Genomic DNA, 72,089 nt, shown 5'->3' on the forward strand with positions numbered 1-72,089 from the left:
CCATTCCTCTCCTGTATATGCCATTGATTGCCCTTGGCTTGATCATTCTGTGATGATCCTTGCCTTTGGCAAGTGCCAGTGCTCCTGATGTGCTATTATCTGTGCTCTAATTCATGGACATGCTCAATTGAGCCTAACTGTTGCATTAACAACTCCATCCCTTGATGGAGTGCTTCTGGATACAATTATAATGCTTTATTCATTTATTTGTGATGCAATTGTTCAATTATATGGTTAATTTAATTGTCTGGGCCTTGTGATGATGCTAGAATTGATTCTAGCAGGCTTTAGCTTGCTTTAGCAAGCTCTGGTGATCAAATGAGCATCATATTATTGTTGATTGCTTGCTTACTGTTGACTGCCAAAACCCACCGGCGGGCAGCGACTGTCAACACGGTAGAGCCGGGAAGAGCCTAGAGCTGCGGCTGGCTGAGACCCCTCCGAGCGACGGCCCGCAATGCTCTTCTGGTCACACGTCCGATGCGAAGTGCAAGGGCGTGCCACCTGACCTATACCTGGTCAGGAAGGTGATGGGGATGCCTCGCTTAGTTTCCTGAATGGCATACACGTAAACATTAAATACGAGCCTCGATCGGCTCTCAGGTTATCCTGTGGATCGGCTCAAAGAGCCGATCCACCCATGATTCGTACGGGGTGCACGAACATATGGTGATCCTGCTTGATCAAGATAAAGCTAATTAGATCTACGACGATTTAGGGTTTTCACCGCATAATCGGATCATCCTACTCCAGGTTGGGCCTCGCGGCCACGCACGGTGATCGTAAGCCGATCCTAAACAAGGCCTAAAAACCAACATGAAGTTGATCCTCGGAACATCCTGTTTAGGACTTGCGAACGCCACCCTACGTGCCGCTGGATCCTCCCCCCCCCCTTTGTAAGGCCTAACTATTGCAGATATTAAACTAATCCTTGCAGAACAAGGAGCAATCGTAACGGATCAGATCTACTAAATAAAGATCAAGCGGGGTGCCGCCCCCACACCTGAGATAGGTGTGAGGGCGGCTAGACATGCAAGGGTTGCACTACGTAAGCATGTTATACGAAGAACTATGCTAACCCTAACACATCTATGATAACTACGTTGCTCGCCATCAAAGACGCTTCAGTACGAGCAACGCATGAACAACGTGGGGCTTGTCTTTGCCTAGATCGCAAGATGCGATCTAGGCGACATGTCGCTTACGATAGAAACCCTCGAGACGAAGGAGTTGGCGATGCGCCGAGATTGGTTTGTTTTGGGTTGAACGTGAGTTGTTGTTTATTCCATAAACCCTAGATACATATTTATAGTCCAGCGGACTTTCTAATTCGGACGTGCACCTAACCGTGCACGGGTAAAACTCTAACTCCTAACTTAAGATACGATCTAATAAATTACAGATAAATGGGCAATCTAGCCCAACTTTGCATATAAGGCCGATCTTCGTATTCTCTCCATATATAACCTTCAAGCTTATCTTGATCGTGGCCCACCTCCGACTTGGTCAAATTCTGGTGATAACACATGCCCCCCTGGTTTTGGAAATGACATTTCCAAAATCATTATGCTTTTTCGTCGGGTCATGTCGTGGCGAAGCGAGAACCATTGCAGCATTTTTCGTCATGATGCCCTGTCTTCTCGTCTGTTCCACGTGATTTGACCGTTGTCTTTGGGCACTGCCTCCTCGAAAACTGCTGTGGCATTGAATTTTTTCACCATAGCCCCCTTTTATTTAACCGCTCTGAGCAGTTCGCCACTTCGTCATCCTGCTCTGTTCTGGCCATCGGCACCAAAAAACCCCCAATCTCCCACAGCCATGTCCTCCTCTTCTTCCTCTTCCTCGTCGGCCTTCCACGACTCCTCCTCCGAGCTTTCCTACGGGTCCTCCTCCTCCCGCGAGACGCCGCCGGACATCCGCGCCCCAGAAGCATGGGACCTGGAGGACCACGCCTCTTCCATCTGGTCCGAAGACGACCAGTCCCTGACCAGCGGGGACGAAGATCTTCAGTTCCTTGCCGTCGGGGAACTGGAGTCGGAAAGTGAGGACGACCAGTTCCCCTGGGACGGCTGCCCCCCCTCTGAAGAAGAGGAAGAGGAAAACGACGACGACGACGACTCCCTCGAGGGCTACCCGCCAGCAAAACGTCTCCGCATGTGGTGGGACGACGACAGCAGCGACGATGAAGACGGAGATGAAGCTCCCGTAGAAGGCTATGGGAGCAGCGACGAGGAACCCATCGGCAGCAGTGCCGATGAGAGTTCCGAGGATGACGACGAAGGAAGCGATGGCCCGTAGATTAGGATCTACTAGTGTAGGCCTAGCAGTAGTAGATTGGTCAATAGACCCTTCTTTTGTTCTTCCTTCCTGAGAAATCGGCTCTTTCTTTGTAAGAAATCCCCTTATCAATGAAGAAAATCCCTTAATTAATTCCACTCCCTTGCCGATTGTCGAATGGAGTTGTCGTACAGGGAGCCGATAGCAGAACATCGGCTCATATTGCTGTCTGAGGCCAAGTTGTTGTATAAACAGGCCTAAGTCGCGCCCAAACCATTAGACTGAATCCCTCAGCAATCATTAGGAGATCTCACGTCGTGGTCGGGAAGCTGTTGTATAAACTTATTCCGCTAAAGTCAATATCAGCGTATCGGCTTTGTTTTACGAAGTCGATGCCCGTGCGTCGGCTGTACTTGCATCTTGTTAATCTCCACACGTTTTCTCAAGTCGATGTACGTGCATCGGCTGTGATTTTTTTTTATTAATTTTCTTGGCCAATTCTGAAATCGGCCCCCACATCTTCTTGTCCATCATCCCACATGCTTGGGAAATACTTCTTGAGGTGTTGACCATTAACGATACAGGGAACTTTTCGCCGCTCAACTCCTCCGGCATGTATGCATTACCCTTCAAGGCCTGGACAACTTTGTACGGACCGTGCCAATTAGGAGACCATTTGCCATATGCCTTATCCCTGGTTCCCAATGGTAACACGACTTCCCACACAAGATCACCAACTTGGAACTCCTTTGGCCTAACCTTTTTGTTGTAAGCACGAGCCACCCTGGCTTTGTTCTCCTTAATCTTCTCCAACGACCAAAGCACGAGTTACATTGCGTCCTCAATAGTGTCGCTCATCAAAGCTGCATATTCTTCACTGTCGAGATCATTACGAAACGTGACATGTCTTGATCCACCGTAATTTCCCAAGGCAATACGGCTTCTGTCCATAGACAAGCTGGTACGGCGAAGTCTTTATAGCTCCATGGCACGACATGCGGTAGGCCCATAATGCTTCTGATAACTTCTCATGCCAATCCCGAGGGTTCTCGTCAATTTTTCTCTTGATCAGCTTGATCAGACTCTGATTGGACGCCTCGGCCTGCCCGTTAGCTTGAGCATAGTACGGGGATGATCGGATCAGTTTAATCCCTAAGTCATCACAGAACTTTCTGAATTCTTTAGAAGTAAAGACCGAACCTCCATCGGTCGTGATAGTTTGGGGAATCCCAAACCTATGAATGACGTGTTCTTTCACAAACTTGATCACATCTTCTGATTTCACCTTTTTCATAGGGACGGCTTCCACCCACTTAGTGAAGTAATCTGTGATAACCAAAATCCATTCATGTTTTTTACCTGGCATGGGATGGATTTTGCCGATCATATCCATGCCCCACCGGAAACGGCCAAGGCTTGATGATGGGGTTCATCGGCAAATCTTTGGCACCATCTGAATCTTTCCAAACATCGACACGCTTGGCACCCCTTGTAATAATTGAAGCAATCTTCAAGCATAGTGGGCCAATAAAACCACGATCGCTTTGATCAACCACTTCATCTTATGAGCCGATCGATGCGTTCCACGGGCGCCTTCATGCACCTCATGTAAGAGCCGATTAGATTCAGTCGGTCCTAGGCACTTGAGTAGCAACCCTTCCAATGTCCTGTAAAACATGTCGTCTCCTATAAGGACATACTTCATGGCTCTGTATCTTACCCGTTTAGGTGCCCCCCGAGCCGAATCTTTCAGATAATCGAAGATCTCGGCTCTCCAATCATCCTGTTCCAGGAATTGTATCTGAACTTCCGATCCGTCAGCTGTATCTATGTAGCCTGACGCCATTTGCGTGAGATTATTGGCGTCGGTATTCTGGGATCTTGGGATCCAATTAAAGTTGATCCCCCTCCATGGAGACCGATTTGACCACCACGTCGTCGATATAAATCTCCACCAACTTGCCGATCAGATCATGAAATATATAATTCATGGCTCGTTGGTACGTTGCACCAGCATTCTTCAGCCCAAAGGTCATGACCACGTACTCGAACAAGCCTACTGCCCCTGGTAGGCACAATGCGGTCTTGTGTATATCTTCCGGAGCCATAAAAATCTGATTATAACCGGCGTTGCCATCCATGAAGCTCAACACCTTGTGGCCAGCAGCGGCGTTTATCAATGTTTCTGCCACGGGCATTGGGTATTCGTCCTTTGGGGTGGCTCTGTTAAGATCTCGGAAATCGATGGCCACGCGCCATCGGCCGTCCTTCTTCTCCACCGAACGATCTTTGGAGATCCACTCAGCATACCTGCATGGCCTAATGAATCCAGCGGCCAACATTTTCTCGATCTCCTTCTTGACTTCTTCCAGGATTTCGGCCCTCATCTGACGTGCTCGTTGTTGAAACGGCCGAAACCCTTTCTTAAGGGGGAGCCGATGCTCAATGATGCTCCTGTCCAACCCAGGCATCTCCGTGTAATCCCATGCAAAGCAATCCGGGTATTCCTTCAACAGGGCTATCATCCGTCCCCTGAGCTGTGGATCTAACTTCTTGCTGATAAAAGTAGGTCGAGGCTTATCCCCAGGACCGATGTCGACTTCTTCTAGCTCATCAGCTGATGTAAACCCGTACCCTAGCTTCCCGTCACCTGTGAGGTCGACGCCACATACCGGGAGAGCAGGTGATGCGGATACTACGGGCCGATTACTAGCATCGGCTTCTACCTTGATCATCACCAAGATGTTTTGGCGGTGTCGGGGCCGATCGCAGGGAGCAGCCTCTTCCTTATCTTTGCCACGAGAGCAGTTGCCCTCGCCTTTATCTCCATCAAGGGGTGTCCCGGTTCTATCATGTTGATGTTGAACGAGTGTCCTGGTTGGCACCTCCCAGGGTAAGTACCGTTGATCCTGTCAACGGTACGCGACGGTGAATGAGGCACTCCTGGTGCCGCCGATGTGCACGACAACGGCAGACGGGGCTGGAGTGGCACTTTTCCTCGGTAGGTCCTGAGAGGCGGCTCTAATAGAGAGTGCTGATTCTTCATGACCTCCTTGACCATCCGAACGGCGACATGCTCCAAAGTATTCACCAGGCTCTCGGAATGGAGACGCAACGAGTGAGCCACCATGCCACCAATCTCCTGGCGCACGGCCACAGTACGTTCCTCGACGGGACAGATAGATCCACTTCATCGAGTGTGCCTTCCGGTGAGAACCCCTTCCGCCTGACGCCATACGCACGGGTTCTGTGATATGAGCCGATGAGGTCGGCTTCGAGGGTGACTTTGATCTCGTCATACCTCTTCTTGAGCTCATCAGGCAGCTCCTCGTAGGTGGCGGCGTGCCGTCCGCCATCTCGGATGTAGATGGCGATGTGGTTGATGTAGACGATGGTCCCACCGGCGTGCGAGAATGTGTTGACTGCCAAAACCCACCGGCGGCGGGCAGCGGCTGTCAACACGGTAGAGCCGGGAAGAGCCTAGAGCTGCGGCTGGCCGAGACCCCTCCGAGCGACGGCCCGCAATGCTCTTACGGTCACACGTCCGATGCGAAGTGCAAGGGCGTGCCACCTGACCTATACCTGGTCGGGAAGGTGATGGGGATGCCTCGCTTAGTTTCTGCATGGCATACACGTAAACATTAAATACGAGCCTCGATCGGCTCTCGGGTTATCTGTGGATCGGCTCAAAGAGCCGATCCACCCATGATAAATACGGGGTGCACGAACATATGGTGATCCTGCTTGATCAAGATAAAGCTAATTAGATCTACGACGATTTAGGGTTTTCACCGCATAATCGGATCATCCTACTCCAGGTTGGGCCTCGCGGCCACGCACGGTGATCGTAAGCCGATCCTAAACAAGGCCTAAAAACCAACATGAAGTTGATCCTCGGAACATCCTGTTTAGGACTTGCGAATGCCACCCTACGTGCCGCTGGATCCTCCCCCCCTTTATAAGGCCTAACTATTGCAGATATTAAACTAATCCTTGCAGAACAAGGAGCAATCGTAACGGATCAGATCTACTAAATAAAGATCAAGCGGGGTGCCGCCCCCACACCTGAGATAGGTGTGAGGGCGGCTAGACATGCAAGGGTTGCACTACGTAAGCATGTTATACGAAGAACTATGCTAACCCTAACACATCTATGATAACTACGTTGCTCGCCATCAAAGACGCTTCAGTACGAGCAACGCATGAACAACGTGGGGCTTGTGCTGCCTAGATCGCAAGATGCGATCTAGGCAGCATGTCGCTTACCTGATAGAAACCCTCGAGACGAAGGAGTTGGCGATGCGCCGAGATTGGTTTGTTTTGGGTTGAACGTGAGTTGTTGTTTATTCCATAAACCCTAGATACATATTTATAGTCCAAATGGGACTTTCTAATTCGGACGTGCACCTAACCGTGCACGGGTAAAACTCTAACTCCTAACTTAAGATACAATCTAATAAATTACAGATAAATGGGCAATCTAGCCCAACTTTGCATATAAGGCCGATCTTCGTATTCTCTCCATATATAACCTTCAAGCTTATCTTGATCGTGGCCCACCTCCGACTTGGTCAAATTCTGGTGATAACACTTACTCCCTGCCTTTGCCTATCTGGTGCTTATCCTGGTGACAAGGTATCACCATGCCTTGTGCTGGTGCAGGTTTTGCTTGATCAAACATCTGCTGATGCTGGCAGTGATCCTTGGGTTCATTTGCAAGTGTTCTAGTTACTGGTGACTTATGTAATTCATTTATCTGTGTAACTTGTGCTTGTTTACTGGATGAATGATGTGAACTGTGGCACAGTGATGATCATTTTAATTGAATTAGCTAGGGCTAGTTGGATGACAACCACTGGTTGGTACCCTAGCCCTCTACTGAATCCAAATGGATGATGATGTGGTGGTTTTATGTGTTGGCTTGGGTTGAGGTGACCCTGGCAGCACTATGATGCTGCCAAGGGTAGCTCCCCACTCTGTGGCTGTTGTTATGACTCTGTCATGCTATCTGGTTGATCCATGTCTGGATTACCAATAGCTTTTGATGTTGAAAACAAAATAGACAATTAGATGTCTATAATCTGATGGTGTAACTAGCTGTGTGGTGCTAGGTGAGTTTGGATGGCTAGCTAGGGATTAAATCCATGTTGGATTTCTCTGGTAGTGTCACCATTCTGACACACCAATGTTCCCTTGGTGAATTCCTTCGGCTAATCTTCGGTTGCTTACACCAAATGGCTTAGTAGCCGGATGATGATGAAAACAGGGTTTCATACCCACTTTGCTTCTGTGATGCAAGTGTATGCTTATTTATGAGCAAAACAGGGTTTTGCTCAGGTTGATCTTGTTTATACCTCACTCCAGCTCCTAGATGGTTTGTTGGTGTAGAGGATTGCTTCTGTGTTGTTCTTGTGGTTGATTTACTTGCCCTGCTCCTCCTGGTGAGCTTGATGCCTCTTGGTTATGTGGCTATTTGAGCAGGTTGAACAGCAGTGGTTGTTCTCCTGTTCTTGTGTTCTTGGTGAACTTACCCTGGTGAATTGCTGCTGATGAACTGCTGGAGTTACGCGGTGGAAAAGGTTATATATGAACCCCTCATGGCTCTCTTGGTCGGCGACAGTGCTGTCACTACTTGGTGACTCTCCCTGTGTGTGTGTTGCTGTTGTGCATGCACACTAGCTGTGTGAGCAGCTAGTGTGTGTGTGTGTGTGACCTGGTGCTTGGGAACTTGGGCTGTGAGAGGATTAGCTCGGCAGCTTGATCATATCCCCTACATTTCATTTATTTGTTAACCTGCCAAGTGGCTTTGCCACTTGGCTGAATGATCTGTTTATTGTGTATGTGTGCAGGTATCAAGTACTGATCAGGATGAACTCAAGATCATCAAGATCAAAGAATTCAGGAAGATCACACTGTAGTTTAGGTCATTTAGATATCTTGTAATTTTCCTTTTTCTTTTTCTATTTATACAATTCTTGTAATGTGTTGTAATTCCATAATTCAAATTTGAATATTGTAAAGACAATGTATTATGTGTGTGTTGATCAATAAAGCTCAAGTTTCTCTCAATGAGCTTAATTTAATTGTTGTATAACTCATGTTCTTGCTTAATGATAATTGTTTGTGAAATTATCTTGAATTTGAATTATGTGATGATTATTTAATGTTTGAATTTGAAATTCAAATTCAAATATGGTTTGAATTCATTCAAACTTCTTAACTTATAATTCAATCATGCAACTTAAGATTTCAATGTAATATCACTTCTCTCTTCTCAAAACCCTAATCTAAATAAGTAGGAACCAGTTCATCGCACTCTCGAAACCCTAACCCTGTAAGGTGTCGAGAGAGAAACCTGTCCCCCTTTGATGCAATTTTGTTTTAAAAGCGCGAAATTTCCCCAGAATTTGCAATGCAATGCACATCCCTTTCTAGAATCTACCCCTCGATCGTCTCTAAACCTGGGACATTACAGCCTTTCCCCCTTAAAGAAAACTTCGTCCCGAAGTTGTGGTTGTAATACCTGAAGAGTTCGGGGTATGTTTTCCTCAGGTCTTCCTCCTTTTCCCAGGTAGCTTCCCTCTCGGGATGGTGCTTCCATTGTATCTTGCAGTATTTTATGGCTCGATTCCTGAGTTGTTTCAGTTCTCCTCGAGAATCTTTGCCGGCTTCTCGATGTAGGTCAAGTCTGGTTGCAACTCGAGCTCTTCATGTGATCTTGGTTCATCGGGGTCTTCGGACACTTTCGGAGTTGCGACACATGGAATACATTGTGAACCTGAGATAACCTTCCCGGTAATTCCAATTCAAAGGCTAACCCTCGATTTTGACTCAAAATCTTGAAAGGTCCGATGTACCTGGGGCTGAGCTTTCCTTTTACTCCAAACCTCTGAAGTCCTTTCATCGGGCTTACCTTAAGATATACCATGTCTCCAACTCGTGGCTCCCATGTTCTCCTCTTGATCGGCATAACTCTTTTGCCGACTTTGGGCTATCTTGAGCCTATCTCGATAATGTCAATGATTTGTTGTTTTTCCTTGACATAATCGGGGTTGAACTCTTTGCTTGCTCCGGCTTCATACCAACATATCGGTGATCTACACTTTCTTCCATCTGAGCTTCAAACGGTGCCATCTTGATGCTGCTTTGATAGCTGTTATTGTATGAAAACTCTGCTAGTGGCAAGTGCTCCTCCCATGATCCTCCGAAGTCTAGGGCACAAGCCCTAAGCATATCCTCTAAGATCTGGTTGGTTCTCTCAGTTTGTCCACCTGTCTGAGGATGATAAGCGGTACTATAGTCCAACTTGGATCCTAAAGCTTCATGTAGTTGCTTCCAGAATGCTGATGTGAACACGGATCCTCGATCCGACACTATCTTCTTGGGCACTCCATGCTTACTCACGATCTCTTTGATGTAAAGATCGATGAGTTTGTCTCCTTTGTCCTGCTGATTTACCGCTAAGAAGTGTGCGCTCTTCGTCAACCGGTCCACGATTACCCATATCATGTCCTTCTTTTTATTGGTCATGGGTAGTCCGGTGATGAAATCCATCCCTATTTCCTCCCATTTCCACTCTGGAATAGGTAAAGGTTGTAACTTTCTGCTTGGGACTACGGTGTTCAGCCTTCACTCTACGGCGGGTATGGCATTCCGCCACATATTGTGCTATCTCTCTCTTCATATTATTCCACCAGAATAACTCCTTTAGGTCCATGTACATCTTTGTACTACCCGGATGAATGGAGTATGGTGTTTGATGGGCTTCCCGGAGTATTACTTCCTTAATTTCAGCAATATCCGGAACACAAATTCTTTTCTGGAACCATAATGATCCAGATTCTCCTCGGTGAAATTCTGATGGTCTTCCCTCATCTATTCTTCTCATCTCCTTCACGATGAATGGATCGTCCAGCTGACCCATCATTATCTCATTCTTCAGGTTGACATTTAGCTCATCGGCTACTTGTAAAGCCGATAGTCCTTCATGAGCTTCCTTCTCCCAAAGTTGTATTTGGGCTTGACTTATTTCCTTCCTCAACTCCGGTGATATTTCTTGTTCCACTCCTCCGGTGCTCTTCCTACTCAGGGCATCTGCTACAACATTGGCCTTCCCTGGAGTGTAATTGATAGTCAAATCATAATCCTTGATCAATTCTAGCCATCTTTTCTGCCTCATGTTGAGTTCCTTCTGAGTGAAGAAATATTTGAGGCTTTTATGGTCTGTATAGAGCTCACACTTAGCTCCATAGAGAAAATGTCTCCATGTTTTGAGTGCAAATACAACTGCTGCTAATTCTAGATCATGTGTTGGATAGTTCACTTCATGAGGTCTGAGTTGCCTCGATCCATAAGATATCACTTTCCGATCTTGCATGAGTACGCAACCCAATCCATGCTTGGATGCGTCACAGTACACGGTGTAATCCTTGCCAACTTCAGGAACTGCTAACACCGGTGCCGTGGTGTGGTGACCCTGCATACCACTGCATGTTGTAGTATGCCAGTCGTTGATATAACATTCACGAAGTACCATTCCGCAAATATTACATCCCTCAGAGTAGTACAACAGAACATAGCAGGTCCATAACTCATTCATTTATTATTACAAATATCATACACATGTCGTCTCGGAGCTCCTCTTGGGTCCTAAGAGGAATACTCCTGGGTTCAGTAAACTCCTCTAGCATCGTATCAATTGCTCCTTTCAGGTGATGGTTCAACTGAAAGAGTAATGATATGAAGTTGCGACTATTGTCCATGTATTTTGCAGCTGCTATAGGTTTGCGTTTTGCATATTTGTAGTGGTTAAGCATGGGATCTTCTTCCTCCTGCATATGAGGAATGTGGGTGAATTCGGAACCCATAAGCTCTTTTGTCTTATGCTCCCGAATGTCGGTTATGGCTCTCATAATTGCTATATGATAGGCTGTGTTGATAGTCCTGGCTTCCCCTACTGGCATGACTACGCTCATTCCCAAAGATTCGGGAAGTCGCAGTCCTACCCTACACTTGGCCAATACAGTACCATCATAGTACATGTATTTCTTTACTTGGATCTGGGGATCACACCCAAATTCAAGTAACATGGCTCGTAGAATATCTGCAAGTCCTCCTTCGTATTCACTTAGTGTGGAATCCATCACTTTCACGTTTCGTCCGGGACGTGAACTTGCCATGTTGGCTGTAGAAATAGAAAGATTATAAGATTAATATTAAAGCATCATAATAGAGATAATAAAGAATTATCGCACTAAAATATATGATTGTTGTATTCTCAATTGAATATACACCATATTTTTAGAGAATTCTTTACTAGTCCTATTTGACTCCTAACGTTTGGTCCCATTTACTAGGTTCCAACCTAAGGTCAAAGCTTTTGCTCTGATACCAACTGTGGTGAACCTGCATACCACTGCATGTTGTAGTATGCCAATCGTTGAAATAACATTCACGAAGTACCATTCCGCAAATATTACATCCCCCAGAGTAGTACAACAGAACATAGCAGGTCCATAACTCATTCATTTATTATTACAAATATCATACACATGTCGTCTCGGAGCTCCTCTTGGGTCCTAAGAGGAATACTCCTGGGTTCGAGGCGAACCCAACTTAGCTTACAATATAAGAGTCTCATTAAGTTATACATTTATTTCCTCGAGCAGCTAAATACTAAGAGTTCGGGCTGCTCGGTTACTACTACTACTGGCTGTCTCTAGGCTTGATCTCCTCCGGAAGCCTCCCCGGATCCGTAGACGATGAGGTAGTCTACGCCTTCTATACCTCCAGAGAGGTCTGGTTCTTCATAGCCGATGATCTCGGCCCCTTCATTGTTATCGTAGTCCTCCTCCAGACGATTCAGACAATCTAAGCATGGGATTTAAGAGTGGTATGAGTACGGGCGTACTCAACAAGTTCATTATAGATAAGAGGTGTTTAATGCACTAGCTACGATATTGGACCAGAAAGTCTAATACCAATGCAAGTTTTGATAAACATTTCTTCAAGAGATTGCTTTTATTCCAAAGAGCTATGTCCGTCAGCCTTCACCGGTTTACTAGAACTTCATGGAGCTCCTTTCCGGCCGCGTTCGCAGTTCCTCATCCCGGAACAGGGAGTGACAGTCACGATTCTTTACACTCTGAGAGGTGTGTTGCTTTACCCATAAGAGATCTTAACCTTGGTGCCAACCGGGCAGCTTTCCCGTCCACACTTCCTTCGGTGTGAGGCCCGGTATAAGGTCATAGCCAATCATATTCCTCCGCTACCTCGCACACCCACCCTTTGTTGCAAACCCCGACCCTGGGTCCTCGTCGGTCCACTTACACCATTTAAGGATGGACCCCGACCACGACAACAGTCTGGGATCGAACCAAACTCCTTCGCCGGTAGCTGCAACCCATCATAGACCACATTACCGTGGGGAATTAGAGTGGGATCCCCACCCTCAAGTTGTTCCGCAAGCCGCAACCGCTACGGTATGCACAGCATAACCGTGGGGACTTAGAATGGGTTCCCCACCCACAAGTTGCTCCGCAAGATACAACTGCTACGGTAAGCGCATCCGTTGATGTACAACAGGTGGAAATACGATTGACTAGTCCGTCCCATTTCAGATCTTATGGTTAACACGGTTATTACGGCACAAGAATCACTGGCGACATTTGTTGTTAAATCCTAGATGGATATAAACCCTTGCAATGGAACCTCCACCATATCAACACAATCCATGGTTCCATTGCCCACCACATAGTCATATTCATAGTTATGAAAATAGTGGTTTTGGTTTTTATGCAATAGTGATAATCATAGTACTTTGCAAGTAATTTGATAAAAGTACTCAAATGACATGAGCAAGTGATGAACTTGCCTGAACACTGCAAAGTTTTGCAGTTGGAAGGTGTGGACTGACCCTTGTCCTCTGTTTCTGAAAAAATAGCATCATTGTCCGATAAGGGCAATGGTTAAAGAAGCAATTATGCATGATTCCATTTTTAGGGTTTGTTTTCCCCCCTTCCGATGTCGTTGTTATTTTATGAGAGGTTAAATACTAAGAACATCTTAGAGATACTTAATTTAGGGTAAATACAACCTTGAGATATTGTCAAGGTGTTTTTGATAGTCCATTTGTATTAATGGACTTATTTTCATTATTGAAAATAGTATGTGTGATTTAAATTATTATTTAAATCATCAAAATAAGATTTATTCTTAATTGTCTTCAAAAATTATGTTTGGTATTTTATTTAAATAGAGAATTTTATGCTGATCCATTTTCATATTTTTAATTTATTTTTCTGAGCTTCTAAGCATTTCTTAATTAATTTCAAAGTTTCTGTATTTATATGAATTGTGAAATGACCTAAATGCCCTTGGGCCCCACCTGTCAGGTGGCCCAAAGGGTCAGGTTTGACCGACCCACCTGGTCTGGCCCAACCCGTTCAGTCTCTCCTTCTCTCTCGCGCGTGTCCTAACCCTAATCCTTGAGCTCTGGCGACGCGCGCGTCGTCGCCCCTTCGCCGAATTGTTCTGGCCAACTCCGGCCATCGCCGCCGGCGAGATGTGGCGCATCTGATCCACCGTTCGATGGCGCTTCAGATCCACCGCGCCGATCTGTGTTTCGCCGCTTCCTCGACTCGTCCCCATCGCCTCTGCTCGCCTGCCGAGGTGTGCCGCGGCGATTTCGTCGCCGCCGACGCTCCTGGTGCTGTGGCCGTGTGCCTCGCCGTGGTGGTGCTGGCGTTGCGGCGAGGTGTGCCTGGCTAGGCTTGGCCTGGTGCCGCCGTTCGCCCGGCGTGTGCCGCCGTGCCGCCATGGTCGAGCTCCTCTCCGCTTCACCAGTAAGTTCTCATCTCCTCCGTCCTTCTCTGCTACTTGTTCTACTGCTTCTCCTTCCCTTCGTCTAGCTTGTCCACTGGCCTGCTTCTCCATGTGGAGATGCTTGCTGTGCCGATGTGCTGCTGCTGCTACTCTTCTATGGCCTTGCGCTTTGCCAGCCCATGTCTTTGTGCTAGGCTTGTGCATCTGCCATGGTTCTAGTTTCTTTGTCTTTGTCTTTGTTCTTTCTCAATTACTTGTTGTTGCAACTCATGAACTATTGCTCATGAGCATGCTGTGGTGCTTTGTGTAATTTAGTGGCTCCTGCTGATTCTCTGTATACCATTCCTCTCCTGTATATGCCATTGATTGCCCTTGGCTTGATCATTCTGTGATGATCCTTGCCTTTGGCAAGTGCCAGTGCTCCTGATGTGCTATTATCTCATTGCTCTAATTCATGGACATGCTCAATTGAGCCTAACTGTTGCATTAACAACTCCATCCCCTGATGGAGTGCTTCTGGAGACAATTATAATGCTTTATTCACTTATCTGTGATGCAATTGTTCAATTATATGGTTAATTTAATTGTCTGGGCCTTGTGATGATGCTAGAATTGATTCTAGCAGGCTTTAGCTTGCTTTAGCAAGCTCTGGTGATCAAATGAGCATCATATTATTGTTGATTGCTTGCTTACTCCCTGCCTTTGCCTATCTGGTGCTTATCCTGGTGACAAGGTATCACCATGCCTTGTCTTGGTGCGAGTTTTGCTTGATCAAACATCTGCGATCTTGGCAGTTATCCTTGGGTTCATTTGCAAGTGTTCTAGTTACTGGTGACTTATGTAATTCATTTATCTGTGTAACTTGTGCTTGTTTACTGGATGAATGATGTGAACTGTGGCACAGTGATGATCATTTTAATTGAATTAGCTAGGGCTAGTTGGAGGACAACCATCGGTTGGTACCCTAGCCCTCTACGAATCCAAATGGATGATGATGTGGTGGTTTTATGTGTTGGCTTGGGTTGAGGTGACCCTGGCGGCACTATGATCTTGCCAAGGGTAGCTCCCCACTCTGTGGTCGTTGTTATGACTCTGTCATGCTATCTCGGTTGATCCATGTCCGGATTACCAATAGCTTTTGATGTTGAAAACAAAATAGACAATTAGATGTCTATAATCGATGGTGTAACTAGGCTGTGTGGTGCTAGGTGAGTTTGGATGGCTAGCTAGGGATTAAATCCATGTTGGATTTCTCTGGTAGTGTCACCATTCGACACACCAATGTTCCCTTGGTGAATTCCTTGGCTAATCTTCGGTTTGCTTACACCAAATGGCTTAGTAGCCGATGATGATGAAAACATGGTTTCATACCCACTTTGCTTCGTGATGCAAGTGTATGGTGATTTTTGAGCAAAACAGGGTTTTGCTCTGGTTGATCGTGTTTATACCGCACTCCAGCACCTAGCTGGTTTGTGGGGGGAGAGGCTTGCTTCTGTGTTGTTCTTGTGGTTGATTTACTTGCCCTGCTCCTCCTGGTGAGCTTGATGCCTCTTGGTTATGTGGCTATTTGAGCAGGTTGAACAGCAGTGGTTGTTCTCCTGTTCTTGTGTTCTTGGTGAACTTACCCTGGTGAATTGCTGCTGATGAACTGCTGGAGTTCTGGCGGTGGAAAAGGTTATATATGAACCCCTCATGGCTCTCTTGGTCGACAGCAGTGCCTGTCACTACTTGGTGACTCTCCCTGTGTGTGTGTTGCTGTTGTGCATGCACACTAGCTGTGTGAGCGGCTAGTGTGTGTGTGTGTGTGACCTGGTGCTTGGGAACTTGGGCTGTGAGAGGATCAGCTCGGCAGCTTGATCATATCCCCTACATTTCATTTATTTGTTAACCTGCCAAGTGGCTTTGCCACTTGGCTGAATGATCTGTTTATTGTATATGTGTGCAGGTATCAAGTACTGATCAGGATGAACTCAAGATCATCAAGATCAAAGAATTCAGGAAGATCACAATGTAGTTTAGGTCATTTAGATATCTTGTAATTTTCCTTTTTCTTTTTCTATTTATACAATTCTTATAATGTGTTGTAATTCCATAATTCAAATTTGAATATTGTAAAGACAATGTATTATGTGTGTGTTGATCAATAAAGCTCAAGTTTCTCTCAATGAGCTTAATTTAATTGTTGTATAACTCATGTTCTTGCTTAATGATAATTGTTTGTGAAATTATCTTGAATTTGAATTATGTGATGATTATTTAATGTTTGAATTTGAAATTCAAATTCAAATATGGTTTGAATTCATTCAAACTTCTTAACTTATAATTCAATCATGCAACTTAAGATTTCAATGTAATATCACTTCTCTCTTCTCAAAACCCTAATCTAAATAAGTAGGAACCAGTTCATCGCACTCTCGAAACCCTAACCCTGTAAGGTGTCGAGAGAGAAACCTGTCCCCCTTTGATGCAATTTTGTTTTAAAAGCGCGAAATTTCCCCAGAATTTGCAATGCAATGCACATCCCTTTCTAGAATCTACCCCTCGATCGTCTCTAAACCTGGGACATTACAGGATGTCTAAGTTGAGAATAATCAATAGCGAGAAATCCGATGCGAGCTTTCTCCTTAGACCTTTGTACAGGCGACATAGAGGTACCCCTTTGTGACACTTGGTTAAAACATGTGCATTGCGATGATAATCCAGGTAATCCGAGCTAATTAGGACAAGGTGCGGGCACTATTAGTATACTATGCATGAGGCTTGCAACTTGTAGGATATAATTTACATGATGCATATGCTTTATTACTACCGTTGACAAAATTGTTTCTTGTTTTCAAAATCAAAGCTCTAGCACAAATATAGCAATCGATGCTTTCCTCTTTGAAGGACCATTCTTTTACTTTTATGTTGAGTCAGTTCACCTATTTCTCTCCATCTCAAGAAGCAAACACTTGTGTGAACTGTGCATTGATTCCTACATACTTGCATATTGCACTTGTTATATTACTTTGCATTGACAATATCCATGAGATATACATGTTATAAGTTGAAAGCAACCGCTGAAACTTCATCTTCCTTTGTGTTGCTTCAATACCTTTACTTTGAATTATTGCTTTATGAGTTAACACTTATGCAAGACTTATTGATGCTTGTCTTGAAGTACTATTCATGAAAAGTCTTTGCTATATGATTCAGTTGTGTACTCATGTCATTTACATTGTTTTGATCGCTGCATTCATTACATATGCTTTACAATAGTATGATCAAGGTTATGATGGCATGTCACTCCAGAAATTATCTTTGTTATCGTTTACCTGCTCGGGACGAGCAGCAACTAAGCTTGGGGATGCTGATACGTCTCCGACGTATCGATAATTTCTTATGTTTCATGCCACATTATTGATGATATCTACATGTTTTATGCATACTTTACATCATATTTATGCATTTTCTGGAACTAACCTATTAACGAGATGCTGAAGAGCCAGTTGTTGTTTTCTGCTGTTTTTGGTTTTAGAAATCCTAGTAAGGAAATATTCTCGGAATTGGACGAAATCAACGCCCAGGGGCCTATTTTCACACGAAGCTTCCAGAAGACCGAAGAGTCAACGAAGTGGGGCCACGAGGCGGCCAGGAGGTAGGGTGGCGCGGCCCAGGTCTTGGCCGTGCCGACCTGTCTCCTGGGCCCCTCGTGACGCCCCTTGACCTGCCCTTCCGCCTACAAATAGCCTTCGTCGCGAAACCCCCAGTAACGAGAGCCACGATACGGAAGACCTTCCAGAGACGCCGCCGCCGCCAATCCCATCTCGGGGGATTCAGGAGATCGCCTCGGCACCACTGCCGGAGAGGGGATTCATCTCCCGGAGGACTCTACACCGCCATGGTCGCCTCCGGAGTGATGAGTGAGTAGTTCACCCCTGGACTATGGGTCCATAGCAGTAGCTAGATGGTTGTCTTCTCCTCATTATGCTTCATTGTCGGATCTTGTGAGCTGCCGAACATGATCAAGATCATCTATCTGTAATGCTATATGTTGTGTTTGTTGGGATCCGATGAATAGAGAATACCATGTTATGTTGATTATCAATTTATATCTATGTGTTGTTTATGATCTTGCATGCTCTCCGTTACTAGTAGATGCTCTGGCCAAGTTGATGCTTGTAACTCCAAGAGGGAGTATTTATGCTCGATAGTGGGTTCATGTCTCCGTGAATGCAGGGAGTGACAAGAACCCCTAAGGTTATGGATGTGCTGTTGCCACTAGGGATAAAACATTGATGCTATGTCCGAGGATGTAGTTATTGATTACATTACGCGCAATACTTAATGCAATTGTCTGTTGTTAGCAACTTAATACTGGAAGGGGTGCGGATGCTAACCCGAAGGTGGACTTTTTAGGCATAGATGCATGCTGGATAGCGGTCTATGTACTTTGTCGTAATGCCCAATTAAATCTCACTATACTCATCATAATATGTATGTGCATGGTCATGCCCTCTCTATTTGACAATTGCCCAACTGTAATTTGTTCACCCAACATGCTATTTATCTTATGGGAGAGACACCACTAGTGAACTGTGGACCCCGGTCCAATTCTGTACATCTGAAATACAATCTACTGCAATACTTGTTCTACTGTTCTCTGCAAACAATCATCTTCCACACTATACATCTAATCCTTTGTTACAGCAAGCCGGTGAGATTGACAACCTCACTGTTTCGTTGGGGCAAAGTACTTGGTTTGTGTTGTGCAGGTTCCACGTTGGCGTCGGAATCCCTGGTGTTGCGCCGCACTACATCTCGCCGCCATCAACCTTCAACGTGCTTCTTGACTCCTACTGGTTCGATAAACCTTGGTTTCTAACTGAGGGAAACTTACTGATGTACGCATCACACCTTCCACTTGGGGTTCCCAACGGTCGCGTGCTGTACGCGTGTCAAGCTAAATTTCTGGCGCCGTTGCCGGGGACGTGAAGGAACAAGATTTCTAACTCCCACGTCAACTACACGCCAGCAGTTCCTCAGTCTTGCTGAAAACTGGCGGGTTTGTGTTCTGGAAGTTCTTGAGCTTTGATCTTGGATGATCATGATGGCCTTGATTGTTGTTGGCAAGCTGTTGAAGTGCTGCAATGTTGGCTTGTCTTTCAGCTCTTTCTGCTTCCCTATCTTCCAGCATAACTTGCAACATCTGCATCATTGCGTCTTGAGTCGCGTTGCGAGTTGGAGGGGCCATCTGAGTATTGAGATAGATCATGAGATAAGAGGGAAATTCTCTATGGCTTGTTTTGTGTTGAAGTTCAAAAGTTTAACTTGAAGTCTTTTCATGATGACAAACATACATTCATTCATAACACACAACACACATTACAAGCTAACACACTAAGGGTTTTAAGAACCCTTCTTCTCCAAGCTATGATACATGGGACGGGATACAACTCACACCTACGATAGTGCACAAGTGAACTACTCCTCATCCTCATCTACATCTATGGCGGTGTGGTCATCCTCTCCGGCGTCCAGGAACTCGTAGTCTTCCTCCTCGGTGTCTCCATCCTCCTCGAAGTCGTCATCGTCACTCAGGAAGGCGCTTCCTCCCTGAATGTCTTCTCCATCTTCCTCCATCTTCTTCATCTGTTCCTCCTAGTTCTTGATGGTGGCCTCGAGTGCTGCAATCTTCACGCGAAGGCGGGTGATGGTGGCATCCTTCTTTGCCCGCTGCTGGCGGAGGGCCTTGCGGTCGTTGTTGAGTAGCTTGATGGCTTCGCCTTGCTCGATGATGTGGGCGTGAGTCTGGTTGGCGTACTCACGTGCGTGGTCGAGGTCCTGCTGAGTGTGGTACAGGATGAATTCGAGATGCTCCACATGGTGCTTCAGTGCCGGGTGGGGCTGCATGTCCATGGGCTCCCCAGCAGAGTTACGCCTCGCGAGGTGAGAGAAGCGAGGGTGCTTGAGTACCTCCCCGCTCATCCCGCACAAGCGTGCGAGTCCCTCCTGAAGGGCGCGGGCAAGTCCGTCCAGCCAGTTGCTCTCCCTGAAGGAGAAGAGGATCCTCTCAGAAGTGGGAGGCTCCATCTTGGCCCTCAAGTCAGCGGTGATGATCCACTGCAACTCGCCTCCTGGCTGGTCATTGACCTGAACTCCGTGGAACTCCGGGTGCGGGCGATCAAGGTGATCGGAAAAGGCGTTGAGGTCGTGCTCGAAGACCAAGCTTCCCCCATTCCCGAACTGGTAAAACTTCGTGTTCATGGGCTCCATCTGAAAGTGAAGTGAAGGATTAAGTTAGAGAAGTGAACAAGTGTGGCAAAATTTTAGTTACATTTCTAAAGAAGAGCATGACTTCTTATTTTCCCAAAGAACTCAAGGAGAAGACAAAGACTAAATTTTTCAGAAATACTCACTTCATTTGTTTTTGAAACTAAATTTTTAGAACGTCCATTTCTAACTAGGGTCTCCTAAGGTCAAACAATGGTTCTGATACCAACTTGTCAACACCCGGATTTTTAAGTCCGGATGCCTATTATGTCATACATCGCAATCCCAAGAATATTGTTGTTGCGAGGCATAATAGTTAAGTATCACAGTCATCATTCATCACAAACCATAAAGTCTTACAACTTGGAATCACATGATCCATACTACACGAATAGTTGATCTATTGATCAACGAACAAACACAAGTTCATAGCGGAAGCGTAAAGATAAAAGGACTCTCTAGTCCACAGGCCAACGCTTGATGTTAGAAGCTCCTAGTTGTGGTAGACGTCCTGCTGGTCGTCATCCTCGTACTGCTGCTCGACTTCATATTCTGGCCATTTGAATAGCCAGGGACAAAGCCGTGAGTACTTTAAGTACTCGCAATCTAATACTAATGTAAGTGCTAACATTACTATAGAGAGTGTTCTAAGCTCTAAGGTTATTTGCATAAAGCCAATTTTAGTTTAGAAACATTTTAGTAAACAACTCCTCATGTGCTAACTAACTCAAGTGGGAACATTAGTGTCATTCCCACAACTCTGTTGCGATTCAATTTCAAAGTCACGTTCAAGTTCAAGTTCAAAATTCACAAGTCACAAGGATATAAATTCCGATGACGGAAACAGTATGGCCTTTCCAACTGTCCATGACCGCGGACGCGGCTATTCGAATAGGTTTACACTCTGCAGAGGTTGCACACTTGTGCCACAACATTTGATTACATCCGTCAGGGATAAACCCCGAATAATCGTAACTCAGTACGCGGATCATCAACCGTTAACCTTTCACTTACACACCCTAGTATAGGCACCTCTCCCCATGAGCTTGGCCTCCCGGTGAAAACCAACTGTTAACCCGGGAACTGCACAGGGCTTGGCCGTACAATTCACCTCAATTCACATCCTTTCTCAACAACGGAGGCAACCTCAAGCATAACCCCTATGATGTGTGTTCAGAGGGAACCCATACTAAGACACATAAATTTCCAGCTAAGCCTTACCCATAATCAGGTATTGTGGGGGTACTCAAAAATTGGAAAGGTATCGCATCCAACTCAATCATCAGTTTTTAGCCATTTCACCAAGTCAAATTCATGTCATATTCACCTTCAAAATCTTTCAATGGAAATGACTCATCATTCCAAGGTTTTCAACATCATCATTTCACAAACACATGTTCCCATCTAGAGTAGTCATTTGTAATTTAGCACTAGCATCTAGGTATAAGGGGTGCTAAGTACTTTGCTTTGCTTCTAGGCTAACTTTGATACTCTTGTACTAATCCAATACTAACCAAGTGAATCATGAATCAAAAAGTACTTTGATAAAACAAAAGTAAATAAAGCTTGGAAAGTAAAACTGGGAAATAGGATCATAATCATAAAGTAAATGGGGTAATGCCTTGCTCATGGTGAGATTTGCACTTTGCAAGAGTATTATCTTGCCTTGGTTGGGGAATTGGTCAAAGTGGTCTTCTTCTCCTTGGAAGTAGACCTCCTCCTCCTCTTGATACTCCTCGGTACTAGCGTCTAAAATACGAATACGGGGTACACAATCATCATACCAAACTTATTTACTAAACTAAGCACACTCATGATGCAACCACTTAAACTATAATCACACATTACTATTAAGTTGGTGGATGTGTTTTTCTTATTATTTAGGAAAAATAATTTCCTCTCATACTAAATTTGGTGTTACTTTTAATTACTTAGGGTGTTCTCATAGGACCTGTGAGAATACCAACTTGTTAAGACCATGTTTGTAATAATATATGGAGTGTTATGACCTGCAATGTTTCTATTGTACCACTCTGAGGGATATGGCAAATTGTGAAGAAGTCCCTTCACAAAGATCATATCAACGACTTGTATACTACAACATGCAGTGGTATGCTGGGTCACCGCATGAGGATATTTGTCCAAAACTGAAACTTCCACCATGGATCATGGCTTTAGTTAGCGGCCCAATGTTCTTCTCTAACAATATGCATGCTCAAACCATTCAACTCATGGTAAATCGCCCTTACTTCAGACAAGACGAACATGCATAGCAACTCACATGATATTCAACAAAGAGTAGTTGATGGCGTCCCCAGGAACATGGTTATCGCTCAACAAGCAACTTAATAAGAGATAAAATGCATAAGTACATATTCAATACCACAATAGTTTTTAGGCTATTTGTCCCATGAGCTATATATTGCAAAGATGAAGAATGGAAATTTTAAAGATAGCACTCAAGCAATTTACTTTGGAATGGCGGAGAAATACCATGTAGTAGGTAGGTATGGTGGACACAAGTGGCATAGTGTTTGGCTCAAGGATTTTGGATGCATGAAAAGTATTCCCTCTCGATACAAGGCTTAGGCTAGCAAGGCTATTTGAAACAAACACAAGTATGAAGCGGTACAACAAAACTCACATAAAAGACATATTGTAAGCATTATAAGACTCTACACCATCTTCCTTGTTGTTCGACCCTTACTAGAAAATATCTAGACTCTAGAGAGACCAATCATGCAAACCAAATTTTAGCAAGCTCTATGTATTTCTTCATTAATAGGTGCAAAGTATATGATGCAAGAGCTTAAACATGAGCACAACAATTGCCAAGTATCAAATTATTCAAGACATTCTACCAATTACCACATGTGGCATTTCCCGTTTCCAACCATATAACAATTTAACGAAGCAGATTCAACCTTCGCCATGAACATTATGAGTAAAGCCTAAGGACATATTTGTCCATATGCAACAGCGGAGCATGTCTCTCTCCCACACAATGAATGCTAGGATCCATTTTATTCAAACAAAACAAAAACAAAAGCAAACAGACGCTCCAAGCAAAGTACATAAGATGTGATGGAATAAAAATATAGTTTCACTAAAGGAACCTGATAATGTTGTCGATGAAGAAGGGGATGCCTTGGGCATACCCAAGCTTAGACGCTTGAGTCTTCTTGAACTATGCAGGGGCCGGGGCATCCCCAAGCTTAGAGCTTTCACTCTCCTTGATCATATTGTATCATCCTCCTCTCTTGATCCTTGAAAACTTCCTCCACACCAAACTCAAAACAACTCATTAGAGGGTTAGTGCACAATCAAAATTCACATGTTCAGAGGTGACATAATCATTCTTAACACTTCTGGACATTGCACAAAGCTACTGAAAGTTAATGGAATAGAAAAATCCATCAAGCATAGCAAAACAGGCAATGCGAAATAAAAGGCAGAATCTGTCAAAACAGAACAGTCCGTAAAGACGAATTTCTAAGAGGCACCAGACTTGCTCAAATGAAAATGCTCAAATTGAATGAAAGTTGCGTACATATCTGAGAATCACTCACGTAAATTGGCAGAATTTTCTGAGTTACCTACAGAGAATTAGGCCCAGATTCGTGACAGCAAAAATCTGTTTCTGCGCAGTAATCCAAATCTAGTATGAACCTTACTATCAAAGACTTTACTTGGCACAACAATGCAACAAAACTAAGATAAGGAGAGGTTGCTACAGTAGTAACAACTTCCAAGACTCAAATATAAAACAAAGGTACTGTAGTAAAATCATGGGTTGTCTCCCATAAGCGCTTTTCTTTAACGCCTTTCAGCTAGGCGCAGAAAGTGTGTATCAAGTGTTATCAAGAGATGAAGCGTTGGATGCTCCGTTATCTATAGTGGTATTAAGAGCCTTGTAAATTTTAGGCCTATAATGGTTTTTTAGTTTAGGCACCTTAGAGACATACATGAACTTTTGCTCCTTACCCACATAAGTTTTCTCCTTAAATTTAATAGAAGAAAAAGTTGAACCCAATGTTCCCATAGCCTCTTCAAGTTCACTAATCCTTTGGGTTTGATTATCATGAATAGCACAAGCTTCTAAGATGGCAATTCTCTCATTAATTCCACCTAGAGATTTATCAAGTTTATCAGTGCTATTAAGTAATTCTCCCAGTTTAGTCTCAATACTTGTAAGGTTTTGCTCTATAGTTTCCAACTTTTTCATGACATCTTCAAGAGAGGTTTCAATTTTAACTTCATTAACAGGTGGTATTCCAAATAGACTCTCAATAATGCAACTAGCTTCTAAGGCAGGAGTACTTAGAAAGTTACCTCCCGCGAGACGATCAAGAACATACCTATTACAGCTAGAGATACCAACATAAAAATTCCTGAGTAGGATAGTGGTGGAGTGTTTCTTAGTGCACCTATTATGGGCATCACTAATTCTATACCAAGCATCTTTTAAACATTCTCCCTCTTGTTGCTTAAACGAGCGAACTTCAACTTCAGGATTACTCATTTTAACAATAATAAATAAAACAAACTAGATAAAGTAAATGCAAGTAACTAATTTTTTTGTGTTTTTAATATGGCAAACAAGATAGCAAGTAAAGTAAAACTAGCAACTAATTTTTTTGTGTTTTGTTTTAGTGCAGCAAACAAAGTAGTAAATAAAATAAAGCAAGACAAAAACAAAGTAAAGAGATTGGAGGTGGAGACTCCCCTTGCAGCGTGTCTTGATCTCCCCGGCAACGGCGCCAGAAAACGGTCTTTATGCGCGTACAGCACGCGTCCGTTGGGAACCCCAAGAGGAAGGTGTGATGCGTACAGCGGCAAGTTTTCCCTCAGTAAGAAACCAAGGTTTATCGAACCAGTAGGAGCCAAGAAGCATGTTGAAGGTTGATGGCGGCGGAGTGTAGTGCGGCGCAACACCAGGGATTCCGGCGCCAACGTGGAACCTGCACAACACAACCAAAGTACTTTGTCCCAACGTAACAGTGAGGTTGTCAATCTCACCGGCTTGCTGTAACAAAGGATTAGATATATAGTGTGGATGATGATTGTTGCAGAAAACAGTAGAGCTAGTATTGCAGTTGATTGTATTCGATGTAAAAGAATGGACCGGGGTCCACAGTTCACTAGTGGTGTCTCTCCGATAAGAATAAACATGTTGGGTGAACAAATTACAGTTGGGCAATTGACAAATAAAGAGGGCATGACCATGCACATACATGTTATGATGAGTATTGTGAGATTTAATTGGGCATTACGACAAAGTACATAGACCGCTATCCAGCATGCATCTATGCCTAAAAAGTCCACCTTCAGGTTATCATCCGAACCCCCTCCAGTATTAAGTTGCAAACAACAGACAATTGCATTAAGTATGGTGCGTAATGTAATCAACGAATATATCCTTAGACATAGCATTGATGTTTTATCCCTAGTGGCAACAGCACATCCACAACCTTAGAGGTTTCTGTCACTCCCCTGCATTTAATGGAGACATGAACCCACTATCGAGCATAAATACTCCCTCTTGGAGTTACAAGCAAAAACTTGGCCAGAGCCTCTACTAGCAACGGAGAGCATGCAAGATCATAAACAACACATAGATGATAGATTGATAATCAACATAACATAGCATTCAATATTCATCGGATCCCAACAAACGCAACATGTAGCATTACAGATAGATGATCTTGATCATGTTAGGCAGCTCACAAGATCTAACAATGATAGCACAATTAGGAGAAGACGACCATCTAGCTACTGCTATGGACCCATAGTCCAGGGGTGAACTACTCACTCATCACTCCGGAGGCGACCATGGCGGTGAAGAGTCCTCCGGGAGATGATTCCCCTCTCCGGCAGGGTGCCGGAGGCGATCTCCTGAATCCCCCGAGATGGGATTGGCGGCGGCGGCGTCTCTGGAAGGTTTTCCGTATCTGGCTCTCGGTACTGGAGTTATTCTCGACGAAGGCTTAAGTAGGCGGAAGGGTAGATCATGGGGCGCCACGAGGGGCCCACACCACAGGCCGGGCCTGGGCCGCGCCGCCCTGGTGTGTGGCTGCCTCGTCGCCCCACTTCGTTTCCTCTCCGGACTTCTGGAAGCTTCGTGGAAAAATAAGATCTTGGGCGTTGATTTCGTCCAATTCCGAGAATATTTCCTTACTAGGATTTCTGAAACCAAAAACAGCAGAAAATAGCAACTGGCTCTTCGGCATCTTGTTAATATGTTAGTGCCAGAAAATGCATAAATATGACATAAAGTATGCATAAAACATGTAGGTATCATCAATAAAGTAGCATGGAACATAAGAAATTATCGATACGTTGGAGACGTATCAGGCACAAACTTTTTTACCAAGATCATCTAGAGCCCTAGACCACTTTCTAGTTTTTTCATTGATATGATGGATACAATATTCATCTTCGATTTGATTAATTCCACAAGGTCTATGCATTCCACAAAAATTAACATGCTTATAGGAAATAGCATTCTTAGGAGTTTGAGCATGTTTATTGCAATCATTAACAACAATTTCATCCTTCATGTAAGCCTCTTTAAAAGGTTCATGATACTTATCAAAATTCTTTTTAGGCAATTCAAAATGAGAGGCAAAAGCTTTATAAAGATTTGCAGCAACTTGAGAGTCAAGACCATAGGTAGCACTCATATTTCGAAATTTACCAGTATCCATAAAAGTTTCAATGCATTCATAATCATAATTTATACCTGACTCTTTACCTTTGTTGTTCTCCCATCCTTCAGCGTTCTCCTCAATCCGATCAAGAAGGTCCCACCTAGCTTCAACCTCCTTGCTTGTGAAAGATCCCTCCGAACAGGCATCTAGATAGTCCTTGTGATGTCCTGAAAGTCTTGCATAAAAATTATTAATAATAACATTACGGGGGAGCTCATGAATGGGACATTTGAGCATTAGTGACTTCAATCTCCCCCATGCTTGAGACCATGCTTGAGAAATACTCTCTCCATCATGAGGATAAAAGTTATAAATGTAATTCCTATCAATATGCACTTCATGAGGAGAATAAAAGAGAGATACAATTTCCTCCCAACCAAGAGAATGACTATTCTTCAACAATTTATACCAATGCGCCACTTTACCGGACAGCGAAATAGAGAATAGTTTCTTCCTCACTTCATCCATAGAGATACCTGCACACTTGAATAACCCGCATAATTCATGCAAAAACAGTAAATGATCTCCAGGATGGACAGTTCCATCCCCTGTTGGAGATATGCCCAAGAGGCAATAATAAAATGGTTATTATAATATCTTTGAGTTTATGATAATGTTTACATACCATGCTATAATTGTATTAACCGAAACATTGATACATGTGTGTTATGTGAACAACAAAGAGTCCCTAGTAAGCCTCTTGTATAACTAGCTTGTTGATTAATAGATGATCATGGTTTCGTGATCATGAACATTGGATGTTATTAATAACAAGGTTATGTCATTATATGAATGATGTAATGGACACACCCAATTAAGCGTAGCATATGATCACGTCATTAAGTTATTTGCTATAAGCTTTCGATACATAGTTACCTAGTCCTTTCGACCATGAGATCATGTAAATCACATATACCGGAAAGGTACTTTGATTACATCAAACGCCACTGCGTAAATGGGTGGTTATAAAGGTGGGATTAAGTATCCGAAAAGTATGAGTTTAGGCATATGGATCAACAGTGGGATTTGTCCATCCCGATGACGGATAGATATACTCTGGGCCCTCTTGGTGGAATGTCGTCTAATAGCTTGCAAGCATATGAATGGTTCATAAGATACCACATACCACGGTACGAGTAAAGAGTACTTGTCATGAGACGAGGTTGAACGAGGTATAGAGATACCGATGATCAAACCTCGGACAAGTAAAATATCGCGTGACAAAGGGAATCGGTATCGTATGTGAATGGTTCATTCGATCACTAAGTCATCGTTGAATATGTGGGAGCCATTATGGATCTCCAGATCCCGCTATTGGTTATTGGTCGGAGAGAAGTCTCAACCATGTCTACGTAGTTCGCGAACCGTAGGGTGACACACTTAAGGTTTGATGTCGTTTAAGTAGATATGGAAATATGGAATGGAGTTCGAAGTTTTGTTCGGAGTCTCGGATGGGATCCAGGACATCACGAGGAGGTCCGGAATGGTCCGGAGAATAAGATTCATATATAGGAAGTCATTTTCTAGATTTGAAAATGATCCGGTATTTTTCCTGGAAGGTTCTAGAAGGTTCTAGAAGAGTCCGGAAGAAATCAGCATGGAAGGTGGAGTCCCAGAGGGACTCCACCCACCTTGGCCGGCCAGCCTAAGGGAGGAGGAGTCCCAAGTGGACTCCTCCCCATGGTGGCCGGCCACCCCACCAAGGAAAGGGGGGAGTCCCACTCCCCCTAGGTTTGGTCATATGGAAGGTTTATGTTGGGGTCTTATTCGGAGACTTTTGACCTAATCCTTGGGGCTTCCACCTATATAAAGAGAGGAGGGGAGGGGCTGGCCGGCCACACCCTTGCCACCCCAAGACCACAGCCTGGCCGCACCCCCTTAGTGGCCGGCCACCCCCTCCCAAACCCTAGCCGCCCCCTCTCTCCTCCAACGCTCCCGCACGCTTAGCGAAGCTCCGCCGGAGTTCTCCACCACCGCCGCCACCACGCCGTCGTGCTGTCGGATTCAAGAGGAGACTACTACTTCTGCTGCCCGCTGGAACGGGGAGGTGGACGTCGACTTCATCAACACCGAACGTGTGACCGAGTACGGAGGTGCTGCCCGATTGTGGCACCGTGATCAAGATCTTCTACGCGCTTTTGCAAGCGGCAAGTGATCGTCTACCGCAGCAATAAGAGCCTACTCTTATAGGCTTTGGAAATCTTCAAGGGTGAGTCTCGATCATCCCCTCGTTGCTCCCGTCTTCTAGATTGCATCTTGGCTTGGATTGCGTTCTCGCGGTAGGAAAATTTTTGTTTTCTATGCAACGAATCCCTACATCCCCTTCATAACGGTTATCCATAACACGTTCAATAATTTTCATGGGTATCTTGAAAGCAGTACTTGCAGTAGGTGGATTTAAAATATCACAAGCACCATTAGAGTTATCGCATATGGGGGATAAAGTATTATCAGAGCAAATTTTCTCCCCTAAAGATGGGAAGCTAAAAAGATCATAAAAACTAGCTTCCCCAAGCTTAGACTTCTCCATAGCATTAGTAGTGATTGCGTTCATACTAATAACATTGCTACTAGCATGCAAATAAGGCTCCATAGGTTTTTTAATTTTCGCATCACACAATTCATGTCTTAACTTGGGAAATAAATTAAAAAGCTCACAGTTGTTTTCCATTATGCCTTACTAGTGTAAAACAAGAAACAAAAAGATGCAATTGCAGGATCTAAAGGAAATAGCTTCGAGCACTTACAGCGACACCAGAAAATAACTTAGTTACCTGGGACCGGAGTGTGAGTGCCTTTTACCTTTCCTCCCCGGCAACGGCGCCAGAAAATAGCTTGATGTCTACTCACGCTTCTTTTCCTGTAGACAGTGTTGGACCTCCAAGAGCAGAGGTTTGTAGAACAGCAGCAAGTTTTCCCTTAAGTGGATCACCCAAGGTTTATCGAACTCAGGGAGGAAGAGGTCAAAGATATCCCTCTCAAGCAACCCTGCGATCACAATGCAAGAAGTCTCTTGTGTCCCCAACACACCTAATACACTTGTCAGATGTATAGGTGCACTAGTTCGGCGAAGAGATAGTGAGATGCAAGTAATATGGATGAGTAGAGTGGTAATAGCAATCTGAATAAAATATGGCAGCGAGTAAACATGCAACAAAACAGTAAACAAACGGAGATTCAATGTTTGGAAACAAGGCCTAGGGATCCTGCTTTCACTAGTGGACACTCTCAACATTGATCACATAATAAACCACTCTACACTCTCTTGTTGGATGATGAACACCACTAATTGTGTAGGGCTACAAGAGCACCTCAATGCCGGAGTTAACAAGCTCCACAACATTCGATATTCATATTTAAATAACCTTAGAATGCATGATAGATCAACACAATTATACCGAGTACTAACATAGCATGCACACCGTCACCGACAAACTATGAAAGGGGAATATATTGCATCAATACCATCATAGTAATAGTTAACTTCATAATCTACAAGAGATCACAATCATAACATATACCAAGTACTTCATGATGCACACACTATCAACATTACATCATGGAGGAGGAATAGACTACTTTAATAACATCACTAGAGTAGCACATAGATGATATTCAACTAGATCACAAAGAGAGAGAGAGATGAACCACATAGCTACAGCGGAGACCTCAGCCTCGGGGGTGAATTACTCCCTCCTCATCATGGAGACAGCGATGGCGGTGAAGATGGCGGTGGAGATGACTCCGGTGGCAATTCCCCGTCCCGGCAGGGTGCCGGAACAGAGACTTCTGTCCCCCGAATTGGAGTTTCGCGATGGCGGCGGCTCTGGAAGGTTTTCTCGGGTTTCGTCAATCGGTGTCGATGTTTTAGGTCAGGAGGCTTTAAATAGGCGAAGAGGCGGAGTCGGAAGGGTTATGGAGCCGCCACACAATAGGGGGGCACGGCCCCCCTCTTGGCCGCGCCAGCCTGGCGTCTGGTGGCCCTGTGGCCCCCCTCTGGTGCCTCTCGGGTGTTCTAGAAGCTTCATGGAATTATAAGATGCTGGGCGTTGATTTCGTCCAATTCCGAGAATATTTCCTTACTAGGATTTCTGAAACCAAAAACAGCAGAAAACAGGAACTGGCACTTCGGCATCTCGTCAATAGGTTAGTTCCGGAAAACGCATAAAATCATCATAAAGAGTGAACAAAACATGTAGGTATTGTCATAAAACAAGCATGGAACATCAGAAATTATAGATACGTTGGAGACGTATCACTCACCGGTTGAGTAGGCTTCGAAACAGTTGATTCATGACGTTCATGTTTATTTTCACTTGACTGAATCCTTCTATGTTGTGAAAATTTACTTGATGCTTGGAATGAAGGATAGAACTCCTACGCTGGATACTTAAAACATCTTTAATGAACTTTGTACGGTTTCATGTATTTAAAGCAATAGTTCATGAAAACTTTTAGCTTGTTTAACTCTTGCATTATCATCTCTTATATCAACTATAGACATTTGCTTTGAATAATTTGATCTCAGTTCACATGCCTTACATCATTATTGGATCAGGATTATGTTGGTAGCATGTCACTTCAGAAATTATTTTCTTTTTATCGTTTACCGACTCGAGGACGATTAGGAACTAAGCTTGGGGATGCTTGATACGTCTCCAACGTATCTATAATTTCTGATGTTTCATGCTTGTTTTATGTATCATTGTCACATGTTTTATATGCATTATATATCATTATTATACATTTTCCGGGACTAACCTATTAACAAGATGCCACGGTGATGCTTCTGTTTTCATTGCTTTTGGTTCCAGAAAAGCTGTTCGGGCAATATTCTCAGAATTCGACGAAACAAAAGCCAAACCTCCTATTTGTCCGAGGGACACACGGAGCCAGAAGGGCAAGCCAGGGGGAGGCCCATGGCCTCCTCCCCATGCAGCCGCGCGGCCGGGCCCACAGGCGCGCTGGCCTGTGGGGAGCCCACCTCGGGACTCCACCGACATCGCCCCTTTGCCTATTTATTCCCCAACGACGCGAAAACCCGAGATATATCTATCATACTCCAGAAAGACTCCCGGAGCGCCGCCGCCATCGCGAAACCTAGTTTTGGGGGTCAGAAGTTCCTGTTTCGGCACCCTGCCGGGACGGGGATCGACCCCCGGAGCCTTCTCCATCGACGCCACCGCCTCCATCATGCTCCGTGAGTAGTTCCCCCATGGACTACGGGTTCTAGCAGTAGCTAGTTGGTACTCTCTCTCCCATGTACCTCAATACAATGATCTCATGAGCTGCCTTACATGATTGAGATCCATCTGATGTAATTGGTGTTGTGTTTGTTGGGATCCGATGAATTGTTACATTATGATCAATCTATCTATAAAGTTTGTGAAGTTATTGTTGCTGCAATCTTGTTGTGTTTAATGCTTGTCACTAGTGCACGAGTGGCATGATCTTAGATTTAAGCTCTATAATTATTGCTTAGATTGTATCTACAAGTTGTTTGCACATGTCTATGTCTGGAACCCGAGGCCCCAGAGTGACAGCAACTGGGATAACTGGAGGGGATGGCTTAGATATGAGGATCACATGTTTTCACCAAGTGTTAATGCTTTGCTCCGGTGCTCTATTAAAAAGAGCACCTTAATTACCAGTAGTTTCCCTAGAGGCTCGGCTGCCACCGGCTGGTAGGACAAAAGATGTTATGCAAGTTTCTCATTGCGAGCACGTATGACTATATATATGGAAAACATGCCTACATGATTAATAAACTTGATGTTCTGTCTTAATGCTATAATAATTATGTCAATTGCCCAACTGTAATTTGTTCACCCAACATTTGTTATTGGAGAGTTACCACTAGTGTAGATAGCTGGGAACCCCGGTCCATCTTTCATCATCAAATACTCACTCGGTCCTATATGCCATTAGAAGTAGTATCAACTATTTTCTGGTGCCATTGCCTCTGTGTTATCCGCACGCCGTGTTATCACATTGTTACTATTGCTCTTATATTAATGCTGCTTTCACATCACCCCTGTTAGTAGTGCTTTTCTAGGTGCAGCTGAATTGACAACTCAGTTGTTAAGGCTTATAAGTATTCTTTGTCTCCCCTTGTGTCGAATCAATAAATTTGGGTTTTACTTCCCTCGAAGACTGTTGCGATCCCCTATACTTGTGGGTCATCAGTCCTCATGCCATTAGAGTGTCTCACATCACTTTGCACCTATTCCACTCTATTGCTACAGTATATGTTCTAGTTTATGAGCTTTTGGATGTTCTTGTGGTTGAATTTCTGGGCAAATCTCACAAATCAACAGGACCCAGGCCCCTGGCCCGGTCAACCGGCCTCTCAACCGGCCGGTCCGGCGCGTGGCCCGGTCGACCGGATGGCAGACCGACCCATCCGGTCTGTCGTCCGGTTGGACCGGACCGTACGCCGGGTCGCCCAGTTCTTCGCACAACTTCATCACAACACTTCAATATATGCTATGCTCTTTGGCCTTCCTATTTCCTCATGACATGTACACTTACCCCACTGCTATCCTCGCTCTATTTGCTGATTCATAGGTGGTTCGAGTGGTGATGACCGTGGTAGTGTTGCCAAGAGAGGAAGGCATGCGAGGCCTCAAGGGTGCCGCACTAGCTCTCGCGTCCCCAGCAAAGCAGCTCATGGCAGTGTTCCCGCTAGCTCAACTGGGGGAAGAAGCAAGTCTATTGCCAATAGGAAGAAAGATAAACAAGCAGCACATGATGATGACCTTATTGAGAGACTGCCAACGCTTAATGTTGGCACAATACATGTTGGTGCCTGGAGAAGACTTCGAGAGGAGAACCCATATCGATTTGAGGAACCCACTTACACTCATGGAGATAAGTTTTTCTGGACCAAGACACAACAACTGTTGTGGGATGATTACTACAACACTCCAGAGTGCATGAAGAATGGTACTATTGTGATGCCCAAGGCCATCAATAAGGAAGTTCTTACGATGCATCAAGCCACCAAGTACCGCTTTGTGGTTGATACCTTGCAAAGGATGGGGCTATTTGATCTCATGTGCTTGACGCCTGATGATGGGTGCTATTGTCCAATCCTTGTGAGGCAATTTCACTGCACTGTGTTCTTTCATGATGACCCTGATATCTACGCACGCTTCTATTCCTGTAGACAGTGTTGGGCCTCCAAGAGCAGAGGTTTTTAGAACAGCAGCAAGTTTCCCTTAAGTGAATCACCCAAGGTTTATCGAACTCAGGGAGGTAGAGGTCAAAGATATCCCTCTCAAGCAACCCTGCAATTATGATACAAGAAGTCTCTTGTGTCCCCAACACACCTAATACACTTGTCAGATGTATAGGTGCACTAGTTCGGCGAAGAGATAGTAAAATGCAAGTGATATGGATGAATATGAGTGGTAATAACAATCTGAAATAAATATGGCAGCAAGTAAACATGCAGTAGAACAGCAAATAAACGGTGATTCGATATTTGGAAACAAGGCCTAGGGATCATACTTTCACTAGCGGACACTCTCAACAATGATCACATAAATAAATAACTTCTCTTCACTTGTGCTACTTTCTCACACTCTCTTGTTGGATAACAAACACCATTCATTGTGTAGGGCTATAAAAGCACACCTCAAGAGTAAACAAGCTCCACAACATCCGGAGTTCATATTTAAGTAACCTCTAGAGTGCATAATAGACCGTTGCAACTTAGACGGAGTACTAACATAGCATACACACTGTCAACAATAGCTATGAAAGGGGGAATAGATCGCATCAATACTATCGTAGTAATAGTTAACTTCATAATCTACAAGAGATTACAATCATAACCTATGCCAAGTACTACATGATGCACACACTGTCAACATTACATCATGGAGGAGGAATAGACTACTTTAATAACATCACTAGAGTAGCACATAGATTAATAGTGATACAAAGCTCATGATCACATAAAGATCACATGGGAGAGAGAGATGAACCACATAGCTACCGGTAGAGCCCTCAGCCTCGGGGGAGAACTACTCCCTCCTCAACATGGGAGACAGCAATGGCGATGAAGATGGCGGTGGTGTCGATGGAGATGACTCCGGGGGCAATTCCCCGTCCCGGCGGCGTGCCGGAACAGAGACTTCTGTCCCCCGAAACGGAGTTTCGCGATGGCGGCAGCGTCCTTGGAGTCTTTCTGGAGTTTCGTCAATTGGTCTCGAGGTTTTAGGTCACGAGGGGTTATATAGGCGAAGAGGCGGAGTCGGAGGAGCCAGGGGGCTCCCTCCCCATAGGCCGGCGCGGCCAGGGGGCCACCCGCGCGGCCCTATGGTCTGGGGGCCCTGGGCCTCCTCTCCGGCTCCCCTTCGGTGTTCTGGTCCGTCTCAGTGAATTAAGATATTTGGCTTTTGTTTCGTCGAATTCCGAGAATATTGCCCGAACAGCCTTTCTGGAACCAAAAACAGCAGAAAACAGGAACTGGCACTTCGACATCTTGTTAACAGGTTAGTTACAGAAAATGCATAAAATCACTATAAAGTGTGAGAAAAACATGTAGGTATTGTCATAAAACTAGCATGGAACATCAGAAATTATAGATACGTTGGAGACGTATCAGACCCCGATCGCACTATGACTTGGATGACAGGACAAGAAAAATATACTTGCAACTATCTTGATTTTTGTGAAGACATGGGGTTTGCTGGTGGCCGTGCTCATGGTTTCAAGATATACTCTCAGAACAAGTTCACTAAAGGGGACATCTCCTTCTGCTATCCTCTGGAACCCACAACTGGTCCTCCCACTATCTCTGGCTTGTACTACTACTACCTTGTACTTGCCAAGCTATTCCGTGAGAATCTCATCAGCAAGTCCGGTGATTCAAGTGAATGCCGTACATACCATCTGAACTTGATGTACTGCTGCCGTCCTAAAAACCAGAAGACCATTGATGGCTGTGATCTCCTCTACTGTGAACTGAGACACTCTGTTCGTGAAAGGATGACTCCAAATTATGCTCAGTACATTCAGCTGCTCATCAATAAGGTTGTGCCAACACCTCATAATAAGAAAGGTCAACGGGTCAAGATGGAAGCCTTCAAGATGCCTACACAAGGAGATAGGCCGGAAATCCCTGCCATGATGCCTTCTGAGCGCCGGTCCAAGGAAAGGCATGACCCTGCTAGCTCCAGCTACTCTAGGCGCACCAAGCGTGGTGCCTCACGTTTCTTGACCAGCTTGTGGCAGATGTGCAAAAACACCAATGATGTTGCTCATCAAAGCCTTGCCTTGAACCAAGAAACTAGGAGGCGCCAAAATGACTTCATGGCTGCCAGAAACACTCGTGTTCCTCCTCCTGGACCTGAGATGGAGCCTGTGTATGCACCTACTTGGGATATGCCTCCCATTGATGATGAGATGCTCTAGAACTTTGATCTCTCCATGTACACTCATGGTGGTCTTCCTCCTCGGTATGCTCAGGACCCTGATACTACTGGAGATGGAGAAGATGATGATGATGGCAACGAAGATGAGGATGAGGATGATGAAGAGGGTGATGGTGATGCTAGTGATGATGGCTCTCCACCCGCAGGGACCGAGTTCTATTGACGGGAGCGCTAGCATCCCTACTCTTTTCTTCGCCTTTTTGGTGTTCCGATGCCAAAGGGGGAGAAGAGAGTAGAGTTTAGGATCACGGGGTTCCTTGGTTGCACAAGCCATGCTTGACATTTTATTTGCTTCTTATCTGGCTTGTGCTTATTTGCTTGCTTTTTCATTCCAAGAACCATTTGCTACTTTAAATAATTCGTGTATGGACATGTACTTATATGCTTAATCTCTATGTTGGGATGATTGTGTGCTATGCTTATATATCTTGATATTCACATGTCCATACCATGCTTGTTTCCTAAAGAGATTGGGGGAGCTTCTCATATTCCACAAATGGTGCACTTTGCATTCAAACGCAAATTCTCCAAGTGCACACATTATGGGGGAGCTGTCTTAATATCTCATATGGAATCAAGGTTTAAGGCTTATCATAATATCTATATGTGACTCTAGCTCGGTTTGTCATCGTATACCAAAAAGGGGGAGATTGTAAGGGTATTTTACCCTTATCCATTATTTTGGTAACTATGACACCGTGCTAGAGTATTTGGTCTAATACATGTCTACAAGATGATTCCCAGGTATTAGCCAAAGAGGTATAATGGTGTATCAATGGAACAAGAAGGCAATGAGAGACCCCCCACTCCGATGAAAAATAAACAAGGGAGTTTCAGCACTTGGCCGGTTAGTGGCCCGGTCAAACCGGCCCTGGCACCGGCCAACCCCAGGACCGGTGCCAACCGGGTGATGTCCAGTATGCTCGGAGAGCTCGTCCGGTCAGGGTCCGGTCACTGACCCGGTTTGGACCGGCCGATCCGGTCCCAGGCCCGGTCGGACCAGGTGGAGGACCGGGTGCCTCGGCGCCCAACCGGCCCCCACGCTGGATCCAGCTGGGGGGAGTCCAGTATGCCTCAAGAGCCGCCCGGTCAAGACCCGGCCCCAGCTGCGGTTTGAACCGGCGGTCCGGTCCCTGGCCTGGTCTGACCGGGCCCTGCGTCGGATGATCCGGCCCCAGGTCCGGTTGACCGGATTCCTCGAGGGAAATGCTGATGTGGCAAGTCATCAACGACCATAATTCAAGTGACACTATATATACCACTTCTTCTACCTCTAAAGGGGTAGGCACTACACTACAAGGTGTTCTTGAGCTCTCTCTCATACTCCATTGTTAGAAACACCAAAAGCCTCAGATCTCCCTCCTCCTCCATCCAAACTCAAATCCCTCCGGGGAAATGATAGAGGAGGACCCGATCTACTGTTCTACCAAGCCAAATCTTATTCCCCCTTGTATTCATCAAGAAACTTGCTCTCTAGGGTTCCTTGGAAACCCTAGGTGGGCAAGAGAGGTCTGGAAGCATCCGGGCTGTGGATTTGCTCCTGACAAGATTGTGAAGATTTGGAGGCTACCTCAAAGTCTACCACAAGTGAGTGAGCTATTCCTTCGTGGGATAGGCTCCGGAGAATAGGGTGAGCCTTTGTGGCGTGGGGAATCCTTCATGGGACCTCCACCCCTCCAAACGTGACGTACCTTCTTGCAAAGGAAGGGAACACGGGAATAAACCCTCGTCTCCACGTGCTATCGGTTATCTCTAACCGAACTCCTTACTTGTGATATAACTGCCCGTGAGAGCCTTCGTGCTTGAGTTACTTGTATCCTCATATAGGTTGCTTCACCTAGTTTCCATTAGGCTCATCTTTATATTCCGCAAAGCCTAATATTGCAAAGAAAGAATTAAAATCTTTAGAAACCTATTCACCCCCTCTAGGTTTACCATCTCTGAACTTTCAGCTTCCCCTATTGAGTTTCAATTACTTTACCATCAATTGCAGCATCTCAACTCATTTTAATTTTAATCTTTGTTGCTTTATTCACATTTGTCAACATCAACCACTTTTGATTTCACATTCTTTGGATTTAAAACACTTTCATATACCTTAAAATGAAGGTAATGAGAGGCAATAAAACCATTACCAATTAGCTCCACCATGGATTCAGTACTATTAATTTTGAAAACTAGCTACACATGATTTGTGACCTTGCAGAGACATCACCATCAACCACGAAATCGGGTGAACCAAATAAATCACCGGCGACTAAACAAAACCATAAAAATCGGATTCTATGAAACTTAGTATATAGTATATGACCAAGTAAAACAACTTTATTTCACTCCTTTGTGAATCTTGATAGTCTACCCCGAGTATTTTGCCTTAGTGGGAATCTGGTACTATTCCCACAGAGTCTAAGTGGCTCGATGCTCATTCATTGTATATTCATCAAAGTTCCAACATCACATGCAAATAAATATTTGATTTAGATCTCACCTTATATGGTATAACGATTATACCTCTCTCAAGTGGATCTGGCATTCCCACTGGTCTCATCAGCACATGATGGCCAGCCATATCCTTGTAGGTCCTCTTCTTCTTTTACCAAGTCCACGATATTGTCATCAAATCCTCTATCCAACTCGAAACGGCGAATCATCGTGACAAAAGAACGAAATAGAGGAGGGAGCAAGTTAAGCAACACTCTGGTGCTATTCTACTCGGAGATTGGTACACCAATCCTTTTGAGCCGACCATGTACTCAACTAGCTTGGTTACATGTTCCTTCACCAATCCTATATGCCATCTTGCATCTTGACAAAAAAAGATGTTTGACAGCTCTTGTATTGGAAGTGTTGGTTTTCCGTAGCGAGATTCCAGAAATCTGATCATATCATATTGGCTACCGTTGTCAAAACTTGCCCTAGTTTCACATCCATGAATGCAATCATCAGACTCTTAACTTCCGCCTCATCCACACATTCTTCAATGATGTAAGGTTTCATCCCTTCTTTTGTTGGTTCATAGGGAACCGGAGCATCCAACGCATATTCCTTCTTATCTCTGTCAAGGACTTCTCTCAGAATGTCAACCCATTTATGATAGTTATGATAATTATAAGCTAACTTCTCTTGGCTGACCAACATCATTTTATGCTAAATTTATCAAGCTTATCGTGACCCATACTCTCTACACCAAGTAAACAAAATTCACTAATACATATTTGAAAATTAAGGTACACTACTTAGCATTAAATATTTTTAATTTCTAAGATTTTCGCCTTTGCACTTAGATCATTAATCCTCGTGAATGAGACTAAGTGACTCAAAATCCGTGACACAACCGTTGCCATTGATGTGACATCATTGATGGTAGGATCTTGACCATTAGGCGACATTGCCAATTGCAACACTATACAACTATTTTTATTCTTTCGACTTATATGTTTCGGGATCATGATAATCATGCTAAAGCATCAAGGTAAACCAGTGTACTAGCATAGCGTGCGACTCGCCACTACCTCTATCGTACCCATGTGACATGGCACACCATGAAATTACAGATACTTCAAATGGGTGCCTAGCTAGGGAGAACAATAATGACTCAATATTTTTAAGTGAGGGTTCATCCTATTAAATGACTGCCGTGCAAACATGATGAATAAAGAAAGGACAAATGTCACATGCAATTCATAATTTCATGCAACATGGCATAGTATTTCTTCTTGAACGAACTTTCTTCATCACCATGGTGTAGAACCCTTTGTCCGTGTGAGTGGAGTAGGCATACTTGTTCGCATGCGGGGAAGGACTCCTTGCTCCCGCGACAGTGCGCCACAAGGAGAGCTTCGACGATAGACCATCACCTCCGTGTCCAATGCAAAACTAATGTTACCATCTATAGGAAGCAAAAAACAAAAGTGACAACGCACAAGCCATAAAATACAATCCACTGGCTCTAGCCATCATGCTGTGCCATGATACACATATCATGAAATAAATTACATAGTATACCATCTCATACAATCTCATCATACCGATGAGAATACCACAACACATGCTCATCATGCAAAAATGAGCTAGACGACCTCTACACGTTTGTTGCAAGTTTTATGTGGCTTGAAGGTTTCGAGGCAAACCTTAGAACTACCTACGTAACCATGAGCATGAACTTTAAGTCGCTGGGCTAATGCGCTAATAGGATCCGCATACCCTTTTCATAAGTGGCTCACCCTCCCAACAATAGGGGACCCAACAAACTGAAGCACATGTTTGGTTGAACAACCATCATTCTCAGGAGCTGTATAGAAGGACCGTGGATTGCCAGAACATTGTAACAAAGTCACTGCTATGTCGTCGAGCCTAGAGACGCCACAAATTCAAGGGAAGCAACAAGAAAATTCAGAGAACAACAAATGCTCTTAGCACAACACATGCACTAATGCTTGTACAACACAATATAAATATAGATCGCAATTGTATCTACACAAAGAACCGGTATGATACCACTGGCAGGGTTCATGCATGGAAAACAGAAAATTCTGTCCTACACGTACTCCCAAGATATATCTATGTAGATGCAAATAAGCTTGATCTAGTACACTTACTGAGAGAATGCTAAAGGCTCGATGGTATCTAGAACACGTCTCTTAAAGGCTCGATGACATCTAGAACACTTCCCTTTAACACGAGGCATGCAATGGCGGAAGGTTTGGCTATTCCGATTGAACATATAACATGACTCTGCAAAGATGGTGAAATACAAATTGATAATTTCCACGAATAAAGTTATTTTAGTACCTTATCTTTCTTATACAGATATGTATAACCAAAATAAAGTAGCAAAGCTAAGCCAAAAATTCCTAACTAAAAACTTTTGGGAACCATAAAGTTATACTCCATAAGGTGGATACAAACTAGCATAACAAGAAACATATTGCCTGTGGGAAACGTATGAAGCAAGGTTATAATGACATTTCTCGTGAGATAGAAATATGATAGAGAAGATATACATGCCAACACACTCGTCACTGTGCAAATAATGGATTTAGCGTACTTAACTCGCCGCCCTATCACGGCACCTCATAGCATATCATTTTACTTGCTTTCTTTTTGGATTTTACTCTCAAAATAAATGCAATGCACAATCAACCTTATATAAAGTAAGGGATGAGAAGCCAGTTGGGCCATAGATAGATGCCAACCCATATACAATCAAATTTTTTCTAGAAGAAAGTTTTTTTTTTCTATTTTGCCAACAAACCCACGCCAATTCCCGTGAAACAAAAACGTGAATCAATTTCAAACAAACCACTCCATGTCCACGTGGCTCCCACCCTCTTGTTACCATGTGGGTACCATTGCATCTGCCACAGTACAATTTTCTATCCATATTAAACCCTCCTATCCTTGTAATCCCATAGCACAAACAACAATTGTTGTATATAGGTTATACGATATTAGAGCTCAATTGCGCATGTATGGTACATATGTTTTTAGTTGTAAATTTTTTCTTAGTTGTATTTTATTTTGACTGAAATAACTTGATGTACTAGCCACCACTACTTCAACTTGAACATTTCCCCTATATCTATATAGCCACCTTTATTTTTCTTTGTACCAAATATTACGCTGATATTTGTGTAGGTAAATTTGGTTACCCTATATTCACCCTTTGGCCGGCCTTTTGGGTCTAACGGGAAAACCAGTAAGTTGTTTAGGGTAAACCGAATGGTGTAAAACCGAGTGCCCACCTCTGGCTCTACTATAAACAGCCCCTGCCTTGGTCTAGCGTCTCCTCCCTCGTTTCGCCATTCGCTACGCCCCAAAAACCTCACGCGCTCCTCTCCCCTCGCCGGCGAGAGGGGGATTCACACAACCCCACGCCTGTAGGCTATAACTACCCCTGGGATCGAAGCTCGTGGGGAGCGCCCGCCGGGATCTAGCTACCTCTCTCCATCTCTTCCGTCTTCGCCGCTCTTCAGGCGACCGCGCCGAGGCGAGGTAAGAGCCCTGATCCGTCGCTCTCTGTTGCGGTTTGGGATCCCGGCGATGTCTCGCGTGGTTGATTCGCGTTGGTCTGCTACACTGCCCTCTCTGCGTTTTCATTTCCTGAGATCGGAGATTACTCCAGATCGCGTCGGGTTTGTGTGGGGCTAGTCCCAGATCTGCATGTGCAAGCGGTGTTGCACCTTTACATGGCTGTCTGGCTGATTTTTGTGACCAAGTATGATGTTAAATTTAGATTCGGTGCGCATTGCTCTGCCACCCTGTCGCCCTCTGAGCCGTGCCAGAAAGGTGGCTCGGTTTACGACTCTTTGCAGGTATTTGGGGCGGGAGTGGGCCAAATCTTTCCAGCCAATTTTCCCCATGTTTCCATTTACAGAAACACTGCCCGTTTTTAGCAATTCCTGGGTTAGCTATGAGCCAGATGTGACGTTCTCCCTATGCTCTGACCACTTTACGTTCCTACGTATATGTGATGCTTACTGCTGATGTGCCCTCTGCTGTCCTAAAGTGTAGTGAATTAATACACATCTGCTGTAGGATTGGAATGGATTATTTTGGTACTACATAAATAACAAAGCAATGAGATCATCTTTCCTTTTGACATATGATCGGTCATGTTTGTTCTTGCCTTTTCACTACCTATTTATTTGCACTAGAAATTCAAGTCTAATGGAAATTATGAATCATGCATCTAAAAATCTGGAGTAATAACTACTTAACTAAATTCGGGTAATAATCTGTTTTCCTTCTGATTTCAGGATATAGCTGCCTGCTATCATGGCAGCCACCACAGGACCGTCAGGATGGCTAAGGGGTAAGGTGAAAGCTGTGACTTCTGGGGACTGCCTTCTCATCATGGGGAGTACAAAGGCGGAGATCCCGCCAGAGAAATCCATCACTCTGTCATACCTTATGGCCCCAAGACTGGTAAGATTCTCCTTTTTTACATGTCTAATGAAGGGAGATGCTGAGACTGAGTTGTTGATATTTGTGACACAAGACATCATTATTTTTTAGTATTTTTCTCCTTTTTTACATGTCTATTGAATTGGAGAGTTTGTGCTGCTCTAGGCTCGTCGTAACGGGGTGGATGAGCCATTTGCCTGGGAAAGTAGGGAGTTTCTGAGGAAGCTATGCATAGGAAAGGTACACCATAGAATTTTACATCTAATCCAGAATGTCTTATGCATATATTCATTATATTCTGATAAAAGATACTTTCTTTTATATTTAAAATGAAAATAAAAACGTGTTGCAGGAGGTCACATTTAGAGTGGATTACACCGCTCCGAATATCGGACGGGAATTTGGTACTGTTTTCCTTGGCGACAAGAATGTCGCTTACTCGGTAGTTGCTGCAGGATGGGCAAGGGTAAGCGCGATGATTGTTTACATTTTCCTCAGTTGTCTTATCTGCCAAGTGTTTTGCTCATTTATCCAATTTGCTTGATCAGGTGAAGGAGCAAGGGCCAAAGGGGGGTGAACAAAGCCCATACCTCGCTGAGCTGCAAAGGTTGGAGGAAGTTGCAAAGCAACAAGATTTGGGCCGCTGGAGCAAGGTCAGCATTCTTACGGGTCTCAACAACCATCTTTATTAAATTGCATGGTATGAATGTTCTATTGAATGCTGGGTATCTTTTGTATGCATATCCTCTATCAATTTACAGGAGCCCGGTGCGGCTGAAGAATCGATAAGAGATCTCCCACCATCAGCAATTGGTGAGTCAAGTGGTTTCGATGCAAAAGGTTTCGCGGTTGCAAATAAAGGCAACAGCCTAGAAGCCATTGTTGAGCAAGTTCGTGATGGCAGTACTGTTCGTGTTTACTTGCTCCCAAGTTTCCAATTTGTCCAGATATATGTTGCTGGAGTACAGGTATGCTTCTCATAATATCCTTTGTTTACTGCTTTATGTCTTTCCTTTAGAAGATAAACATTGATAACAATGAAATGTAGGCTCCGTCGATGGGTAGACGCCCACCTAATCCTGCCGTTGTTACCGAAGTCGAGGGAACTGCTGATGGCACTACAAATGGTGACGATTCTGGGGAAACTCCTGCACCACTGACTACAGCACAAAGGCTTGCCGCATCAGCAGTCTCTACTGAGATTCCAGCAGATAGGTTTGGAAGAGAAGCTAAGCACTTCACAGAGACTCGAGTTCTGAATAGAGATGTAAGCCACCTTTCAATTTCTTATCCCATCTTTGGAATCAGCATGTATCTCATCTTTTCATCAGTTTTGCTATAAATTTTGCTCCAGGTGCGGATTGTGGTGGAAGGCACAGACAGTTTTAATAATATAATTGGTTCGGTGTATTACCCTGATGGTGACACTGCGAAGGACTTGTCACTTGAGCTTGTTGAAAACGTATGAACTATTTTTCCGTACTCCATTTTAATTCAGATTATTCATCATAAGAAGCAAGCATTGCAATTTTTTCTTGAAGCTATCAGACATTTTGCACTTCGAAATTCTTCTGTAACCTTTGTAACCATACCACTTCAGGGCCTTGCCAAATATGTTGAGTGGAGTGCAAACATGCTAGATGTCGAAATCAAAGTAAAACTGAAGAACGCTGAACTTCAGGCAAAAAAGGAACAGCTGCGAATTTGGACTGGATTTAAGCCCCCAGTGACTAACTCAAAGCCAATCCATGACCAGAAATTTACTGGAAAGGTGGGTTGCACATTCTCATTGACGGTGTATTTATAATGATTCATGTGACCGTAACTAATTTGGTTCATGTTGCTCTCTTCATAGGTGGTAGAAGTTGTCAGTGGGGATTGCATTATTGTTGCTGATGATGCTGCTCCATATGGCAGTCCTTCAGCTGAACGACGAATTAATCTTTCAAGTATTAGAGCTCCTAAGCTAGGCAATCCTCGTAGAGAGGACAACAAGCCTGAAACTTTTGCTCGTGAATCTAAGGAGTTTTTGCGCACACGGTTGATTGGAAAACAAGTATGTATTGGGCGGTTCATATTCTGGCAATGTTAAAATGATGAGAATTCTGTACCTTACTTGAAAGGTTATTAAATTCTCCTTTTCTTTTTTGGTGTTTTAAATATTTCAGGTAACAGTGGAAATGGAATATTCTAGAAGGATCAGCACTGTGGATGGACAGAATGCTGTGCCAGCAACGAACATGGCTGATACGAAAGTTCTGGATTATGGTTCAGTTTTTCTAGGTTCACCAGTGCAGGCTGGCGGAGATGACATTCCGAGCGCAGGCGACCAGCCTAGAGTTAATGTTGCTGAGCTTTTACTCTCACGGGGCTTTGCTGAGATATCCAAACACCGTGATTACGAGGAAAGATCACATTATTTTGATGCTCTATTAGCAGCTCACTCACGCGCTGAGAAATCAAAGAAAGGACTTCATTCAGCCAAACTTTCTCCTGTGATGCATATAACAGATTTAACAATGGTTCGACATCCTTTCTTCTTCCATTAGTTTCCTTGACAGTTCCTCTGCACCTTTAATAACTTTTATTGACTCATGCCATCTCAGGTTTCTGCAAAGAAGGCTAAAGACTTCCTTCCCTTCCTACAACGGAACAGAAGGCAGGCTGCTATAGTTGAATATGTTTTCAGTGGCCACCGTTTCAAACTGACAATTCCAAAGGAGACTTGCAGCATCGCCTTTTCATTGTCTGGTGTTAGGTGCCCTGGTAGAGATGAGCCTTACTCGAGCGAAGCTATTGCTTTGATGAGGAGGATCATTTTACAACGTGATGTGGAGGTATGACTATGACTATCTCTCTGCTTTGTCTGTATCTCTATTCTCGATATCTAAAGGATACTCATCATTTTGCAGATTGAGGTTGAAACAGTGGATAGAAATGGAACGTTCTTAGGTTCCTTGTGGGAGTCCAAGACCAACATATCATCTGTTCTTTTGGAGGCTGGCCTTGCCAAGCTTAGTTCATTTGGCTTGGATCGGATTGCAGATGCTCACATCCTCACAAAAGCTGAACAGTCTGCAAAGAAGAAAAAACTTAAGGTAACTCATTCAGACTGGAGTACATAATACATGTTTTTGTTACTGACACATTTTATTTCAAGATATGGGAGAACTACGTAGAGGGCGAAGAAGTTACTAACGGATCAGCCTCAGAATCCAAACAAAAGGAAATTCTCAAGGTATGTTTGTGAAAAGATATTGGAGAACACATTTTTGTCGTTTGGAAACAGATGCTGACATGGCTTTGTTACCTGACTTCAGGTTGTTGTTACGGAAGTTCTTGGTGGTGGAAAGTTCTATGCCCAGACAATAGGTGACCAGAGAGTGTCATCCATTCAACAGCAACTTGCATCATTGTCACTTAAAGAGGCACCGGTCATTGGTGCTTTTAATCCTGTGAAGGGAGAGATAGTCCTTGCTCAGTTTAGCCTCGACAACTCCTGGAATAGAGCAATGGTATGGCTACAGTTAATTTACTCACCCTGAAACTAACTAAATGTTCTTGTGTCAAGGTGTTATACTTAGTCCAGCAGCTGATTTCCTATAACTTAGTTGAACACTGACCTCAGTAGCTTATTTCCTACAACTTCATTGAAAATTCCTTTATGAGTCTAATTATCCCAAATTTTCCGCGCAAAATATTTACTGTGGCATTAGCTTAAGTTCTGCACAAGCACCACCTTTGAGTCAAATTGTGGTCTTAGATCGGACAGTGGTTTGGGCAATTTCCTAGCCACTTAGTGTGATGTTAATTTGGAAAATGCCACTCTCTACTTCAGCGAGTGGATATTTTTGCGTCATTGATGGAGTCATTTGGTTAACTTAATTTACCTAGATGATACTTTAGTTTTTATGTTTAGGCCTTATTCGGTTACCTCAGATTTAAAGTGGATTGAAGGGGATTAAGGGATATTAAATCCCCTGCAAGTCAAAATTCCGCCCCAATACACTCCAATACTCTCCAATCCACTTGGTGTGGGGATTAACTGAACAAGCCCTTAAGGAATTTAAATTGCTAATTCTAAGCAGAGAAAAGAATTACAATTTTTTTTCCTAACTGAAGCATATATGTTTTCATGGATTTATTGTTTATATGCCTCTGAACTTCAGTAATATTATGCTACTGTGGGCTACTTAACAAATTTTCAGTTTGCAAAAATTACTCAGTTTTATAGGCAGCCAACCTTTGGTTATTACAAACTATGGCCCTAATACAGTAGAACTATGGCCCTAATTTCTATGCCGTGCTACATACTTATATTTTGTTCTTTTTTATTAAGTATTTATTTTAAGATTTTCACAATGAACTTATAATAAGATATCTTAATGAAGCATTTCCGATATCCTAATGAAGCATTTTGTTATAATTCTTTGTGCAGATTGTTAGTGGACCTCGAGGAGGTGTAGTATCTGTAGACGATAAGTTTGAAGTATTCTACATCGATTATGGTAACCAAGAAGTGGTTCCTTACAGTCGCATACGCCCAGCAAGCCCATCTGTTTCTTCCTCTCCCGCTCTTGCTCAGCTGTGCAGTCTTGCCTACATAAAAGTACCTGGTCTGGAAGATGATTATGGTCAGGAAGCAGCTGAGTATCTTAGTGAATGCCTGCTCGGCAATTCAAAACAATACCGTGCAATGATCGAAGAACGTGATACTACTGGGGGAAAATCAAAGGGACAAGGGACTGGAACTGTTTTCATCGTGACTCTGGTCGATGCAGAGACAGAATCCAGCATCAATGCTGCCATGCTCGAGGTTTGTGTTTCTGACTAAGCATTATGAGTTGCTGTTGAGCTTATGTTTAGTTACTGATGAGCTACTGCAAAGTATGCTTTCATCTTTCAACAAGGAGCCTTCTTTGTGAAAATAGTTTCACATGCTATGGAAATAGGTTGGAGAATATTGCTTAGGCAGTTTTTAGTAAAGTTTAACTTGTAATGTGTTCACATTTTGTTCACAGCTAAAGCTTAAGGTACGAGTAATGGAATATCCAGTACATTAGGAATTTTGTATTCCGTTTGTCTGAGAAGTTAAAACACCTTGATGGTTTGAGGTGTAGGTAGAAAAGCAATGGCACTTGAATATCTGGTTCAAACTAGGTTTATTTTTAAGTCATAAATTGCATACGAATCCAAACTTTCAATTAATCTTTTATTTGTGATAGATGTAAATAAAGTTGAAATGTTGCCATCACTTGCCAGCTTACTTTTCTGAGGTACCAGCTATATGCTTCTGTGACATGAGGATATACAGATTACCACTGATAGCTAACTTTTCCCATCTTACATGCCCGTTTATGTGTTTCGGAAAATGTTTTTTCATTCCTCATATGCTTATTCTGTATGTGCAGGAAGGGCTTGCTCGGCTTGAAAGAAGCAAGAGATGGGACACCAATGAGAGGAAGACAGCTCTCCAGAATCTAGAACAGTTCCAGGAGAAAGCAAAGAAGGAAAGGCTACGGCTTTGGCAGTATGGAGATGTTGAATCGGATGAGGAGGAGCCGGCTCCAGGTGCAAGAAAAACTGGAGGACGTCGGTAAATGGGAGAGAAGATTGCTCAAGACAGTGTGCTGACTATGGTCATGGTTTACCTATGAAGTTTTGGATACCCAGCAAACTCAGTCGGGAGCTATATAAAGAACCAGTGAGAGGACTACATTAATGCAGTTAGAACAGAACTCACCAAAGCGAAACTTTCTCAGTTTGAGCAGTCCTTTGCCGAGTTATTCAGTTTTACATCTTTAAAGTCGAGAGTTAAAATACATTGTTTTTCCCTAAGCTTAATAAGGCTGTTTCCCTCTGCACTATATTTCGTTGTTATCAGGACATAGAATATTGAGAATTGCAGTAAAATTAAATTCAGGATTGGACTTCAATATACAAATAGAGTAACATGTTACTTGTTTCCTGTGCTTTGCATGTGACTACTTATTTCGTATTGCACTCGTTCAGTTTTCTTTAGTACAGTTTCTTTCCACTTAGGGACACCTAGTTGTGAGAGGGTAACAAGAAAAGGTCCATTGTCCCAAACTTGAGAAACATACTGGCTACCGCTGCCATATGTTTTAGTGTAAACAATTGCAAAATACAACCAGTTTTGAGGCTAGGGCTTCAAAATACCACGGTATAACAAAAAGCCATAACATTGTTGCAGTTTTGTTATGGAGGTGGTGAACCTGATCGGCAGCCCTGGTGGTCGCCCGTAGCCATCGACTCCCGTCACCTGCCACAACTCACTGCGTATCTGAACCTGCCATCGGCGGACCTGATTATGCTCCTGTAAGTCCGTGGACCATTGACGGCGCTGGGGGTATGCACCTGTATTCAGGTGAATACCAAAGAATCTGAGCAAAATAAAATTTTATACATCTATCTATATGGCAGCCTACTAGCCCATGTGACCAACCCGCACACGATCGGCTCACACGAACTCAGGTCGCCCCACGCACGCACACACGGCAGCAGGCGAGCGGTAGCGCGGCTGGCCCCAGGCGAGTAGCGGCGCGGCGACCGGCAGGAAGCGGCGGAGCACCGGCCAGCGGAGCATGCTGCAGGCGCCGCTGACGTTAACCGCCAGGACGCCATTCCCCACGTAATCTTCAGCCTTCACCTCTTATTCCCCTGATTCCCTCCCCATCGCATCAGTCTGGTTGATTAGTACATAGCAACCATATTAGCTGTTTTGGAGAGTAGTAGACTAGTAGACTAGCACTAGAAGCAGCATATATAATTTCTTAGATGCAGCTTATAATTGATCAATATTCCTAAATTTCTTCCTTGTTTCCTCGTAATGACAGATGAAGAAGAAGAGTGCTGCTAGAAGTAGCCTATTTGCACTGACGGAAAAAGCTTCAAAAGCAAAGAAGACAGATAAAACATCCAAACTGCCCTTGAATCAAATACTTGTATTGATGTTTTATTACTTGATTGAAAAATTGTTCACTCAAGAGGCACTGCCTCAATGCAAAAAAAAAAAAAAACTAGTATTAATGTTTTATTACTTGATTGAAAAATTGTTATAATGGTAGTACTAAAGTTATGGTCATATGTCTTATACGGAGTACTACATTGCAGTAGTTTTTGTTATTATATTGCTTTGAGATATTTTTTTGCAATGAATACCTAGTATGTAAATCCTGGAGCCGCCACTGCCGTGGACCATCGGTCCCCATTCTCTCTGGCGAAGATGAGCAGCGTACGTACAGCTGAAGCCTGAAGCGGGTAACGATTGCTGATGTTCTCAACCTTCCTGATCCCATGGTTGCTTCCTCTCATAATTCTTAGGCCTCGTTTGGAAGCGGTGGATTTCTGTGTCTGGTAGAGTATTAATCAACGTGTTTTGGGTGGACACCCGATACCCGTCGCCAGTCCGTAAAACGCGAGTGTATAAAACGCGATGGCCACCTCGCTGCGCATGATGCGCTCGACGGAACACATGCACGCCCGCCGATCGGCCCCTAGTCTACTCAGAGCGCGACGTACTGGAGCATGCGGGCCAGCTCATCGGCGTAGTAGTAATAATCCCGGTGCACGATCCTCGCACGCAGTCGTGGTGGAGGTACCCCATGCCCTGCACCAGACCTGCGGCCACCTTGAGCCGCGCGTCCTAGCTCAGCACCTGCTTCTTGCCGTCGCCGTTGCCGTCGTGTAACCATTCGTACACTTGAGTTCGCCGTTGCTTCCCTGATTGGCCCCCCCAACGGAACTCCCACCAGAGGAGAGAAAGGTCCAAATCATTCAGCTTGGATAGAGACCCAAGTGATGCAGGGATTATGCCGACGAGATTGTTACTGCTCAAATCTAACAGGCTCTACAACTCTTGCATCTTGACGATGTCAGGCGGGATCGGGCCTGACAGGTAATTAATTATTGACAAATTCAGTTCGTACAGGTTCCTTAGTCTTGTGACGGCCGCTGGAAATCGGACCCAAGAGCTGGTTCTGCGCGAGATTCAGAAAGTTGAGGGAAACCAGCCTGCCGATTTCAGGCGGCACTGAGCTGAACGCGGCGGGTCTCCGTATCCTACATTCCTGCACCGCCTCGAGTTGCTGTCTGCCCGCCGAGTTACGACGAAGGCCTTCTGTCCAGCAGATTCATGCACTCGTGCTATACGATTATCAATCTAAGATCGGGCCCAAAAGACTATCAATCAGGTCCGTCTGAAGATCCACTTCACCCTAACAAAAATCTGACAATCCACTTTCAGAGTCGGACGATGTGCGAGTCCGAATTCGATTGCTCACGGACCTCTTCCATCCTATATGTACAGATCAACCTTTCACGCACTATGTATCTCTCGTGAAGTCTTAATCCGGCAGTTTCCCAGTAGATCAAATTAACAAGCGAGCAGCAACAATGGAGGTGGACGAGTTGATGGCGTCTTTCAGGGCCGTAACGATGTGTGACTCGCGCGCCGCCGTGGCCGCCATGGCCGCCATAAGCCCACCGGCAGCAATGGACTACGACGAGCCGGCCATGGGCGAAGAGGCGTGCACCCTGCGCGTGCGGTTCCCAGACGGGCGGGTTACGTGCAAGAGCTTCGGCGCCGCTCGTCCTACCATGGCGCTGTTCCGATACTGCCACTCGGTGCTTATGGGTGGCGGGGCCGCGATGCTGCCGCCGTTTCGGCTCGTGAAGCTCGCCGGTGGCGCCACGGAGGAAATACACCCGGACCAGTCGTCGTCGCTGCAGGATCTCGGACTCCACCAATGCACCCTCCATCTGGTCTTCTTTGCTTAACGGGCTAGACATATGCATCACGCACATTATCGATGATGCCCGGGTGATCAACAAGAGCAAGCAGGGCAGGACACAGATGGAGAGTAAAGGAACCGGCGCTTGGCGAGGAAAGAACCTCGATCGAGATGCAGTGTACTCGGCCACTCGTTAACAAGCAGAAAAAAGAAACAGATTGATTTCTCCCGAGTTAGACAATCAGAGATGAAGAAAAGTTTCCTAGAAACTGCAGTACACTTCTTTTCGGTTTATATCGTCTTAGATTGTTGTACGAGTAATCTGGTTAAAAGTATATTATTGCTCCTGAATTGTGATTTTATCTTTTTTTAGATGAATTGTGATTGTATCTTGATTAATCGATAGTTTTCTTTCATTGTGGGTTGTAGCCTTTGGTGGTACATGGGTACTCTGGATGTTTCGTTGCTTCAGTATAATCCGGTTAAAAATATATAATGCTCCTGAATTGTGATTGTATCTTGATTAATCTCTACTAATAATTTTGCAAAACGACCATGGTACGTCGCGGCTATTTTTGAAAACCCCCTAGAAAATCATGTAATCAACCCTCGCTCTCTCTTAAAGATTATGTGCCGCAAGCCCGCAACACCTCACCGAGCCCGCAGCGCGCCCAGGCTTATACTCCGCCTCGCGCCCCTTCCTTTCACGCGCCGGAGGCCCTGGCTTCACCGAACAAGAGAAATAAAAAGCCTCCCGTGACCGAGCGAGATCGGTCTTGGGTGAGCGACGCCACCTCTGTTTGTTCACCTCACATGCGCGAAGGAATAGCTACACTCCGATGGGGAATCCGAGATCGAAGGCCCGGATGGCCAGCTCTACCTACAGCAGATCGAGTCTAGCAGCCCCAACTCGATTTGCGTACATAGAGTACGCGCAAGCCAGCCGAGCCACCACGCGCCGCAGCCATGCATCTCTCTGGAATTATGTGGAAGGAGATCGATCGATGGAATGGGAGGAGCTCAGCCATGGGCCATCACGATGGGGATGGGAGGAGCTCAGCCATGGAACCGGGACTCGCTGGAGCTGGAGCATGGGCAGCTGATTTTATTTAGTCCGTGATTCTTGCAATTAGATTCCATGGCTTGGTAGCCCTCTTGACATGAGGCAAAAACATAAGAAATTCTCAAACAAATAATTCGCAATGGCTAAGAGAGGGAGAAAAGGAGGCCGCCGCCAAGACTGCTAGCCGTCAACACATCATACACCGCGGGGATGGGGGGCGGTGGACGCAATCGACTCGTCTGGACAGCTTGCCGTATATGCAGTACTGTTGCTGAGTTCCAGCCTCAAAAGTTTACTTGACGCGCTCCTAAGCTCTTGTACACCAACACAGTAGTACTTGTAACATGCCCACACGAAACAGAACCGCTCCAGGAAAAGCGATCTGGCGGCGGCGCTCATCTGCTCCCGACCGGTCAAGTCGCCGGTCCCTACCTCCTCCGTCGGCGGCTCTAGCGACGAGAGGGGGTGGGGACCCAGAGTGACTATTCTGGCCTCTAGCCCGGGTTGCCTAGTGTTTTTTTGAGGCGCTTCTTCTATGGAAGAGACTGTGCCGCGTCGAAATAATTTTCCTCTGCTCTTCTTCCATTTTTACGTCGCTCCAACCGGTGGCGTCAGGGGGAAGATGGCCTGGTCATCTCGCTAGTTTCCGGATCCGATGAGATCTGTTGTTGGTGGTCAGTGTTCGATACTTTCGCGGGTGGCAGGCGCATCGACTACTGCAGTTGTGTGTGCTGTCTTGCACTTGTGCACGTGGATGACGGCATGCGGCGGCGTTTCTCTTCTTCGACTATGTCAAGTGAAGATGATGTCGTTGGGATTTGGTGACCATGGGGAAGATCCCCGGCCCATGTGCCACAAAGTCTCGGGTTCGTCGCTTGTGATAGCCCGGTTCATCGGCTCGAAAATCATCTGTGAATGCGATGGTGCTCTCCCAGATCTTGGTGTGGCGGTTATTCGCCTCTTTTTCCGGCGCTACCATAGTGACAGTGGAGGAAGATGGACGATGTTTTGGCGAGGCACATGTTTCTCCAAGGGTGAACTTGTAGTTTTACTTCTTGTGGGTTTCCTTGTGCAAAGTTGCTTGTCTGGCCTCTAGCCCGGGTTGCCTAGTGTTTTCTTGAGGCGCTGCTTCTATGGATTAGACTATGCCGCATCGAAATAATTTGCCTCTGCTCTTCTTCCATTTCGACGTCGCTCCAACCGGTGGCATCAGGGGCAGATGGCCTGGTCGTCTCGCTGGTCTCCGGATCCGATGAGATTTGCTGTTGGTGGTCGGTGTTCGATACTTTCGCGGGTGAAAGTCGCGTCGACTACTACAGTTGTGTGTGGTGTCTTGCACTTGTGCACGTGGATGACGGTATGCGACGACGTTTCTCTTCTTCGACCATGTCAAGTGAAGATGACTTCATTGGGATTTGGTGACCACGGGGAAGATCCCCGGCCGACGTGCCACAAAGTCTCGGGTTCGTCGCTTGCGATAGCCCTCTTCAACAGCTCGAAAAGCATATGTGAATGCGATGGTGCTCTCCCAGATCTAGATGTGGCGGTTATTCGCCTCTTTTTCCGGCGCTACCATAGTGGCAGTGGAGGAAGATGGACGATGTTTCGGCGAGGCACAGGTGACAAGGGATCACCTCGCCAATGCCTACGTATTGTAGACTTGGGTTTCGGGAGAGAGCGACGATGGAGATTCCGGGAGCGAGATTAGGCGCACAACGTACCCAACTTCGGGTCCCCTCGGTGGAGGATCCCTACGTGCTGCTAGCAATCCAGTATATAATCATATGTATGTTTATAGGGTGCCACCGTAGCGGAGCTATGGTGTCTATGTGTTGTCTATCTGTTGGCCCCTTTACGTCGGGTGTCCTGGTTGGCTTTATATATGCAACCAACCTAGGGTTTTACAAGAGTCCTAGACTACTTCTTCGGGTTGCCTTGTTGGGCCTTCTCCATATTGGACCGAGCCAAGCCAGGTATAGTAACAATGGGTACCCGAAGGGTATACCCATGTCAGTAGCCCCCGGGTATCTAGGGAAGTCGAAGACTTGCGTAGATACTCCAAGCATAATCATTTCCGAAGTCGAAGAAATACAAGGCGAGGTCCATATCGTAGATCATGTGTAGGGTAGATGATGTCGATGATTTTCGAAGCTATTTTTCTATCGGGAGCGCGACCAGTGCTCCCGATGGGAGTAGCCCCCGAGTCTATGGGCAAGTGCTTGCACTTGGGCATAGACTCAAGTTGTACTACTCAATGAAGAGCTTAACTATATTTCTGCGCGTAGCTTCTCTTTTTATCGACTCCTGCTGGAGGACTTAATGAAATCCATGCACTCCCGATGGGAGTAGGCTCCACTCGAGTCACAGAGTCGATTTGAGTCTACAAATCTTTATATATTTACATAATCGAATGAAATTTCCATGCTTTTTCTCCTTTTCAAATTTTTCGAGACCAAAGAGACACTTTATTTTTTTCGTCAAATATATTGTATAGGGATATTGGTAAATGCGGCTGGTTCATCTGACGGATCAGGTACCAGTTAATTGCTCTAGTGGCAAATCCAGATAAACCTACTTCAAACTCGCGTCCCTGGACACGAATTCGGGATACTGGCGTAATTCAGAACGTGCCGCTATAGGACTTACCGAAACTGAATTTCAGCAAAATTATCAGGTCCACAGCACGTCCGCCGGGATTTTTCTTCACATCTATTGATGTGGATAAAATAGCAGAGCGCATTCGGGTGCGATGCCACGCCACACAGGACGGATCCTGAGGTCTTACCTTCGTGACCTTTTTACGAGTCACATGTTCTTTTTGTTGATTACTATGGACATATTCGTGCTCGCTTTATTGGTCCTCAAGAGGACAATGTTGATTGGACTATTTGGGTTCCCAAACCCCTTGTTACAACATGCTAGGACCCATTGAAAAATGGGTACCTAAATCCAAGACTTGATTCCTTGTAGGACTATGCTTCCGGTGGCGCAAAGTGGGTGGTTTATAGTGGAGCCACAAGTCATATGACCGGAAGCAAGAATATTGTTGTCGACTGATGTGTACGCACGCTTCTATTCCTGTAGACAATGTTGGGCCTCCAAGACCAGAGGTTTGTAGAACAGCAACAAGTTTCCCTTAAGTGAATCACCCAAGGTTTATCGAACTCAGGGAGGTAGAGGTCAAAGATATCCTTCTGAAGCAACCCTGCAATTAAGATACAAGAAGTCTCCTGTGTCCCCAACACACCTAATACACTTGTCAGATGTATAGGTGCACTAGTTCGGCGAAGAGATAGTGAAATACAAGTAATATGGATGATTGTAAGTAGTAATTGCAATCTGAAATAAAAATGGCAGCAAGCGAACATGTAACAGAACTTGTTGGAAACGGTGTTTCAATGCTTAGAAACAAGGCCTAGGGATCATACTTTCACTAGTGGACACTCTCAACAATGATCACATAAATAAATAACTTCTCTTCACTTGTGCTACTCTTAAACACCCTCTTGTTGGATAACAAACACCATTCATTGTGTAGAGCTACAAGAGCACATCTCAAGCCGGAGTAAACAAGCTCCACAACTTCCGGAGTTCATATTAAAGTAACCTCTAGAGTGCGTAATAGACCGTTGCAATTTAGACCGAGTACTAACATAGCATACACACTGTCACCAATAGCTATGAAAGGGGAATAGATCACATCAATACTATCATATTAATAGTTAACTTCATAATCTACAAGAGATTACAATCATAACCTACGCGAAGTACTACATGATGCACACAGTGTCAACTTTACATCATGGAGGAGGAATAGACTACTTTAATAACATCACTAGAGTAGCACATAGATTAATAGTGATACAAAGCTCATGATCACATAAAGATCACACCATGGGAGAGAGAGATGAACCACATAGTTACCGGTAGAGCCCTCAGCCTCGGGGGAGAACTACTCCCTCCTCATCATGGGAGACAACAATGTCGATGAAGATGGCGGTGGTGTCGATGGAGATGACTCCGGGGGCACTTCCCTGTCCCGGCGGCGTGCCAGAACAGAGACTTCTGTCCCCAAAAACTTGTCTTCACGATGGCGGCGGCTACGGAACTCTTCGTGGAATTCGTCGATTGTTTTAGGGTTTTCGCGACGGATAGAATATACAGGCGAAAGGGCGGAGTCGGAGGAGCCAGGGGGTGGCCTCCCCACCTAGTGTCGCGGCCAGGGAGGGGCCCGCACCCAGGTATGGTGTGGGGCCCCCTTGGCCCCCCTCCGGCACTTCTCTTGCTCTCTGGGTCCGTCTCGGCAAAATATTGACTTCCGTCTTCGTGGGGTCCAATTCCGAGAATATTTCCTATGTAGAATTTCTAAAACCAAAAACAGCAGAAAAGAGGAACTGGCACTTCGGCATCTTGTTAATAGGTTAGTTCCGGAAAATGCATAAAAACGATATAAAGTGTATAAAAAACATGTGAGTATTGTCATAAAACTAGCATGGAACATAAGAAATTATAGATACGTTTGAGATGTATCATCGACCTCGAGCCTTCTCACTCTACCGTATCATATGGCGACAACACGTTCTCTAAGGTATTGGGTCTTGGCAAGGTGGTGGTAACACCCGACATCTCACTTGTGAATGTCCTCCTTGTCGAGACCCTTGGTTACAACTTACTCTCCGTTCATCAAATTGCTCGTATGGTCTATGTACTTTCTTTGATGAACATATGGTGGTCCTCTTGTGGAGCAAGACACTCCGTGTAGCTTTTGTTGGATATGTAGAGAACGAATTGTATGTTGTTGATTTCTCCGGAAAGACAACATCTACCGCTCTTTGCCTATTCGCCAAAGGTGACAAGGGTTGGTTATGGCATCGCCGACTAGCCCATGTCAACATGAGGACTTTGCAAAGTCTCCACAAGGGTGGCCACATTCTCGGACTAAAATAAGATGTCTCCTTTTGTAAAGATCGTGTTTGTAGGGCTTGCGTACAAGGAAAAATGCATGGAGCTCCTCACAAGGCCAAGACTATCATCTCTACCACAAGATGCTTGGAGGTCCTACATGTTGATCTCTTCGGTCCACCGTCTCATGAAAGTCTTGGAGGAAAGAAGTATTGCCTCGTCATTGTTGATGACTATTCACGCTATTGTTGGGTATTCTTCTTCAAGTACAAGAGTGAGACTCAACGGACCATGATGGAGTTTGCCAATCAAGTTCAACGCAAGTACGACATCAAGATCCTCGCAATAAGGAGTGACAATGGAACGGAGTTCAAGAACTACACCTTGGATGACTTCCTCGACGAAGAAGGAATCCAACATCAATACTCCACGCCATATACTCCCCAACAAAATGGGGTCGCCGAAAGGAAGAATCGAACCTTGATCGAAGCCGCTCGAACCATGATGATGGAATACAAGTCTAACTACAATTTTTGGGCGGAAGCTATCTCTACCGCATGCCACGCTACTAATCGTCTCTACTTTCGCAAAGATCTTGAGAAGACACCATATGGGATCCTCACCGGCAACAAGCCAAATGTGTCATATTTCAAGGTCTTCGGATGCAAATGCTATGTGCTTCTCAAAGACACACGCCTATCTAAGTTTGATTCAAGAGCTCAAGAAGGAATTTTCGTTGGCTATGCTACGGATTCTCACGCCTATAGAGTCTTCAACAAGTCAAGTGGGCGAGTTGTAGAATCTTGTGATGTGACATTCGATGAAGATGATAGATCTTTGGAGGAGCGAAGTGCTTCTTATGAGAAAGGAGATGTAATTCCCCCGGTCACCATAGGAAGGATGGGTGTTGGCATTCGCCGACCTCAAGAGCTACCTTCTATGAGTACCGGGGAAGGACCAAGTTCCACCCAAGTGGAGCCATCTACACCACAAGGCCAAGCTTCTTCCGTTGACCTTACAAGTGGAAGTCAACCTCTACAACAACCTCAAGTTCAACCTCAACCTCTACAACAACCTCAAGTTCATCCTCAACAACCACAACAACAATCAAGTACAAGCTCACCTCAACAAGCTCAAGAACAACATTTACCGCAAGCTCATCTACCACAACAACCAACATCAAGTGACCAAGGCCAAGCTTCAAGTTCTTCTCCGAGTGGTTTGGGGATGATCTTTATGGACAACACTATTCCTAGTACCCCCGAGTCATCTGGCTCTCATGATGATGATGCCTCCTTCAACAACAATGGAGGTCAAGGCGAGGACCTAAACCGTGATGAAGGCCAAGAGGACCCACAAGAATCTTCTCCATTAGCCGACACTCGCCGTGAAGATCCTACTACAAGACACTTGCGCCTCAAGTCTCATTCCTTGCGTAATATCATTGGTGATCTAAAGAGCAAAGTAACCACCCGGAGGCAACTAGCAAACTTTTGTGAGCACCACGCCTTTATCTCTATGGTGGAACCACTCAAAGTTAATGAAGCTCTTGAAGATCCCGATTGCTTGAATGCAATGCAAGAGGAACTCAACAACTTCAAGATGAATGATGTGTGGACTCTCATGAAGCGACCCAATCATCGCCGCAATGTTATCGGCACCAAATGGGTCTTCAGGAACAAGCAAGATGAACGTGGCATGGTCATCCACAACAAAGCAAGATTGGTGGCACAAGGCTATTCCCAAGTCGAAGGCGTGGACTTTGGTGAAACCTTTGCACCCATTGCAAGGCTTGAGTCCATCCGTATCCTTTTGGCCTTTGCCTCTCACCATGGCTTCAAGTTGCAACAAATGGATGTCAAGAGTGCTTTTCTTAATGGTCCTTTACATGAGGAGGTGTATGTGAAGCAACCCCCGGGATTTGAGGACCCCCATTTTCTGGACCATGTCTTCAAGCTCAAAAAGGCCCTATATGGACTCAAACAAGCTCCTAGAGCTTGGTATGAGCATCTAAAGGAGTTGCTTGAAGACCGTGGTTTCGAAGTGGGGAAAATTGATCCCACTCTTTTTACTAAGAAAGTCAATGGGGAGCTTTTCGTATGCCAACTCTATGTAGATGACATCATATTTGGCTCGACTAACACAAAATTCAATGATGAGTTTGCTATGTTGATGACAAATAGGTTTGAGATGTCAATGATGGGTGAACTCAAGTACTTTCTCGGGTTCGAGATCAAGCAAATGCGTCAAGGCACCTTCATCAATCAAGCAAAGTACCTCCAAGACATGCTCAAGCGCTTCGATATGAAGGACGCCAAAGGCATTGGAACTCTGATGCATCTCAAGTGTTAACTCTCCCTTGACGAGACCGGCAAGGCGGTGTATACCAAGCTCTACCGTTCGATGATAGGTTCGCTTCTTTACCTTTGTGCCTCTCGCCCAGATATAATGTTAAGCGTTGGTATGTGTGCACGGTTTCAAGCAAGCCCGAAGGAAAGCCACATTGTGGTGGTCAAAAGGATCTTTCGATATTTAGTTGATACCCCACACTTCGGTCTATGGTACCCAAGGGACACGGACTTTGCTTTGGTTGGGTTCACCGACTCCGATTGGGCGGGCGACAAGGTTGATAGGAAGTCTACATCCGGAGCTTGTCACTTTCTTGGAAGATCTTTGGTGTGTTGGTCCTCGAAGAAGCAAAATTGTGTCTCCGTCTCCACCGCGGAAGCCGAGTATGTTGCCGCGGCAAGTAGTTGTGCTCAAATCTAGTGGATGAGGCAAACCTTGCGGGATTATGGACTCGAGTATAGCAAGGTACCTCTTTTGTGTGACAATGAGAGCGCAATCAAGATCGCCTACAATCCGGTTCTTCATGGCAAGACGAAGCACATTGAGATAAGGAACCACTTCATCCGGGATCACATTACTCGCGGAGATATTGTACTATCCTTCATTGGTACCAAGGAGCAATTGGCGGACATCTTCACGAAGCCCTTGGATGAGAAGCGTTTCATTGAGTTGAGGCATGAGCTAAATATCATTGATCCATCGAACTTTGCTTGACCGTCGTGCGCACATACCACTCCTAACCTTTATATCTAGATGAAAGGCACGCATGAACATAGGGGGAGTGCGGTTTAAACCTATTGAGCTATCCCTCCCCCCATAATGCATAAAGAAATCCAAAACATATGCTATTTGTCAATTGAGTGACTTATGAGCTTCATGTTGAGTTGTAGTCGTGAGTCCTAGATACATCTACGCGACCTCACACTACTACACTTGATGTAGCCCCGGTCACCGACGTCGCTACACCAAGACCAACAAGTCCCCCAAGTGGACCGATGACACGAGCCCGAGTCAAAGCACTACATGATGAGGTGAACTCGCTCCTCACCACCCTTGATCTTGGTACCCCGTTGGATGGATTGCTACCTCATGCCGATGTGTTATGTGTCATTAGATACAAGGAGCATCAAGGTCACCAAGGGGAGGACACACCATGGTCAAAGGGAGGAGAGGAGCAGCTGGACAGGAAGATGGACGCGAAGATGGACATGGAGCTGGACTGGAAGTCGCCCGAAGAGCGCAAGGAAGAGAAGATGGACGGCCGGTCCAGAACCCGGTCAGACCGGCCTCCTGACCGGATCACCCGGTCCACAGCCCGGTCTGACCGGCCTCCTGACCGGGTCGCCCGGTCAGAAACCGGGATTCGCGCTCGTGACATCCGGGCGCCATCCAGGGGACTTGGAGCCTCGTCCGGTCGCAGCCCGGTCACAGGCCCGGTCTGAAACCGGCCAGCCCGGTCACAGACCCGGTCTGACCGGCCCCCTGACCGGCCTGCACAACTTAAGTCACTTATTTCGGCCCGAACCGTTTCACTTGTACCTTTTCGGCCCATGACGCCTTGTAAGACTATAAATACCCCCAGGACGCCCCTTTAGCTCTTTAGACTTGTTTTGAACTCAAACCTACCTTTGAGCTTAGTCTCCCTTGGGTATCATCCCTCTGTAATCAAGGCACCTTAGTTGTTGACTTTGAACTTGTTGAGTGAGATTCTAGTACAAGCTACTCTCTCTCCCTCACCAAGTTCTTCCTCTCCAACTCCAATCTCTCCCCGGGGAATTCTACCACGTGTCTCTTCCTCGGAGATTCTATTGGCGTGGTCCATCGAGCCACGGAGGTAAGCATCGGGTGTATCGGGTTGTGTGTGTGCGTGAGTCTCGGAGTTCCTCGTGTTCGTCGCGTTCTTCGTGTTCCTCACGTTTTCCCATCTTCCCCCTTGGTTTCGAAGTCAATCCGCGAGATCGGGCCACACACGGGGTCTTAGACCTCATCATATGGTATCAGCAGCTCTTGGTTACCGCGGATTTGACCTCCCACCCACCCGATTTCGTTCCTAGAAAATTTTCCAAAAAATCCCCAAAAATAGCCCTAAATTGCCTTTTGACCGATCTTTGATTTGGTTGCGTTTTGAGTGGTTTTGGTCCGTGGATCTGGTGTTGTTGTGCTTGATCTACTATTTCCCCAACTTTTAGCCTCCAATTCCATCGTTTCCCCTCGATTTGGTCGATTTGGCTTGGTTTTCGTGAAGAACAAGAGAGAGAAATCGTGCGATCCGGTTGAGCACCGGTCAACCGGGCTACAAACCGGCCGGTCCGGTCCAGAATCCGGTCGACCGGCCATACAACCGGCCGGGCCGGTCCAGCAGCCGGTCCAACCGGGCCCCAGACCGGGCACAGCTACGCCCCCTCCGTTGACCTCATCTTCCGGCGATCTCCACCACCACCACCACCACCACCATCGCAGGTATAACTTGCAGGTTTCACCTTGTAACCCCTCTTCCTTTTGCGATCTATCCCATCGAGCATTGCTTGTCTAGTGTTGCGAGACATTGCACGTGGCCCCGCATTGTGAGGTGTGTGTGTCGCGTTGAGTAAGGCACCCAAGCAAACACTCGTGTGGCAAGATAGCAAAAGCGAGGCTAACACTAACATAGTGTGTGAAAAAGCCCCAAAAACACACAAAAAAGTGCGAGTAGCACCATACATCCATACATCCATACATCCATACGCCCATACATACAAAGTGTCCACGTGCCACCAAAGATACAAACGAGTGCAAGTGCCACCATATACAAAAGAGAAAAAGCTTTTAAGCAAAGAGAGATAGGAGAAGAGAGGCCACGTGTGAATCTTGTTGTCTCTTCCTTTGCAACCAAAGCTTTGGCTCTCCTTGTGTTAGTGTGACACCGAGCACTTATACATACACTTTTCCGCTCACTTTTGGTTGCACTAACCCCGCTTATCTCGTGTGTGTGTTCCACAATTTTTTCCGTGTTTTTAGTGATCTTCACATTGACATTTGGATTTTTGGACTTTACCCACTTTTAACAACATACTCGATCTTGGATTTGTCTTTTGGCTTTCCACAACACTCGCCTAACACCATATTTGCTAGCTTTTGCGTGTGGTTTTGCGTGTGTTCCCGATACACTTGATCTTGCTTTCGGTTTGGTGGATTGCCTCAATACTATCTTACCTTGGTAAGAGTGCGAGGTAGTCTCCTTCCACTAACATACACAACATAGTTCTTGTCTTTCCATCATGGATAGGAACGGAGATACCAATAGGGATGAAGAGATCCTCCGCAACACCGAGAGGTTGGCTACTCAACACAACCTATGGACGCAACGACAAGAGTTCAAGGAGCAACTCTCACTCTTCGAGACCCGCATCGATGAGCAATACGATGAGGTGGCTCACAACTTCGCCACCATCAACCAAGACTTGGCTCTTCTTCATGAAGCTACGGACAACTTGAATGGCCAAATGGCGGCCAATGATGCCAACATGGAGCGGCGCATGGATAGCCTCGAGCGCGCCATCACCAACTTGGGTCGCCATCGTCGACACCGTTCTACTTCCTCTTCATCAAGCTCGTCCTCAAGGCATGAAGACCATTACTCTCATGGTGGCCTTTCATCCCCAAGCTCTTCTTCAAGGCATGAAGACCATCATCGACATCATCGCTCACATGCTCGTCATGAAGACTCCCGCTCCAACTCTAGGCGTGGAGAAATACATCGCCATGCTCGTCCACATGAGCGTCCTCCACAAGCTCAAGGCCTTCAACAAGATCGCCACCAAGCGGATCGCCATGCCCACCATGAGCGTGATGGCCATCCCCAAGACCAAGATCCTCAAGATCCACCTCGGCGAGATCTTCGTCGCCACCCTCGCCATGACCAACGTGGACGAGGAGAGCCTCACCATGATCAAGATGAGAGACCCAACATTGAGCATCGTCCTCAACCGCGACAAGATCTTCAACCACATCCTCACCGTGAACCAAGTGAAGCAAGTGTTCAACTCCAACGCCAACCCAATGCTATGGTTGGCCGTAGAAGACCTCCTATTCCACCTCTAGCCGCAAGAGATGAAGGCGCCCCTCCTCGTAGAAGAACCTTGGAGGATGAAGAGAACATGTTTGGAAGACTCAAGTTCACCATGCCAAAGTTCAAGGGAGAAGAAGATGCCGAGGCCTACCTTTCATGGGCACTCAAGGTGGACAAGATCTTCCGCATCCACAACTACTCCGGTGCCAAGAAAGTGGCTATGGCATCACTCGAGTTTGAAGACTACGCCAACACTTGGTGGGAGCAAGTCCTCACTCTTCGGGAAGAAAAGGGTGAACCTCCTATTGACACTTGGGAAGATATGAAGAAGGAGATGCATGCTCGCTTTGTCCCCGCACACTACATGACCGACCTCTTCAACAAGCTCCAAAAGTTGAAGCAAGGCACCAAGACCGTTGAGGAGTTCTACAAGGAGATGGAGCTCACTATGATGCGAGCCAACATCCAAGAGTCCGAGGAATAAACAATTGCTCGTTTCTTCAATGGCCTTACTTATCCTATCAAGAGGATTGTCGAGTTCCAACCCTACTCCAACATGGTTGAGTTAGTCCACCAAGCATCAAAGGCCGAGCGCCAAGTGATTGAGGACATCAAGTACTCCAAGGCCAAGTCCTATTTCTCCTCCAAGCTCGCTACATCGACTCCTACTACTACATCAACTCCTTATGCTACAAGCGCCAAGGCCGACGCATCCTCTACACCTTCCAAGAAGCCGACTATCCAAAGTCGAATGAAGCAAACGGTCTCCTCCACCGCCTCCTCTAAGGCATCCACGGGACCCTCTAGTGTCACTTGCTTCAAGTGTGGCACCCAAGGTCACAAATCGTTTGAGTGCAAGAACACCAAGGTCATGATCACTATGGAGAATGGTGACATCGAGACTCTTGATGAAGATGAATATGAAGCCCTTGTGCAAGCCGCCGTGGAAAGTGAAGAAGCTTATGAGCAAGAAAGTGGAGAAGATCCTCTCTTATGTGAGCATGACCCAAGTCCCTCACTTGTGGTCACACGGGTGCTAACCACACAACCTCATGATATGGAAGAACAACGGTGCAACATCTTCCAAACCCGTGCCGGAATTGGTGGCAAGTCGATCAAGGTCATCATAGATGGTGGAAGTTGCCATAACCTTGCAAGCACCGAGTTGTGTGAGAAGCTCCACCTCACCCTCCGCAAGCACCCTCACCCTTACCATATCCAATGGTTGAGTGACAAGGGCAACGTCAAGATACAACATACCGTCACCGTCAACTTCAAGATCGGCCCTTATGAGGACACCGTCGAGTGTGACGTGGTACCCATGACGGTGTGCCACATGTTGCTTGGCCGCCCTTGGCAATATGACAAGAAGGCTATACATGATGGACTCTCCAACACATACACCTTCAAGGTCAACGACAAGAAGTTCGAGTTGCGCCCGATGACTCCTAGCCAAATCATCACGGATAATGCGAAGGCTTTAGCGAGGGCACAACTCCGCACCCACCATAGTGAGATGAGAGGAGAGGGAGCGACCCACCACAAAGAGAGTGAGCGCCACAAGCCATACATGAGTGAGCCCAAGAGTGTCCTTCTAGCCACCAAGAGTGAGTGGAGAGAGCTCCAAGAGAACCCATCCACCATATTGCACTATGTGCTCATATCCAAGGGACCCTCGTCGGAGACTAACGACTTAACCAACATTCCTCCGTCTTTGTTGTCTCTTTTGCAGGAATTTCAAGACGTCTTCCCCGACGAGCTCCCTCATGGACTACCACCACTCCGCGGCATAGAACACCGCATCGACCTCATACCCGGCGCTCCACTCCCAAACCGTACCGCCTACCGCACCAACCCCGAAGAGACCAAGGAGATCAACCGCCAAATTCAAGATCTCCTCGCCAAAGGGTATGTCCGTGAAAGCCTTAGCCCTTGTGCGGTTCCCGTGATCCTTGTGCCTAAACCGGATGAGACGCAACGGATGTGTATGGATTGTCGCCCCATCAATGCCATTACCGTCCGTTACCGCCATCCCATTCCGCGTTTAGATGACATGCTAGATGAACTTAGTGGTGCCACGATTTTCTCTAAAGTCGATTTGCGTAGTGGTTACCATCAAATCCGCATGGCTATTGGTGATGAATGGAAAACGGCATTCAAGACCAAACTTGGTCTATATGAATGGCTCGTTATGCCTTTCGGTCTTTCCAATGCACCATCTACTTTCATGCGCCTCATGAATTACATCTTGCGTCCTCTCATTGGCAAGAGCGTGGTTGTCTACTTCGATGATATTCTTATTTATAGCAAAAACCTCGAGGACCATGTGCAACATGTGAGAGAAGTCTTGTGCATCTTGCGCCATGAAAAGCTTTATGCTAACCTCCCCAAATGCACATTTGCTCAAAACAAATTGGTGTTTCTTGGTTTTGTGGTTTCCGCTAATGGGATTGAAGTTGATTCTTCCAAGGTGGAGGCCATCCATAATTGGCCTACCCCTACAAATGTTGGCCAAGTCCGAAGCTTCCATGGACTTGCCGGGTTTTATCGCCGCTTTGTGAAAGACTTTAGCACCATTGCTTGCCCGTTGAATGAGCTTACCAAAAAGAATGTTCCGTTTGTTTGGGGCAAGGCCCAACAAAATGCTTTTGATGAGTTGAAGAAACGCCTTACCGAAGCTCCACTTCTTGTTCTTCCAAATTTTGCAAAAACTTTTGAGATTGAGTGTGATGCAAGTGGGCTTGGTATTGGTGGTGTTCTTATGCAAGAGGGCAAACCCGTGGCATACTATAGTGAGAAGTTAGATGGCGCACGCCTCAACTATCCTATATATGACAAGGAGCTCTACGCTTTGGTTCGTGTTCTTGAAGTTTGGCAACACTATCTTTGGCCAAAAGAGTTTATCATTCATTCCGACCATGAGTCCTTGAAATATTTGAAAAGCCAACACAACTTGAACAAACGACATGCAAAATGGGTCGAGTTCATTGAGTCCTTCCCATATGTGATCAAATACAAGAAGGGCAAGGACAATGTTGTGGCGGATGCTCTTTCCCGCAAAAACACCCTTTTGCTAACTCGTTTGGATTTTCATGTTTTGGGACTTGAAGAGATCAAAGAACTCTATCCTTCCGATTCTTTCTTTGCTCCAATTTTTGAGAAATGCTCCGTTGAGCGAGGAGTGGATGATTTCTATTTGCATGATGGCTATTTGTTCAAAGCTAACAAGATTTGCATTCCCGAGTCTTCGCTTCGAAAATTGCTTTTGCAAGAGTCTCATGGAGGAGGTCTTATGGGCCACTTTGGCCGTGACAAGACATATGCCATGCTCTCAACCCACTACTATTGGCCAAAGATGAAGCGAGATGTGGAGCGCCTTTGCCGTCGGTGCACAACATGCTTACAAGCTAAGTCTACCTCCAACCCTTATGGTCTTTACATGCCATTGCCTATTCCTTATGCACCATGGACCGATATTAGCATGGATTTCGTTCTAGGCTTGCCTCGCACTAAGCATGGTCATGATTCCATATTTGTTGTAGTGGATAGATTCTCTAAGATGGCTCATTTCATACCTTGCCATAAGAGCGACGATGCTTCACACATTGCTTCATTGTTTTTCAGGGAAATCGTTCGCCTACATGGAGTACCACAAAGCATTGTGTCGGATCGAGACGTCAAGTTCATGAGTTATCTTTGGAAGTCGCTCATGGCGAAGTTTGGAGTCAAGCTCTTGTTCTCCTCATCATCACACCCGCAAACGGACGGCCAAACAGAAGTGGTCAATCGAAGCCTCTCCACCCTCCTACGCATCCTCGTGAAGAAAAACTTGAAGTCATGGGAGGAGTGCCTTCCTCACGCCGAGTTCGCCTACAACCGCGCCAAGCACAAGACTACGTCAAGGAGCCCCTTCATGGTCGTCTATGGCTTCGAACCCTACACGGCACTCGACATACTTCCGCTACCCCTCCACGAGCGCATCAACATGGACTTCGACAAGCGCACCGCCGCCGTCAAGAAACTACATGAAGAGACAAGGGCAACCATACAAGAACATGTTCTTCGTCAAGCCAACCGCATCAACGCCAAGAAGAAGGCAAGGGTATTCGAAGAAGGAGACCTCGTTTGGATCCACCTCCGGAAGGAACGGTTCCCTCATGAGCGCAACTCCAAGCTCAAGCCAAGAGGAGATGGCCCCTTCAAGGTCCTCAAACGCATCAACGACAACGCTTACGTCATCGACATACCAACATCCAAGTACTTGGTGAGCAACACGTTCAACGTCTCGGACTTGTCACCCTATCATGGAGATGAGGAGGTGCAAGAGTCGAGGACGACTCTTTCCCAAGGGGGGGGGAGATGATGTAGCCCCGGTCACCGACGTCGCTACACCAAGACCAACAAGTCCCCCAAGTGGACCGATGACACGAGCCCGAGTCAAAGCACTACATGATGAGGTGAACTCGCTCCTCACCACCCTTGATCTTGGTACCCCGTTGGATGGATTGCTACCTCATGCCGACGTGTTATGTGTCATTAGATACAAGGAGCATCAAGGTCACCAAGGGGAGGACACACCATGGTCAAAGGGAGGAGAGGAGCAGCTGGACAGGAAGATGGACGCGAAGATGGACATGGAGCTGGACTGGAAGTCGCCCGAAGAGCGCAAGGAAGAGAAGATGGACGGCCGGTCCAGAACCCGGTCAGACCGGCCTCCTGACCGGATCACCCGGTCCACAGCCCGGTCTGACCGGCCTCCTGACCGGGTCGCCCGGTCAGAAACCGGGATTCGCGCTCGTGACATCCGGGCGCCATCCAGGGGACTTGGAGCCTCGTCCGGTCGCAGCCCGATCACAGGCCCGGTCTGAAACCGGCCAGCCCGGTCACAGACCCGGTCTGACCGGCCCCCTGACCGGCCTGCACAACTTAAGTCACTTATTTCGGCCCGAACCGTTTCACTTGTACCTTTTCGGCCCATGACGCCTTGTAAGACTATAAATACCCCCAGGACGCCCCTTTAGCTCTTTAGACTTGTTTTGAACTCAAACCTACCTTTGAGCTTAGTCTCCCTTGGGTATCATCCCTCTGTAATCAAGGCACCTTAGTTGTTGACTTTGAACTTGTTGAGTGAGATTCTAGTACAAGCTACTCTCTCTCCCTCACCATGTTCTTCCTCTCCAACTCCAATCTCTCCCCGGGGAATTCTACCGCGTGTCTCTTCCTCGGAGATTCTATTGGCGTGGTCCATCGAGCCACGGAGGTAAGCATCGGGTGTATCGGGTTGTGTGTGTGCGTGAGTCTCGGAGTTCCTCGTGTTCGTCGCGTTCTTCGTGTTCCTCGCGTTTTCCCATCTTCCCCCTTGGTTTCGAAGTCAATCCGCGAGATCGGGCCACACACGGGGTCTTAGACCTCATCAACACTCTTTACACGGTGGCTTCGGCCACCAACCTCCTCTTTGAGGAGTTTTTTTTTCGGTTCTTCATGTTTCTTTGTGACTTTCTTTTTGTCCTTCTTCTTTGCTATCTTTTTCTCCATGATCTTGGAGAGTCCCACTCAAGCTTTGTTTCCCTTTGGTTTTTGCAAGCTTGGTTGTATGTTCTCTCTTACCATCCTTATAGTTTCCTTACCCTCCTTTTTGGTGTTCCGATGCTAAAGGGGGAGAAGTTCTTATTTGGATGGGTTTTTGCATGGAGACCTTTGTTGTTTGTAGCCCTTTTATTCTCGTTGTTTATCTTTTCTTGTGGCTACATCAACTCTATGGAAGCATCTTACGGTGAGTTTTGGTATTCTAAAGGCAAAGGTATGATAACTTCACCCAAAACTCCTTGCATGATCTTGTGTTGCCTCCATATTGCGCATATGTTATTTGAACATGATCTTGTATCCTTGTTGCATATGTGCTTGGTTTGTAAAGTCTAGGGGGAGTTATGCCTCTAGGACGTGTGTATTTGTATCCAAATAAATATTCAAAATATGCACATGTTTAGGGGGAGCTCCGTCGAGCTTTTGCAAATCTAAGTATCTCATCATAATATCATATGCTTTTGAAAAGTCTTGTGTTGTCATCAAACACCAAAAAGGGGGAGATTGAAAGAGCAAAGTCTAAACCCCGGGTTTTGTGTGTTTGATGACAACACTTGAGTAATCTCACCGTGTGCCTTGAGTATGATTGTTAGATTTGCAAGTGCACGGTGACCTCGCTAGACACGTCAAGATCGGAAGACCGAAGCGTAGCTTATAGGTTTTCTGGTTTTGTGTGTGTATCGCGAGGTGACATGGCTGGAGAGAAAAAGGGGAGAAAACCAGTTTTTGCCAGACCGGTACTACCGGTACTAGTAGCGGTAGTACCGCTACCCCTCCTAGTACCGCCCACGGTACCGCTCTGTAGTTCTGCGCTGGATTTGACCCACAGTACGAGTTACGGTACCTCTGCGGTACCTGGAGCGGTAGTTCCGCTTGCGAGCGGTAGTACCGCCCATGCTACCGCCCAGGTACCGTAACTAGTTATGGCAGTACCGCTTCAGTACCACTCCGGTACCTCTTTGAGTCCAGTAAGGTTTGGACCCTATTGCGGTACCTCGAGCGGTAGTACCGCTCTGTGTCCACGTGGACAAGATCTGTGGGATTTCGAATTCAGAGCGGTAGTACCGCTTACCCAAGGCGGTAGTACCGCTTAGGCAAAAACTGGACATAACGGTTGGATTTGGAGGAGCCTATTTAAGAGGCCCTTCTTCCCTGACTCGTTTTTATCTCTCCTCTCTCTCTCCTCCATTGTTGCTGAGCTTAAACCTAGTGGATCTCCCCAACCATCCAACCAATCTTGCCCAAACTTTGAGGAGTGGTGGAGGAGACCCCGATCTATAGTTCTACCAAGAGAGATTTCACCAATACTTGCTATTCCTTATTGGATCTTGGTGTTAGGGTTCCTATGGTGGGACATTAGAGGAAGTGCATCCATGGAGGCTAGCTTGGTGTTGTACTAGCTCCATGGGTTGTTGGGAGCCTCCTTGTGGTGTGGAGCTCGCCCCAACCTTGTGAAGGAATCACCGCCTCGACCGGTGTCTTAGTGGCGAAGGGGGAGCCCATTTGTGGAGCTCTCTCGAGGAAGAAGGTGAGGCATTCCTTCGTGGTGTGGCCGCCTAGCCTCTTGTGTGAGGCTAGCACCTCCTCAATGCAGACGTACTCTCTTTTGTGAGAGGAACTGCGGGAAACAAACCTCGCCTCGTCTCCACGCCATCTGACGTGGGCATAACCCTTCGGGTACTCGACATTGCCATACCCGGTGCAAGCTATGAAGCTGGACCAACACAAGGACTCGACGAGCTGGGCCTGCACGCGCCTCAACTTGGACTACAAGGAAAGAAGACTCCAACACGAATCCTACTAGGACTCTTGTAAACCCTAGCTTGGCTGATATATAAAGCCAGACAGGGGCACCCCTTAGGGACACATAATCAGAAACATAGATCTTAGAGGCGACAAGCCTAGACATCGCAACCCGCGAACTAGAACTAGACTAGATCCAACAACTCTGCCTATGGCGGCCCCCTATACCCATATATT

The 72,089-nt window shown here is 45.6% G+C and overlaps 1 protein-coding gene across 1 annotated transcript; it reads left to right on the forward strand.

The window, feature by feature from the left end:
- The first annotated feature begins 42,276 nt into the window (after positions 1-42,276).
- On the forward strand, positions 42,277-49,379 carry LOC127334653 (ribonuclease TUDOR 1). Its single transcript, XM_051361171.2, has 17 exons — positions 42,277-42,499; positions 43,264-43,432; positions 43,577-43,651; positions 43,764-43,877; positions 43,960-44,064; positions 44,173-44,379; positions 44,460-44,678; positions 44,766-44,873; positions 45,012-45,182; positions 45,267-45,467; positions 45,580-45,933; positions 46,018-46,248; positions 46,324-46,509; positions 46,572-46,649; positions 46,732-46,926; positions 47,850-48,227; positions 48,823-49,379. Exons 2-17 carry the CDS (start codon positions 43,283-43,285, stop codon positions 49,009-49,011), a joined length of 2,961 nt encoding a protein of 986 aa, XP_051217131.1. The 5' UTR covers positions 42,277-42,499; positions 43,264-43,282; the 3' UTR covers positions 49,012-49,379.
- Positions 49,380-72,089: the final 22,710 nt, after the last annotated feature.

The sequence above is a fragment of the Lolium perenne genome, chromosome 6 (assembly GCF_019359855.2).
Source record: "Lolium perenne isolate Kyuss_39 chromosome 6, Kyuss_2.0, whole genome shotgun sequence".
Taxonomy (NCBI): domain Eukaryota; kingdom Viridiplantae; phylum Streptophyta; class Magnoliopsida; order Poales; family Poaceae; genus Lolium; species Lolium perenne.

Bases quoted from the DNA above. Each gene is read 5' to 3' on its own strand.
- LOC127334653 (XM_051361171.2), top strand. From the start codon at position 43,283: ATGGCAGCCACCACAGGACCGTCAGGATGGCTAAGGGGTAAGGTGAAA. The intron at 43,433-43,576 runs GTAAGATTCTCC...GTGCTGCTCTAG, and splicing joins ACCTTATGGCCCCAAGACTG to GCTCGTCGTAACGGGGTGGA. The intron at 43,652-43,763 runs GTACACCATAGA...AACGTGTTGCAG, and splicing joins GGAAGCTATGCATAGGAAAG to GAGGTCACATTTAGAGTGGA.